General features: G+C 43.8%; 1 long non-coding RNA gene across 2 annotated transcripts; it reads right to left on the reverse strand.

Moving 5' to 3' along the window:
• Window positions 1-2,998: 2,998 nt before the first annotated feature.
• Window positions 2,999-32,662, reverse strand: LOC130369572 (uncharacterized). 2 transcript variants are annotated; one of them, XR_008892819.1, is made up of 3 exons: window positions 32,554-32,662; window positions 22,304-22,406; window positions 2,999-3,579 (listed from the first exon to the last, which is right to left on the reverse strand). It is a non-coding gene; the product is annotated as an uncharacterized LOC130369572 (long non-coding RNA). The 2 variants fall into 2 exon arrangements; XR_008892818.1 differs by lacking the exon at window positions 32,554-32,662 and adding an exon at window positions 29,220-29,319.
• Between the last annotated feature and the right edge of the window lie 39,427 nt (window positions 32,663-72,089).

A 72,089-nucleotide genomic window follows, 5' to 3' on the forward strand; every position in this document is an offset into this window, starting at 1 on the left:
ATATATTTCACCCCAGCGTTTACCTGCCCATCCATATACACACATGGCAGCTAGTCACAGCAGTATATGGCACAGGACTTGTAAGGCCAATTAATGGCTAAAGCAGGCATGGTGGTAAATGGGCATGCCATCACTGCGACCAAAGCAGCTGCACTGGAACAGAGGATGATTTCTCAAAGGAGGAAGTGATCTTTTGATATTTTATCACATTTTCTGTCTATTGCTCAATTATTTTATGATCTTGGAGAATCTCTTTTTTGATCCTGAATGTGTATGTATTCATATTGATAGATCCTGTCTAATATACATTGTCCGTGTACAGTCAAATCTTTTCCCTAATAGCAGAGGTCAGAAAAACTTTAAAATCTCACTGTTTATTAAGTAGTGACCACAGTATATATCTAGGTGATGTCATCAATATTTTATGTTCCCTATATTATCAGACTATCATGGGTCACTTTTTTCTAACATAAGCCTAGCTTTATAGTATTTCCAAGTTATTGTATTGCTATGTCCACATATAACATCATTGCATGAACTTTTACATAGATAAAGAGTATGTTTTTACAGTTTCTACTCGGTCATGTTAAATACGCTGCTTTGTCTGCATGGAGCATATTATAAAGCAAGAACAGCAGAGCAGATAGGTTATAGTTTCTAATACATTCATTGAGAATATATTAGTTTACATCCTTGCTTCTGGGCTTATGAATTCAGTAGGTGGAGACTTGCTCAGTGATTGACTGCTATCATTATATGCTTGTTAACAAGGCTAACAGTCTATGTTAGACCAACAGAACTCGTAAGATCAGGAAAAGCAAAAAGAAAGAGATTCAAAGGGATAGATTGCAAGTTAAATTAAATTACTTACAAACTATAAATTAAACTGTGTAAACTGGGTCAGCTCCTATTCTATAACATGCTGCCAGCAGGTATGGAAGCCTATTTAAAGTGGCTTGTTGTAAAAATAAAAAATAAATCATACTTTCCTACCCCGAACCCCCAACAGATCCCAGTCTGACTTCAACTGGTCACCTGCTCACCACTGCTACTTCCTACTTTCGGGATGAGTTGGCCAATCTCTGACTAAACAGATACACCACTACAGTAGTCAGTTCCTACCGAGACCACTGATCTCAGAAGCAGGAAGTAGTAGTGAATAGCAAGGTGCCAGATAATATCAGACTTAGATTTGCAGGGTCTGGGGTAGGTGATTATGACATATAATTTATAAACAATCCCAGCCATAACAACAAGAATAGAATGTTCTTAGACATTCCCTTTAATATGACCTGTTTACTTTAAAGAGGTAGTCCAGTCCTGTGAATAGGAGATAAGTGCTAGGACCCCCCACGGTCTTCCACCTGGTGCCCTGGCTCTCTGCATCAATGCAGTGTGTCGACCAGGGCACAAAGCTGTGGCTGACCCGCCCCCTCCATGCAACTCTATGGGATACCCGAACACTGTATCTCCAGCTCTACCATAGAGATGCATGGAGGGGGCATTTTGGCCACACTTCATGCAGTGGTCGATATGCCTCCATTCATGAGGAGAGTGGGGCACCGTATGGAAGATCATGGGGGGGTCCCAGCAATCGGACCCCCCGTGATCAGACATGTATCCCCCTATCCACAGGAGATACTGCATAACTCCTTTAAAGGAAATATGCAGCCCTAACAACTTATCCCTTATCCGCAAGATAGGGCATAAGTGTTTGATCGCGGGGGTTCTGACCACTGGAAGCCCCCACGATCTCCTGCACGGGCCCCGGCTCTCCCGTGCAGGAAGTGTGTTGGCCGCAGCATGACGCCGTGGCCGACATGCCTCCTCCATGTGGTTCAATGGGAGAGGCGGGGAGGCAGCGTTCGTGCCTCCCCGCCTCTCCCATAGAGCTGTATGGGGAGGGGGCGTACCACCGACCTCAGTGAGGTTGACACCATGCGCATTAGCCGCTCGCACAGAGTGGCAATGCCAGGGCTCATTTGGGAGATCACTGGGGGTCCCAGTGGTTGGACTCCCGGCAATCAAACACTTATCCCCTATAAGGATAGGGGATAAGTTGTTATGGCTGCAGTTGTCCTTTAAGTTCAAGAAGGTCATATTTTTGCCTCATCTGTACTTGTAGACACATTTGAGCCATTGTTATATTATTTTATTAAACTATTTTTGATTAAGAAAATGCCAATGAACTTAATTCCTTGTAATATCCATAAATCCCTCTGATCATAGATGATTTCACATACTGGTGACTTACCATCTAAGATGCAGCACAAATCCCATCAGGTAACTGTCAGAGTCGCTCCTTAAATGGGATCTCCAGTACTTATTCCCTATCTATAAGTGTCTGATCATGGGGAGTACGACCTCTGGGTCCCGCACCACCATCCCCCATTTATCTCCATCATGTATTTCCTACTCTCCCATAGAGACGCATGGACAGGGTGTGTCAATCACCGCTCTGTGTGGTTGTCGGCTCCACTCTGTTTACAGAAGGGTGTTCATTATGGTGTGCATTAGTAGAGCTGGGGGATTGGGCAGGAGATTGTTGGGGGTCCAAGCAGTCAGACTCCCCATGATCAGACACGTATCCCCTATCCTGTGGATAGGGGATAAGATATTAAGTACCAGAGTTTCCCTTTAAGTTTCAACATATGTCAGATGATAAATTGGTTCTAGATGAACTTTATTTCTCTACTCATCTAAGGTCTTCTTTGTCATTGTAAGGCTGATGAAATAGAGTTTCTCATATTCCATAATAGATGCTAGGTGACAAGCAGTATTTGCTGTGTCTGCCAGCTTATCTTTTCTTGGCATTGAATTGCATATAATTCTTTCCAGTCAATAATCTTTCATTGCATATCTGATTGTGTGTGCTTGTCAAAATTGTGTGTAAGATAATGCCAAATCAGATACATCTCATTATCCTAATAAAGTAACACCCGTGAAAGGAAACATTCTACTCCTTTATTGTAACTTATTTATAAATAGCATGGAGGCTTTCCTCTTATTTCTTTTATAGAAGTGGTATCAGTAAATTTTCAGGAACGAGATTAAACAAACTTGAAAGCAAGCAACTTACTTTTCGCTCTCTTCTGTGACCATGAGAGACTGAATGTATGTTATCACTGAAGACATTAAAGAAAGTTCAGAGTTATCAAGAAATCACTTAATATTAGAAATCCCGGTAATATCTCTATCATCTCCCTCAGGCGGCTCATACCCTCCGCAGATGTTCCATCTAATCACAAGGTGGGCAGAAGGACATAGATCTTTAATATCCTGTCAGGAAGATGAGGGAGACAGACAATAAATAGGCCTTCTCAATTCCACCATATCAGATAAATAAAGAATATTCTTCATAAAAGAGAGAAATCTCTCCATCGCCTTCTGTTTGCAGTGTGGTGGAAGTAGAAATTACATTTCTTGGAATGGGTTTGATTGATGGTTCCAAATACGTCTGCAGTGTTTTGTACAGTAGTTTAATGTCTATGTAGATGCTGGGATTAACATGACTACTGGCTTGGAGTTTGTTTGGAATTTAGTAGGAATTTTCTGCTCATCTTGTGTCCAAAAATGTTTCTAAAATACAAAAACATATTTTTTTATTAAAAGTAATGGCAATGACATATTAGACAAACATAATTAATTGTTTGTTGCTACCGAAATCATTTACTTTACATAAACATTCTCCTAACTTAAAAAGTCTACCAATTCTTAATGCCTTTTTTGGTAAATTTGTGCCAAAGGATAGGGGATAAGATGTCTGATTGCGGGGGGTCCCCTGCCATCTCCCTGCTGCTCCTGGCATTCATTTAGAGCATCGGGTGCAGGGCCGGAGGCTCGTGACATCACGGCCATGCCCCCTCAATGCAAGTCTATGGGAGCGGGCTTGACGGCCGCCCCCTTGTGACATCACACCACCCCCCTCCCATAGACTTATTGAGGGGATGAGGCGTGACGTCACGCCCCGTAAACTCTGGCCCCATAGTCGTGACCCTATAGACACGGAGCAAACATCGCTCTGTGCAGCTGCCACAGGTGGGTGCCTGCATGAGAGATTGTGGGGTCCCCAGCGGCGGGACCCCCTGCCATCAGACATCTTATCCGCTATCCCTTGGATAGGGGATGAGATGTCTTAGGGCCAGAGTACCCCTTTAAACTGCATTATTTTATGTGGTTGACTAACCGATGCAGTCAGTGGACTATTTAATATTTGTTCCTATTGAGTTTCTGTGAAAACCCCCAAATCTTTTTCCCATTTACCTCTACTAATTAAGAAATATTTATGTGCTACCACTGAACAAATGGTAAATTTTTTTAAATCCCAACATAGGAAGGCTGGTTGCATTGTGGTCCATGTACAGACCTTGCGGTCCATGTTTCTTTCTCAATGGATTGTGCCCTTACACCTAAATGTATTAATTGACAAATGGGTGTTAACAATTGGGTGTGTGACACTGTCCTTCCATGCTGTTAGTGGCAGACTTTGTAGGGACACACCCCTCTGACAAATGAAATGGTAACACCCAATTTTCATTTTATTAATATATATTCAGGAGGAATAACAGGAACCAAGCTGTACAGAGTAATGACAGAGGACCCTAACGGATTCCAAGATCCAAACGTGATATTTAATAGCAAATTCAAGTATTTAGTGAAATAGTGACAGGTCTTTTTTTTATATGCAACTAAACTTGTACATGTTCAATATAATGAGGAATGGTTATTGAAACCAGTTCTTCTGGTGGGCCCAGGAAACCTCAGTCCAGCTCTGCTTTCAGCTCAACTATAAAGGGGTACTCCGGTGCTTAGACATCTTATCCCCTATCCAAAGGATAGGGGATAAGATGCCTGACCGCGGGAGTCCCGCCGCTGGGGACCCCCGTGATCTTGCACGCGGCACCCCGTTTGTAATAAGTCCCCGTAGCGTGTTCGCCCCGGGTCTGATTACGGGCGACCACAGGGCGGGCAGCGTGTGACGTCACGCCTGCGCCCCCATGTGACGTCACGCTCCGCCCCTCAATGCATGCCTACGGGAGGGGGCATGACAGCTATCACGCCCCCTCCCATAGGCTTGCATTGAGGGGCGGAGCGTGACGTCACACGCCGCCCGCCCTGTGGTCGCCCGTAATCAGACCCAGAGCGAACACGCTCCAGGGACTGATTACAAACGGGGTGCCGCATGCAAGATCACGGGGGTCCAAAGCGGCAGGACTCCCGCGGTCAGGCATCTTATCCCCTATACTTTGGAAAGGGGATAAGATGTCTAAGCAACGAAGTACCCCTTTAATAGATGTTATAAGTGATATTCTATCTTTCTAGTGTAAAAAGGGGCCTGGAGATCACCATGTGTTATGGGTTTTTATTCTGCTATATATTGATCTTGTCTCTACGTGTAACATGGGACCTGCACATCCCATGTTCAGTTTTGACCGAGCTGGATTCTAAATCTGTATTTTAACTTTGTGCCATGTAAACCTGGAGAGCTACACACAAGCATATCTCGTTCTTTACACCAATCTTAAAGGAAACTCACTGTAAAATTATATAGAAGGTCCTTTGGTATGTTAAAGGAGTACTCCGCTCCTAGATGGCTTATACCCCTATCCAAAGGATAGGGGATAAGATGTCTGATCGTGGGGAGCCCCGCCGATGGGACCCCCACGATCTCTGTGTAGCACCCGGCATTCATTTGGAACACTGGGTGTGGGAGACAGTGTCATGACATCACGTCCCCTCAATGCAAGTCTAAGGTGGGGGCGTGGTGGCCCGGCACGCCCCCTCCCATAGACTTGCATTGAGGGGGCGTGGCGGTGACGTCACGACCTCCGACGCCTGTTCCAAGCATTCAGAACAAAATGTTCTGAACGATGGGGCAGTGGAGTACCCCTTTAAAGTGTATGTGAGAGCCATTTTCTGATGTGATATGATTACATGTAGATAGAAGTCTAAAGGGCTTGGAGAGATGTCTCTATGTGATGAAGAACTAACACAGAAACCCTGTATGGCATCAAATTACTAAATACTGTACATGAATAGTCACACACATACTTGACATTTTCTTTAGATAGATGTATATTTTGTATATATTAGACATATGTAAGTATTAAAGTGGTTTTCCAGGTAACATTTATTTATGACTTATCCTTAAGATAAGTCATTCATCTCAGATTGGTGAGGTGCCGACATCCCATCCCCTCCAATTGACAGAGCTACAGCTCAACCATACACAGTTAATAATTAAGAAATGCATAATAGTTATATATAGCCTATTTGACACACTCTCATTTCTAATTACAGTATGGCTTGAAAAAGAAAGAGGAAAAAGAAGCTGAAGAGAAGGCAGCTATGGAACAACCCTGTGAAGGTAGTTTGACTCGTCCAAAGAAAGCCATTCCAGCAGGTTGTGGTGATGATGATGAAGAGGAAGAAGAAAGCATTTTGGATACTGTACTCAAGTACCTCCCAGGTCCTCTACAGGACATGTTTAAAAAGTAACTGTGGCCAACGAAGTAGACTTCTTCTCTAGCCAAACATATTTTCAGCTACAAAAACTAGACCATCTATGGACTTCTTGACCTCAAAAGCACACAACTGGATGACACAAATACAATTTAAAAATACATAAGTATAACACAAAACCTTTACTGACAGACATAACCACAGTTGCAGATGCATAGACACAATTGCATACATATGTACATTCCGGAGAACACAAACCTCAACTTCTAATTTCCCTTTTATGAACTTGGGTCCTAAGCCTCACACTACGTTACCTGGACTAAACCTATCACCGCTGCTTGGTTTCAGCAGAGGCAACATTTACAAGACCTGCCCGTTTCGGGGTTCTCTTTGCTGAGCAGCTGTAATCCTTGGATGAGTAGATAGGGATATTGTTTGTGCCCTATACATGTTTACTAAACAACAAAACAAGGTTCCAGTGCTCAATGATTAACTGAAGGCTTGTCATAGTCTTACAAGGGTTAACAGTATGTGTAAATAGGAGCTCCTCTCCCATAACGGTATAAGGAGATGTAAAGTGACAGAGTTCATATGCAGATTTCAAGTCCACAATGTGAATTTTGTCACACACTGCGTGACATCTGGGAGCTTGGAATATGTCATGAGATGCATGTGGAGAAACCCTAGCGTGTTTCCATCTGTTCTGTATATTGTTTTCTTGTCCCTCTTCCTTCTCGCCTTCCCTTATCTCTCCTTGCTAATGGGACCTGCAGCGTTTAGCTTCTATGATTCAGAATTCCTGATCCACCACCATCCTTTTCCCCGGCATTGTGGAGAGTTCTCCATGAAATGAAGCTACAGTGCTGTCTAGAAGTCCGATTTACCCTGCAGGTCTCTTAGCAATAATTTTCTAAAAAGGGAACAAGGGTCTGGAGCTTGGTGTGGATCCTCACATGGACGCTGACTAGGATCCGTAGACTTATTTTCTAGATTTCTATGACTGTAATGCTGACTGCATGCTTAGGAGAATACAAGTGTTTGATGCCTTTTTGAACTTGCAAGCACTGTCTGTCTTAGTCCTGTGCCTATCACTGTATTTCTTGTTTACATTAATACCATGAGGACCAGAGTAGAGCTGTGAATCTAACATGTATACCGTACTGTGCAGCCGCTCACTTCTTTATTTTTTTACTGTGGGAGATCTTGTTTTCTGTAATGAAACCAAAGTGATTTTCTCTTTAAAAGTTTATATTTGTCTTTGTCAGTCAATGTTTGTGTCCAACATTCCGAAGACACGAAGGCATAATTCCTCTTCCCTTTCGTTATAGGGCAAGGCAAAATGCCAAGGACCAAATTGCCGATCGCATAAAGGAATAGCATAGTATTTTATATAATGTCTAGCACAGGGTCCATAATCCTTTTCTTCTTGGATGCACTCTATATCACAACAGCAGTGATATTATTCCATGTTTCTATATCATCAATTTTATAAAGAAGTCTGAAACATTCCAATTATCCTTTGATCAATAAAACTGGCTTATACAACTCCTGGCAAAGAAAAAAAAAGAAAAAATAGAGAGCAAAACATTGCCAGTCATTAAAATTATGTAATTTAATTTGTGAAACTTCCATGTTATGAAGCCAGAATGTTCTGCTATTACACAAACAATGTTTTGCTATGTGTAACTGCTATAAAGTGTAGAAGCAAGCTGACCCTAATCTAAGTTTGGGGACCCCACAATCATTGCCAGAAACGTAGGACATATTATTAGTGATTTAAAATAATACTTTTACAGGTATATACTGTATATACAATGTATATTAGAGGACACATAACATTTCTATTTACTATATTGCTGTACAACAATATACTTAATATGTCATAGAGGTAAGAATTTAAGGTTATACATTCCCACAAGAAAAACAAAACACATTTTTTGCAAGAAATGTAATTCGGAATTGCTCTCTATCCAGTATAAAATGATCACGTTTTACATTTAATTTTATCAGACTAATGTCTCTATAACAGGGTTACCTTTAGGCACTGAATGAGGCCTGTAGCACAGCAGAAATCCTAACTGGGTAAGGGTTCCCTTACACATAAGATGAAGCCAAACCCGACAATTTAGGCAGAACCAGACCAGCCAACTGTGTATATCAATGTCCTGACTATCCCCCAATGGCAGATATGAGGCAAATGAAGTGCTGGGAATGTTGGTTTTCAATAGGCCAAATCCTTTGTTCTCACAGGACATAAGCTACTACCAGAGAAGGCTTGTTCCTCTCCCCCAATTGCATCATACACATACATGTTTGACATGTGGCCTGCATAGGAAAAGTGAAGAAAGCCACTGCCATATTGCTCCTCTGGTGGCTTATCTCCTTCAGTACAAAAGATTAAAGTTGCTGTAATCCAACTGCCTGAGCCTTCCCTCCCCCAGCATGTGCCATTTGGGAATCGGGGAGGCATCCACACACATTAAATAGTCAACAGGTCACGCCGATATTGTTGGATTCAGCCACCATGCATCTAATTTGTATGGCCAACTTAAGTAAGCACTGCTGCTTGGGCCAGCAGTCATTTTCTCAATATAACATTATGAAACTCCCATAGTGAGAAAGTGACTTCCAGTCCACACAGCATCTGAAATGTAAATCAACTGGTCAGTTTAGAGCAACTGGAACCAGTGCTGGTAAATTACTGGGAAAACAGAGCCGCCTGGTAAGAAGGCAAGCTGGTTGACCATGTATCCTCACCGCTCTGATGCAGGAGGTGAAATTTTTTTTCTTAAGTGCTTTTTTAAAAGGTGCTTAAAGGGGTACTCCGCTGCTCAGCATTTGGAACAAACTGTTCCATACGCTGGAGCTGCTGCTGGGAGCTTGTGATGTCACACCCCACCCCTTGTGATGTAACACCCCGCCCCCTCAATGCAAGTCTATGGGAGGGGGCGTGACAGCCGCCACACACCCTCCCATAGACTTGCATTTAGGGTGTGTGGCATGTCATCATAAGGGGGCGGGGCTATGATGTCACAAGCTCCCTGCGCCGGCTCCAGCGTTCGGAACATTTTGTTCCAAATGCTGAGCAGCGGAGTACCCCTTTAAGGTTTATGGGCACCTTAACACCCATCCCATCAGTTGCATGTAAAATTTCATGTCTGGGAAATGATTTCTTATTTGTTATCCTGTCCCACAATGCACACACTTCTGCAGCAGTATGCAACACAACACAACACATGGCAAAAAAAAAAGATATTTACAATATATAAAATGCAAATTATGTTACCTTCCTAGGGGATGGCTACCCACGACATTCTAATATTGTATATTATTACTTTACCATTTACAACCCCTTTAAACAATCAAGTGAAGATCACAAAATGTCAAAGCAAATCCTTTGCCACTAGATATTTCTATTTCTATGAAGTGCGCGTCTGTTGACCTAATATCAACAGAGATTCCTTTTTCATATATATAGGGTTTGTATATATTTTGATAATTTCTTGCATTCATAGCTTAAAAAATAAAATTTCTGTAAAAAAAAAAAAAAAAAAAAACGTTTAAGGGGACAAAGGTTATTCTTGTGTAAAGTAATATAAAATGGGTTTTGAATCTGTAGGTCTTTTAAATATAATATACACAATTAGCAGGAAATTCCTAGAATTTGAAAGCTCTAAAGCTATGTGTGGTCCTTACAAATATTAATGTACATATAATATATGTGTGTGTATGTATATTTGTATGTCCGGTGTGCATATATGTACATTGAGATGTTCGATGTTATCACTTATATTTCCTGTGTGTGTTAATGGTCACTTACTATGACTTACAGAAATGGATAACTGTTTCATACATGCATGCTTCTGTTTCACATTGATGCCAAGCTTCCCATGTCATAGGACTGGGAACGGCCAACCTTGACCGGTCATTGAAGCCCTATGGCTTCGGTAGGAGATAAAGCCATAAAGCCATTACTTGATGTCTTGTAAGGTCTGTTTGGTATATATGTTCATTCTGTTATGCACATGACTATATAGAATTCAACCAACTCCACTATAGAGGTTCTGTTAGGGACAAATCTAAAAAAAAAAGCTATCAAAATTGTCTAAAATATCGAAGTTGTGAATGTGATATTGACATAGTATGACACAGGAAATAATGCAAATGTGGTTTTATTCAGCAGAAGCCTAGTACTGATGTATTCTTATGTTATGAAATGCTACCATTTTGCACTTTACCCAAAAGTTAATATTGAAAAGTCTTTTATGAATTGATAAACAATGTTGTAAAACTATTTTACAAATGATAAACACGATGTATATGGTAACTGTACTTAAAGCCTTTGGACATTGGTTTGGATATGTATCCCAAAAAATAGTTAACAGGGTTACAGCCTGCATTACTAGGCTGATGTGACATTTACATGGCCTAAAGTTTTTCTCAAAAAAAAAATTTGGTCACTATGTGAAAAATTTATTTTTAGTGGTTATATATATATATATATATATATATATATATATATATATACATACACAGGGCAAGTTCTATGTAATACTTCTGTTTTTATTTCCTTTCTGTACATATAAAGCAGATTTAATCTTGCCTGGGCGGCAAGCTGACAGATCCCTCTTTTAGAACCTGGTTTTCTTTGAAGCCATATTCCTATGTAGGGATGAGTAAATCACTCTTGGTTTTAATAGACCTTCTCTTTACCAACATAAAAAAATTATAATATGTAAATGTCGGAAATTGAACTGGCCAAGTACACTGTATTTTAAGTAAATTAGGAAAACTTAAACCATAGGAGAATTACTCATCTCTATAGCTATAACTGCAATATTTATTCATGATATGAATTGTATGAAAGTAAGTTGGATTTTGTAAATGTCAAAACACCTGTACTAAAAAGGTGGGTTCCTTACATGCTGATGTTTATGGTTTTTTTTAATGCTATAAAGTCACCTCATGCTGTTAAAAAATAAAAAAAAATATTGAACACCATATCAGTGTACTGAGAAAACTGCAGATTTACTTACCTTATATACACAACATGCTGATATTCATCTGGGCGATTACTCAAGTCTACACCTGGTTTCTGAACCCATCATTTCATGGATATGTGCTGAAGATGTGTAACAAGGCCACAAAATCCAGTTAGGTATCATGAAGTTTACTCTACACTAGTGGACCTTAATAGAATCAATAGGATTTTGAGCCACTGAACACATTCATTATTATTCTAGTTCTGATGATGAGATATTCCTTTACGTATTCCTTAATTTCACATTTATTTTTAAATATAACCCAAAAGAGCATAGGAGATTAAACAAAGCAAAAGAGGAGGCAAATTAGTAGCAACCTTAATTCCACAAAGGAGGTTGTGTGGTGGGACAACCACCTTGAGTTTCCCCTTCATGTAGCCAAACTACAGTACTATATTTTACTACATTTCATAGATAAGAAAAATAAATCTAGAGATCTGGTTTTGCTAGGAAGAGGCCACACATGGAATAGTCGGTCACAGAGCCATGACAGAACCACTTAAAAGAGGGACTCTGCCTCTAGGGACAGGAAACCTTGAGAATAAAAGGTAGTACCCTTCTCTTCTGTTAATATCCAAGACTAGTAGAGCCTCACCATCTGGTTAGTGCACAAATAAATGTCATACATAACATGATACATAATTTTTGCAACACCCAAGTGAAAACCAACACCAGTGCCGAAATGCAAAATGTAAAAGTGTGGAAATGCCTCTAGTTTTGTCACAGGTAAACAGAATTACTGGTGAGTATAATTACCAACTTTCCCTACTCGCTATGACTGCACCACCTGAGCAAAATACCAGAGATTGAAATAGCGTTGGACAATAAACTGCAGGCCAAAAGAAAAATAGGAATTCCCAAAGTCTACCTTGTACTAAAGGAAGAAAGTGTGAGGGGATGACCAGATTACCCTAAAAATGTGATCTATAGAAGCCTCCCTTCTCTCTGCCACTGCCCTGGCTCTAAGACCAAAAGGAGCTAGCTCTGAAGAGTCAATAGCCATCCTAATGGCTTGCTTAAACCATCTAATTGCATGCCTTTATTGGCTTTAACACCACATTTAGGCCAAAAATGTAACCTTCTGAAGTCCCAATTTCTGTCCAAGCACTCTAAGACATACATTATTTTATCTATCATGTGAAACTGCTTTTACGTCTCATTCGAGGGTTGACTACAAAAAAAAAAAAAAAAAAAAAAACAATAAACAAGAAGTTATCCTTCACCATCTGTCTCCTGGATATCTTTGGGAGAAACACCGAAAAAAAAAATTCTCTTGTTCACATTATCCAATGTAAAAGGTAGAGACCAATTTGGAAAGAAAAGATGTCTGGCTTGAAAACAATCAAAGATCTGTCTATATGGTTCAGAACTAGATAACATAGCCATTTCCCCCACTCCACTAGCTGAAGTTACTGCCACTAACAGGGAGGTTTTTATGACTAAATTTGTGTCCATGAGAGCCTTCAGGACTATAGACAAATCCCAGGATACGGCTTGATCTTACTACACAAGGATGGTCAGATAATTTTTATTGTATAGTAAAACACCTAGGGAATCTAAAGTTCTCTAGGAAAGACAGATACTCTAGTCTAACCCCTTTACTTAACTGTTCCAGGCACCCAGGAGCCTTAGCTGTGGAACTCGGGAGTGTACCAGGACCCAGGAAACTTCCAGAATAGCAGTTGTGAACAGACCTATAAAGATACATGCCTTTTCTGGTGGACAGCTAGGGATAACACAACATCTTTGACACAAGTTCCTGAATCTTTATTACCTTTCCAAGAGGCAGAATGGACTTTTGAGCCTGGAATGTAGAAGAATACCTAAAAAGATTTTTTTCTGGGGTAGTTGTGGGCACAGTTTTTTCCCCACTTGACTACCCACCCTACATAGTTCATAAGGTTGAAAAAAGACCAGAGTCCGTCAAGTTCAACCCAAAACCCTAATGAGTCCCTACTGAGTTGAGTTGATCCAGAGGAAGGCAAAAAAAAAAACTCATCCTAGAGGTAAAAATTCCTTCCCGACTGCAAATATGGCAGAATAAATCCCTGGATCAACGTTCTGTCCCTATTAATCTAGTATACATAACCAGCGATGTTATTATTCTCCATAAATCATCCAGACCCCTTTTTAAACTCTTTTACAGAGTTCACCATGACCACCCTAACTCCCCTAATATTTTTAGGGATTTTTAGGGTTTAAAAAAGGATTTTTTTTTTACATTTAGTTCGGAGTCCCCCCACCCTTTAGTAAAAAGTCATCCTGGTAAATGACAAAAGTACCCTCACCTTTTCTTGTCAGCTGCCATGTCTGCAACAATTTTTATGGACACCCTGGTGCCACCAAAATGCCAAAGGGGAGGGCACAAAACTGCAGGTGAACTACACTGGGCTCTATCTTCACCACTATTCTGAGAAAATGCTGGTAGTCATGCAAATAAGCATATTTTAGCCCATTATAACCTTAAGGACCAGAGCATTTTTTGCACATCTGACCACTGTCACATTGAGCATTATTAACTTTTCCTAATCATTCTGATGTTTTTTTTGTGTGACATATTCTACTTAAACATAATGGTAAATTCTCGTCAATACTTGTATCATTTCTTGGTAAAAAATTCCAAAATTACATGAAAAATTCGAAAATTTAGCATTTTTCGAACTTTGAAGCTCTCTGCTTGTAAGGAAAATAGACATACCAAATAAATTATATATTAATTCACATATACAATGGGGAGATTTATCAAAGGATTTAGACTGTTTTTTCTTGTCTAAATTTGTCGCACAGAAAGTCGCAGTCTAAATATGTGCGACTTTTCTGCGACTTTTGCTCTAGAGGATTTTTAGAACATGATGCATTCTAGTCTATTTTAGACTGAAATGCATTGAAAAATGCATTGGTGCTGAATTTATCAAAAGCGACTTTTCAGCGATAAGTCGCATAGGCTGAAAGTACGCCGAAATGTCAGACCATGTTGGAGCAGGTTTAAATATAGTCTAAAGCATAGATCATGCAGTCTGTGCGCAGAATTTATCAAGAGCCGTGCACCTTTTGATAAATTAGGCGCACAATAGACCAGACTAACCCTCTGTAGTTTGGTCTATATTGATGCGGGACATAGACAACTTTGATAAATATCCCCCAATATGTCTACTTTATGTTTGCATCATAAAGTTGACATTTTTTTTTACTTTTGGAAGACATTAGAGGGCTTCAAAATTCAACAGCAATTTTCCAATTTTTCAAAATCGGAATTTTTCAGGCACCAGTTCAGTTTTGAACTCACAGAATTTAATAAGAAGAGCAGTGAGTATTTACACCCCACTGGTGTTTGACAGATCTTTGGAACAGTGGGCTGTGCAAATGAAAAATTTACTTTTTCATTTTCATGGACCACTGTTGCAAAAATTTGTGCACCCCTTATTACATTACGTGAGGGGTGTAGTTTCCAAAATGGGGTCACATGTGGGGGAGGGGGTTAAACTGTTCTGGCACCGTGGGGGCTTTGTAAACACACATGGTCTTCAATTCCGGACACATTCACTCTCTAAAAGCCCAATGGAGCTCCTTCTCTTCTGAGCATTATAGTGCGCCCGCAGAGCACTTTACATACACATATGGGGTCAATTTAGGGTTACACCAGCATTTTAGTGAAAAGATTTTTTTTTCCATTTTCACATTCAACTTTAACAAAAAAATTGTCACACACCTGTGGGGTGTTAAGTCTCACTATACCCCTTGTTATGTTGAGTGAGGGGTGTAATTTCCAAAATGGGGTCACATGTGGGTATTTATTCTTTTGCGTTTATGTCAGAACTGCTGTAAAATTAGCCACCCCTGTGCAAATCACCAATTTGGGCCTCAAATGTCCATAGTACACTTTCACTCCTGAGCCCTGTTGTGCCCCCGACGAGCATTTTACGTCCACATATGGGGTATTTCCTTACTCAGGAGAAATTTTGTTACAAATTTTGGTCTTTTTTTCCTTTTACCTCTTGTGTAAATGAAAATTATGGGGCAACACCAGCATGTTAATGTAAAAAAAATAAAAAAATTTTACAATAACATGCTGGTGTGACCCCAACTTTACCTTTTCTTAAGGGGTAAAAGGGGAAAAAGACCCCAAAATTTGTTAGGCAATTTCTCCTGAGTACGGAAATACCCCATATGTGGCACTAAACTGTTGCCTTGAAATATGACAGGGCTCCGAAGTGAGAGAGCGCCATGCGCATTTGAGGCCTGAATTTGGGATTTGCACAGGGATGGACCCGGATGCAACCATTACCCTATGACAGTGTTTCCCAAACAGGGTGCCTCCAGCTGTTGCAAAACTCCCAGCATGCCTGGACAGACAATGGCTGTCCAGAGTTGTTGTTCTGCAACAGCTGGAGGCTCCGTTTTGAAAACACTGTCGTACAAGATGTTTTCTATTTTTATTGGGAAGGGAGGATGTAACTGTGTAAGGGTGTGTGTTTATGTAGTGTTTAACTTTTTATTTTATGTAGTGTAGTGTTTTTAGGCTACATTCACATGGGCGTGGGGGTTCACAGTGAGTTTCTGAGTGCTGGGAGTTTGATCTGCACCGGAAAATTTGCTGCATCTCAAACTTACAGCTGGAAACTCCCTGTAAACCCCTGCCCCCTCCGTGTGAATGTACTCTGTACATTCACATGGAGGGGCGGGGGTGGGGGGGGGATCAAACCTCCAGCTGTTGCAAAACTACAATGCCCAGCATGCCCTTTGGGTGCATGCTGGGAGTTATAGTTATGCGACAGCTGGAGGCACACTGGTTGCAAAACACAGAGTTTGTTACTCAACTCAATGTTAGGCAACCAGTGTGCCTCCAGCTGTTGCAAAACTACAACTCTCAGCATGCATGGACAGCCGAAGGGCATGCTGGAAGTTGTAGTTATGCAACAGTTGAAGGCACACTACTACAACTCCCAGCATTCCCTTTGGCTGTCCGTGCATGCTAAGAGTTGTAGTTGTTCAACAGCTGGAGGCACACTGTACCTGTACGCCCTGTGTCCTGGATGGGTTAAAGAGTACCTGTCACCAAACTAAACTTTTAATATATTGTTCCTTACATAATTATAAAACACTTTGCTCCTTACTTGCTGTTAAAATTCTCAACCTTTATATGCTTTTAATGTGATTGAACAAACGGCCACAAAGCTTATTCTTAGACCCAATATCTCCTGTTTAGTTTTTGAGCAAAAGAGCCCTAGGGGCCACATGGGTCAGGGCTAAAAGCCTAAGAGAATCTCAGGAGAAATCAGATGAGAAGGTTGTTGACTTTTCTTAAATAAAGTTATAGGGGAAGATTTATCAAAACCTGTGCAGAGGAAAATTGGTGCAGTTGTCCATAGCAACCTATCAGATAGCTTCTTTCATTTTTCAGAGGTCTTTTTTAAAAAGTAAAGAAGTACACTAGGATCTCCTTAAGTGTGTATGTGATCCTACACCATTAATTAGTTAATACACCAGAAAAAAAATTGTATATAGATCCAATAATTCAAAAGGTATCACATTTTCTTAGTACATAAATGCACAAAAAGAACAAACATTTAAAACCATTAAAAACATACATTAGAGATAAAACAGAGATGCAACTCCATAATCACAGAGGCAGGAAGGGGGTCTGGTGTAGGCTCACTGTGCTTATGGTGACAAACGGCTATACATAAGATAAGTATGGAATCCTACAAAGGTTAATGCCCATAATATTAATACATGTAAAGTGAACTTGGGAAAAATAACCCAAGGTGCATGATCCAATAAGGTGCTAAGGAAGGGGGGTTCGTCAGTAGTTAAAGGGGTACTCCGGTGCTTAGACATCTCATCCCCTATCCAAAGGATAGGGGATAAGATGCCTGATCGCGGGAGTCCCGCCGCTGGGGACCCCCGTGATCTTGCACGCGGCACCCCGTTTGTAATCAGTCCCCGCAGCGTGTTTGCTCTGGGTCTGATTACCGGCGACTACAGGGCGGGCAGCGTGTGACGTCACGCCTCCGCCCCCGGGTGAGAGTGTACACCAGACCTCCGTGGTCACTTGGTAAATACTTTTATGTACTTTATTGCTAAATTGCTAAATTTCTTTCACGTAAGCAATTTTTTTCTTTTTTACTTGGGTAGTAGCTTTTTCTGCTTCATGTTTGAGCTGGAGTAAATTTAGTCAATTTTTGACCTTGTTGCGACTTTTTTTTGCGCAGTTGCGACTGTCGCAGTTAATAAATACCAGACTACCCCTAGTTCATTTTAAAATTATTACTACGTAGTTAAGTTTTGGAAAACTTGCTTTTCTCGCTTTCCAGTCAAAATGTCGCACGAAAAATCACGTAGTCGCAGGTGCGACATGTGTGCGTCATTTTTAGTTAAAAAAATGTAACTAAATCGCTTGATAAATGTCTGTCAAAATGTGATACCTTTTGAATTGTTGGATCTATATACGTTTTTTTCACTGGTCCAGTAAAATAAGCAATCTGATTGGTTGCTATGAGCAACTGCTCCACTCTTTCTTTGCACAGGTTTTGATCAATCTCCCCCCATATAGAGTATAATAATTGATCTTGGGGCATTTTATTTTGTATATTGTTTCCCAACTGATCTACTCATAGCAAAAGAGTAGGGGGAAGTAGAAGCTATAGGTATGAGATTAGATGTAGTTGTTGGAACCCTAACTGACTCTTTCAGTTCTTGTCCCCCTACCTACACATGCAAGATTGCTGCCCTTACAAGGGTGATCCCGCATCGGAACCTTCTGTCTAGCCCTCTATGTAAGAAGCACATGGATGGCAAAAAGAACTAAGATGGCACAAGCAGCTTCCTTTTGGTCTACCCGCACGACTGCACTGATGATCCTGTGCCTACCTCGCATGGGCTGACAGACCTGCAGTGATTTGTGGGGTTTCCTGGCTCTCTGCAATTCCAGAGGCCAAGTCAGCATCATTACTAGGAGCCCCCCAGCCAAAAGAGAAAAAAATTTAGAGAGACAGGACTCCTGCCAAACTTCAGGTTCCCAAAGGGACAGGAGATTACAGAGGCGAAAAAAATTTACAGAGACAGGACTCCTGCCTAACTTCAGGTTCCCAAAGGGACAGAGATTACAGAGGCGGAAAAATTTTACAGAGACAGGACTCCTGCCTAACTTCAGGTTCCCATAGGGACAGGAGATTACAGAGGCAGGAGAGAACTGAATTACCTTTTATTCTCCTAGTTTGCTGTCCCTAGGGGCAGAGTCCCTCTCTTAGGTGGTGCTGTCATGGCAACAAGGGAAATCAGTACCCATTTAATTTTGTTATAGTGACGTAAGGCTGTAAGACATTAAAATACACTACACTTACCTTGCCAAGCCCAGCACCAGTGCTCCAGTCCACCCCAGTGACCCTGTACCCTTACCCTAATGACACATTCTACTGATGATGCAGTGGGTTTAAAGCATCAGCAGCAGAGCGGAGAGAGAGTGAGTCATCAGGGGAATAAACAGAGGCACATGGGGCAGATTGTATTCTCGGCGCTGGAATTAGTATGGTGAGTATAGAGTATTTTATTATTTCAATGCACTAGCATGCTGTCATGTCAGCTTGCTCTTTTTTGGCTTGAAAATTGATAGTCTTGAAAAGGGCATACTGCTTATGGAGCAAGCAGGTAGTGGGGAAGAAGTGGAGGGCAGAGAAATTAGAAGGGCCAAGTATGGAGCTGGGTTAATGAAATCAGAGGAACTGGAAAGGGTGCGAAGAAAAGGAAGGCCATTCTTCTTCGGAGCTCCCAAGCAAAATGGCCAAGTTGGGTGATGATGAAAGGGTCTCAGTATCAGAAAGGGCAACCCTAGTGGTTACTAGTCCTCCAAACAGCCCGGAGAACAGCACAACTAGTAATGTGGGGGATGGTAATACAGGTAAGACTGCTAGTGGTTTTAGGAGATTCTATTACCATTAAGACAGATAGAATAATTTGTCACCAAGACCGCCTTAACTGAACGGTTTGCTGTTTCCCTGGCGCCCGAGTTTGTCATGTGGCAGGAGGATATATTACTTGCAAGGGCTGGGAAAGAACCAGTTGATGTGGTCCATGTGGGAACCAAGAACAGAATACACCATAGGTGGAGGCCCCTAAAGAAAAATTTATAAAGAACAAGATGCCAAGCTGAAGCAAAGGACCTCCAAGGTTGTATTCTCTGGAATACTACCTGTACTATGTGCATCATAGGAAAGACAGAGGGAGCTTAGGGAGTTAAATGCATGGCTTGAGTCTTAGTGTAAGGAAGAAGGGTTAGGGTTTTAGGGGTCTGCAGATAAATTGCATCCGAATAGAAGGGATACATTGTGCTTAGAAAAAAACTAAGTGGAGGGAGGACAAAGCAGCAAATCAATTAGAAAATCTGTCAGTGAGGTTAGAGAGTGGTCAAAACATAGGGTGGATGGAGAAAAGACTTGTGGGGGGATGTTAAGAGCAGGGGAGAAGGAGATCCATGTGTTACAAACTAGCAGTGAAAACAAATACACTCACGATAATTCAATAAATCACATTACGGATATTGAATGTGTAAAACTAAATGGCAACATAAAATGTAGGTTCACAAATGCCATAAGACTAGGAAGCAAAATGGGGGAGCTTGAGGTCTTGATTCTGGAGGAACATATTGATATATCTAGGGTCACTGAGACCTAGCTAGACTCTTTACATGACTGGGCTGTCAATCTGCAGGGGGTTACACTGTTTCAAAAAGTATAGGGCCCAGGAAAGAAAGAGGAGTGTGACTGTATGTTAGAAATGATACGAAAGTCAGTGTGAAAGATGATAGTGTGTGAAGACTATGTGAAAGTGAGATACTTGTGGGTAGAATTACAAAAGGAGGAAACAATGAAAAGACAACTTTTGTTATAATCTATAGATCCCCCCCCAACACCACTGAAGAGATAAAAGGTCAGCTGCATACACAAATAAAGAGAGCTGCCCAGGTGGATACATAATGGTAGATTTTAACATTCCAGACATTGAGTGGGGTCAGGGTTTGGCTAAAACTGCAAATTCCAAAATTTATTGCAGGATAATTTTATGGGCCAGTTTGTAGAAAACCCAACATGATGTGACGCTCCATTGGATCTGTTTATTTCTAACAATGCAGAGCTGGTTCAGAATTTTACTATGTGCGGACACCTTGGTATTGGCAACCACAATATAGTTACTTTTGGCTTAATGTGTAGAAAACAAAGACATGTTGGGAGGGCAAGAAAATATTATTTTAAAAAGGCAAATTTCCCTGGGCCAAGAGCTGCGCATCAGGACATAGTCTGGGAGGAGTTGTTATCAAATACTGATACAGATGCTAGATGTGAGATTTTTAAATCAACATGAAAAAATAAGCTGCTAAATTTTTAAGTATAATGATTTAAAACTAAACACTACATGGCTGACAACTGATGTTAAAAAAAACAATAAACAACAAAAAAAATAGCATTTTAAAAATTTCTATCGCAGGGATCAGCTCAGCACAAAACCATCCCTCAGCACAAAACCAGACACCAGAAAATCTCTAAGTATTTGGAACAGGGTACAGAAATGATGAGTTCTTTATAAGTGAAGAGTTGACTCATCAGGGAGCGGAGAATGGAGCCATGGTTGGCAGATGTTTGCTGTTGGATGCAATGGCAAGCTGGCTGTGTAGCTTGTAGTACCCGAGTAACTTTACGGTCACACATTTTAGGTAGCCTTCCACAAGTTCCTCATAAAATATTATTGGAATGTTAGCCTCCAGCCAGAACTGGTGTATCTTTGTCAAGTTTGTATGCCTTCTAATTTGCACAAACTTTTTACAGTTCTGTCCATATATTTTGACTGTAAATGAGGTCAGGGATTTGTGATAGTGATGCCATTACATTTGCTTTGTTGTCCTTTATCCATTTTACAACAACTATAGAAGTATGCTCGGGTCACCATCCATTCTGAAGATCCATTTGGGCCCTAGCTTTTCCTCCCTTATGTCTAATGTTGCTTCAATATCTCCACATTTTGTTTTTTGCCTCAGAGGACATTTCTCCAAAAAAACTAAGATCTGGGGAATATTTATCAATGCTTGACACCAGAAAACTAAAAGGGGCATTCCGGGATTTTTAGTTCTTTGAATGTAAGATAGGGGCAGCCACATTAGTCTAGTTACTAATACACTTTACTTACCTGTGTTTGGTGTCTGGTATCAAATTACTTTGTCGTTCTTTTCCCCGGGTGTTTATTTTCTGCAGCCTACAAAATGAGACCTTTTCCAGTGTGTGCAGCTTGAGACAACATCACAAGTCAAGTACTAAAAGGGGGCTTAGTTGCTTTGTCTGTTGTGTGTGAAGCCAGCCCCCTTATGACGTTACCGTGCACATGTGTATGCATGCATCATCATACAGATCCACAGCTTGTGTGTCAGGTGATGTTGGGCAAGTCATGTGATCAAAGGGAGCGTGGCTGTGCTGCAATGGGTGGGGATTGTAGTCTGAGGGCGGCCACAGAATCCAGACGTATCCAGTTCCCAAAAACAAGCCAGCAGCATGATGGGGGACACAGAACATGGCCATTCACATGAACACAGGCACAGATCCCTGGTAAGCATGTACATTGCCGTGTGACACTTACTAAAATCACCTGATGTTAGATAACCCCTGAAAACTAAGTAATAAAATATAGCACAGGCTTTATTTCTGCAGGAAAACGTAAGGATCTTTAAGTGTGTTGCACAAAGTTCTGCAAATATTTGTGGTTTTGAAGCAGTTTCATCTTCCTTTCAGGTCATGTCAATATAGGACGCTACTTACTGTTATATATATAGTAGGTACTTTCGTACTTGTTTCCTCTTCACAATGTTGTTTGTTGTTGTTCTTGGACTGACTTGTATTTTTTGCATTAAAGTACTTTCATCTATAGGAGACAGAATGTGTTACTTCCTGAATAGTACAATTACTCTATGGTCCCAAGATGAGTAGGCCTTGGAAGTAGACTTTATAATACTGTCACCGGTATATATCACCTTAAATGATGTTTGTTAGCCTATCAGAACCTTATAAAGCCATTACATTGTTATATGGAACTTTCCAAACTATTCAAAGGCCCAGTCAATTTTTTGTATCTAAACATTTGGCTGACAGGAATTTTTATATAGTGAATTATAAATTAGAGCCAGATGACGCGCTGATCGGCGCATAACATATGTTGCTGAAGCCATTGAAAGCATCCACTACATGTACCCCCACTCTCTCAGAATAAAGCACAGAAGAAAAAAAGACCGGTGAGTGCAGCCTATTTCTTTCTACAAATGCTGAATTATAAATTAAATTATCGGTTTGTAAACATTTGTTGGAAAAATTGCTTGTGTCATACACAAAGTAGTTATACTAAGCTACTTGCTAAAACTATAATTTGTTGACATGGAATCTGCAGAGGGCTTAAATGTCAACCTGTAGCTAAACCTATTACTTCCTATATAACAATTCTGGACCATCTTGTATTGTGTTATCCCTTCTAGAAATGTATAACTAAATAGCTAACTGGATGTTACTAGTTGGTAGCATGTCCCTATACTCGCTGAAATTGTCCAATCGAAGCTGACCGTGCCAGACGGTGTGGGGATATGCCCCCAACAGGTAACACCCAGTTACACATTTACACACTTCTAGGAGACATATTACAATGCAGACCTATAGGAAAAGATGTTTCAAAATAGTTATTTAATGGGGAATACATGCATTTATTTAATCAGGGAGGACATGAAGGTCAGGGAAAGTCACCTGTCTTCTTTAAAATATTTGGCATAGTCTCCATTCACTGGTGCATTGTTTCTTTCATTTATAATAAATGCTGGATTCATGATAAATTGATGCTTGCCAGACCTCCTTCTATCATGTTCAATCGTTGTTTCCTTTAAATCTAAAAGAATCCACTAAGGACATTCTGATACTACGTGAACAAAGCCTTAGCCGACTTTACATATTTATTTACAAATGTTATTTTAAAAGCAAAAAGCAACAAACATTTCCATTCTTCACACTATGTATTTCCCATAAATAATCCTGTACTGATATTTTAGCATTTAAAATTAAAATGTGCTTTGGTGACTCAAGGTTTGATATTATAAAATGTAATTATTAGAGCTGTCACTTATGTGCAGGTAGTTCTGGCATATTTCACAGTGCTATACAGAAAGTGTACTCAAAGCAGTCACATGTCCCCAGTGGGGCTCACAATGTAATTTGCCTATCTCAAACAGACACATGCTCTAAGGCTAATTTCATACCACCCACAACATTATTATGTTGTACCTGTGCGGATGCTAATAAGTATACTTAAGGAAAGGAAAAGAGTCTCTATAAATAATAAGATGCAATATTTACAATTATATTGCTAATTCCATAAAATCCTGTGTTGTCCATGATAAGCAAGACTGGATTAAGAGGATTTTGCATCGCAATGAACTACAAGCTCATCTAATGCTGCCATTATTAAAGAGCCCAAAGAAAATAAATGCTTACATTAGAATGCTTACATTTTTCACATGGTTCCTTTTTAAAAGAGGACAATCACAGACCAATGTAAGTGAAACAGATTAGATCCAAGAGTTACAGGCCATAGCACAAAAAAGATGGACGACTCTGTATTCTTATATGTGATTTATTGGTTTCCCCCATGCAACATTTTGGCTCAATTTAAGCTTTCCTCAAGTATAGGCTTACATTGAGCCAAAACATTGTATGTGGGGAACCAATAAATCACAGCTCTACATATAAGAATACGGAGTCGTCCATCTTTTTGTGCTGTGGCCTGTAACTCTTGTAGATATTGCGATACTAGAGTGGCCCTCCAGTTGACCACTGGCAATAGATACAAAATAATAATAATACACAAGAAATATTATGATACGCAAGATAAACAAAACAATACATGAATAGATACATCAACAGTAGACGTACTTTGTTATGTCCCTGTATACAAAAATGTCGTAATACCTAATGACCTCCCCAGCCTTAGGAACACCATATACACTAATCATGTAGTCCACCTCCTCATCTCATTGAAATCTGGGCAAGATAACACCTTTTTTATACAATACTCATGTGGTCCCCCTCCTAGACCTATCTTGAGGGCACCAAGAGGGTACATAATGTTATACATAAATCAGTCAAGTGAAGGCAGAAGAAAAAAAAAGAGGGGGGGGAAAGGGGGAAAAAAGGGTGTAGAAATAGTGTGTGTGAAATGACTGTGGTGTCCCTGTGAATATAAGCATGATGTAGTCAGTGCAATATGTGTGTAAATAATATGTGAACAATGTGTAAGTAGCCAACTAAGGCCATAATTATGGTGTGTCAGTGTGTGAAAAAAATGTTCAGGTGTGGACAAAAAAAATAAATCTGTGTAATCTTTGCAGTGGATGTATCGGACCCCAGACCCAGCCAAAAGAATTTTGGCGGAATGTGCTCTGAAATGAATTGCCATCTATGGAGATAATGCTTGCTTTGCTGGTGCCCGCTACAAATGGAATCTCCGGGCAGAAATTACGTAATGTGAATGAGCACTTAGGGGGAGATGTATCAATGTTGTTGTTGGTAGACGTTTTTTGTAGATCGTTTTGTTTGGTCTAAATTTGGAGCAATTTCTCCAAATTTATCAAACTTGTGCAAGCCCCATGATAAATTTCGTGCAATGGTCTAAATCTCCACAAAGTTCTATTTGTAGACCTGTTCTACACCTCACAGGAATAGTGGTGTATCCTGGACGCTCAGCTTTTGTTCTATTGTTTTTCAGGATTCCACTGAGGTTTTTTTTTTGTCCACCAGCAAAAACGCCTGAAAAACGGTCCCAGCTTTTCCTGCATTTTGGTAATTTTTCTTGGGGGAGATTTATCAAAAACTGTACAGAGGAAGAGTAGTGCAGTTGCCCATGGCAACCAATCAGATTGCTTCTTTACAAAAATGAAAGGAGCAATCTGATAGGTTGCTATGGGCAACTGCACCGCTCTTCCTCTACATAGGTTTTGATTAATCTCCCCCCTTGTGTTTTTTCTTGCATTTTTGCTGGTCTGCGGAAACAAACATTTTTGTACCCTGTGTGCATTTTTTTCACTGCAGGTACTACTCCATGGGTCGGATGCAGAGCGCCCGCCCCACGGAGTGTAAGGAGGTGAGGAGTGATGTATAGCATATACATATACAGGATGCAGAGCGCCCGCCCCACGGAGTGTAAGGAGTGATGTACAGCATATACATATACAGGATGCAGAGCGCCCGCCCCACGGAGTGTAAGGAGGTAAGGAGTGATGTATAGCATATACATATACAGGGTGCAGAGCATCACTACTTACCTCCGCCCGCTGTATAGTATACAGGGGGCATAGTGTATCCATGTATACTATACAGGAGCCCAGCAAGGAAAGAGTTAACCCACACTGCAGCTCTGAGTTAAATCTTTGTGCGCTCTCCTGTATATACCGCCATCTATAGATGACTGTATATACAGGATACAGTAGGCAGACAAGAACAGTTGGAGGCTCCCTGTTACACACTGCAGTATGGGCGCACTCACCAGGTGAGATCGCAAATGATGTCCTAACCTTTTTTTTTCTCATTTCAGACATGTGAATGGGGAGACCTACGTCAGATTCAGTGTATTGCGATGATGATCAGCTTTTTTTTTTATGTCAATAAAAGGTTTAATGAGGGCTGTGTGGGGAGTGTTTGTTTTTTTTTAAATACATTTTTTTTTCAATGCCGGGCTTAGCGTTAGCCACAAAAACAGCTAGCGCTAACCCCCAATTATTACCCCGTTACCCACCGCCACAGGGTTGCCGGGAAGAGCCAGTACCAACAGGCCTGGAGTGTCAAAAATAGCGCTCCTGGCTGGGGTTATTTAGGTTGGGGAGAGCCAGTAACAATGGTCCTCGCCCACCCTGGTAACGTCAGGCTGTTGCTGATTGGTTGGTATCTGACTGACACTGAAAATATGGGGAACCACACACTTTTTTTTATTACAAAAAAAAACAACACATAGGCTTCCCCATATTTTCAGTGTCAATCAGACACCAACTAATCAGCAACAGCCTGACATTACCAGGATGGGCGAGGACCATTGTTACTGGCCCTCCCCAGCCTAAATAACCCCAGCCTGTTACCGCCTAGGCCAAGGAGCGCTATTTTTGATGCTCCGGGCGGGTAGTACCGGGGTAATAATTGGGGGTTAGCGCTAGCTGTTTTCGGGGCTAACGCTAAGCCCAGCTTAGTAATAGATTCCGTCTACAAGACGGCTTCCACTACTAAGCCTGAAATTTCAATTATAAAAAACACAACACATGAAATAAAAAATGGATTTAAAAAAACACTCCCCCACAGCCCTCGTTAACCCTTTTATTGACATAAAAAAAATGCTAGTCATCGTCACACTCCACCGAATCTCAGGTAGTCCTCTGCATTCACTTATCTGAAATGACATTTTTGGCGCTCTCCCCTAGGTAGAGCGCACATAATGCAGTGTGTTCCTAAAGAGGAAGCCTCCAATTGTTGCTAAACTACAACTCCCATCATGGGGGCTGTAGGTAAACAACAGCTGGAGTCTCCCTGTTTGGGAACACACTGCCAAAAAGGCTCTGTTCCCATTATGCAAAACGCATAATGAGAACAGAGCCATACTTACCACCCTGGCTTCAGGCCTGGACTGTGAAGCTCCGCCCCCTAATGATGTCATCACTAGGGGGCAGGGGCGGAGAAGTTGCAAGGGGTCTCAAGAGTGAGACCCCTGAGATCCGTCAGTCTGCCCTTGGACTACTACTCCCATCATGGGAAATTTTGTGTCCCATGATGGGAGTAGTTGTAGTACCGCAGTGCTGAGGGATGGCTCTTACACATCCCCCAGCTGCGAAACTGTATTGTGACTGTTAGGACTACTACTCCCATCATGGACAGACTCTGTCCATGATGGGAGTTGTAGTCCTCGGGCTGAAGGACAGATCGCAGCAGGTCATTCTCCAGAGACCCGCTGCGATCTGCATTTATTAACTTAAAAAGCCAGCGGCAACGCTGCACTCCCCTCCCCCCCCCCCTCCTCCTGTATACAGATGTCACGATTCATAATCCCCGCCTCCGGGAGAGGGGAGCTCTGATTGGTGGAAAGCTATTCACCACTATACACCAATCAGAGCTCCTGTCTTCTGGTGGGGATTATGAATTGTGACAGGTCTATACAGGGGAGCGAGTGGAGCCGCTTCTACAGTATATAATTGTTTTGTGTATTGTTTCCCCCCCCCAGACTAATACTGACCCCTTCTATAGTGAGCGCTGGGACCGCTGTGTGATTGACAGGTCCCCAGCGCAAGTGTCCGGCCCCACTGACCTTTACATGTTGTAAATCTTTATGATACACACTGCCCGTCCTCCTCTTCATTCTTCTCATACCGGAGACGCGCGGCTTCTGTATCATAGTCTATAGACAGAGCGCCCCCTCCCGGCCTCCACACTGCACGGGGCTGGGGCCAGACAACGGCAGGGGGCGCTCTGACTATAGTGAAAGCAGAAGCCGCACGACTCCGGTATGAGAAGAATGAAGAGGAGGACGGGCAGTGTGTATCATAAAGATTTATAACATGTAAAGGTCAGTGGGGCCGGACACTTGCGCTGGGGACCTGTCAATCACACAGCGGTCCCAGCGCTCACTATAGAAGGGGTCAGTATTAGTCTGGGGGGGGGGGGAACAGTACACATAACAATTATATACTGTAGAAGCGGCTCCACTCGCTCCCCTGTATAGACCTGTCACAATTCATAATCCCCACCAGAAGACAGGAGCTCTGATTGGCTAATAGTGGTGAATAGCTTTCCACCAATCAGAGCTCCCCTCTCCCGGAGGCGGGGATTATGAATCGTGACATCTGTATACAGGAGGCGGCGGCAGCGCAGTGGAGCCGCATGTACCGCCGGCTTTTTAAGTTAATAAATGCAGATCGCAGCGGGTCTCTGGAGAATGACCTGCTGCGATCTGTCCTTCAGTCCCAGGACTACAACTCCCATCATGGACAGAGTCTGTCCATGATGGGAGTAGTAGTCCTAACAGTCACAATAGAGTCCCGCAGACAGGGGATGTGCGTCTCTCAGCGCTCTGGTACTACAACTACTCCCATTATGGGACAGATTCTGTCCCATGATGGGAGTAGTTGTAGTACTGCAGTGCTGAGAGACGGCTCCTGCATCCTCCACCGTCTGCCATTTTCTACGAGTCCTTGCTAGCACTCTTAGGTTTAGACTACTTTTCTTGCAAAAAAGCGCAATTGCGCAAAAAAAAACATCTACTTTTTTTTGCGCAATTGATAAATACCAGTCCACTGGATTAGGTGGTGTACGGTAGACCAAACTGGTGACAACTTTAGAAAACTGTCCACCAAAAAAAACGCAGCTCTATGCAAAAAAAGCGCAATTGCGCAAAATTTGTAGACGTGAAAAATGGTCTAAATGCAATGATACATGTCCCCCTTGGAGAGTAGTGATGAGAATTTGCATATTCGTTACATTCGTTTTTTTCTATGCGCATTTGCGAAAATGTATGCACATATGTGAAAATCGATGCGCATATGCGCATATTCGCGAATATTGAGCCCTCTCTTTAATGGTATAGGGAACTAATGGGCTGCTGCATTAACTCTGTGAATTTTTTGCCCATTGAAACCAATAGGCCTATTGGGGTCTATGGGGTCCTCACCATATGTAAAACTGTAAAATAAGCAGGAGCTTCTTGGCAGTACAGTGGATGGGAGACCGTGCAGTGGTTCAGAGTGTTACAGTGTTGTGGTTAAACTTTACTTTCCTGGAAAAGCTGCTGAGTTGCCCATAGCAACCAATCAGATTGCTTCTTTCATTTTTCACAAGGCCTCTGCATAATGAAAGAAGTGATCTGATTGGTTGCTATGGGCAACTGGACAACTTTTCCTTTGCACAGGTTTTGATAAATCTCCCCCTATGGGGGAGATTTATCAAAACCTGTCCAGAGGAAAAGTTTCTGAGTTGCCCATAGCAACCAATCAGATCGCTTCTCTCATTTTGCAGAGGCCTTGTGAAAAATGAAAGAAGCGATCTGATTGGTTGCTATGGGCAACTCAGAAACTGTTCCTCTGGACAGGTTTTGATAAATCTCCCCCTATGTTCCTTAACCTCCCATTCATTCATTCATACCCAGCCTTACACATTACATCCAGTTTCAATTAACCCCAATACCCATATTTGGTACCTCATTAACCTAGTTCCCACGCTTCAAACACTCAGTTATTTGCCAATTGACCTAGTTCCCACGGTTCAAAGGCTTTCTTAATTACCAATTGACCTACATTTTTCAATCACGACTAAAAAAGTGAAACCACACCACTGTGACACTCCATCCCACCCCGGGACCACCGCATGGTCTCCCATCCATTGTACTGCCGAGACCCTCCTGCTTATCTTACAGTTTTACATGCCGTGAGATCCCCATAGACCACAATGGGCCTATTGGTTTCAACAGGCAAAAAATCACAGAGTTAATGCACTAGTGCAGTGGTCTCCAACCTGCAGACCTCCAGATGTTGCAAAACTACAACTCCCAGCATGCATGCTGGGAGTTGTAGTTTTGCAACATCTGGAGGTCCGCAGGTTGGAGACCACTGCACTAGCCCATTAGTTCCTTATACCATTAAAAAAAGGAGGGCTCAATATTCGTGAATATGCGTATATGCGAAGAGCAGAGAGAGATGACCAATGATCAATGTGATGTGTACAGTGAACCAAAAAAAAATGCAAAAATTGCGAATATATAGTGCTATATTCGCAATATTCACAAATTCACGAATATGTGATATTCGCGATTAAAATTCGAATTGCGAATATTCGCGAGCAACACTATTAGAGAGGTCACTCCACCACTTTCATTATCTAAGTCATACTTCAGGCCTATCTACTTGGGCCTATGAGAGGGATTAACCATAAGTGGTGGCCTTGCAATTAACCCCTCCCTGTACAGTATATTGACTTTTGCTGGTTAGTGATAATGTTTCAAGAGGCCTGATGGTGACCACCCTGCTGAGAGAATGGCACAGCAATAATTTCAGACCAACAACTTTGCATGTGGTTTCTTGAACACTTTGCTCAGATTAAAGGGGGTTATCCAGGAAAAAACGTTGTTTTATATATCATCAACTGGCTCCAGAAAGTTAAACAGAGTTGTAAATTAGGAAGAAAAGTGCAGAAGTCAGCGGTATAATAAATTTATACCGCTTTATTCGTAATCCATATAAAACTTCGACATGGCATCTCAAAATGCAAATGATAAAACCTCCCGGATAAGCAACATGACACGTTTCAGGTCATGTGACCTTTCATCAGATGCATGATGGGATCGGGAGGATAGGAAAAATTTATACCTAGCCAGGTGAATCAGGTGAAATACATCTGCTAATCACCAGATACAACGTGAAAAGGTATTCCTCTCGGTCCCAACTCTGCACATAGTATCAATTAATTATTAATTAGAGAGAATTTGTGGACAGTTATTCAAAAATTGAAATTTCTACTATCCTATAACAATTTTAATAATGCAATATAATATCAGACTTTAAATTTAAAAGATGAGGTTGGAATGTACGCAACGCATATATCCAATAGACTTCTCTATTGTGTAAAGCCTTCATCCTATCCCCACCTCTTTCTGGTTGTCGGACAATTTCGATGTCACAAAATTCAAAGTCAGATTTGTAAATTACTTCTATTAAAAATCTTCATCATTTCAGTATTTAAGAGCTGCTGAATTTGAGTTGTTCTTTTCTGTCTAAGTGCTCTCTGATGACGCCTGTCTTGGGAACTGTCCAGAGTAGAAGCAAATCCCCATAGAAAACCTCTTCTACTCTGTGCAGTTCCCGAGATAAGCAGAGATGTACTTCAAGCATTATGTTACAAGAATCACCAAGATATACCAGATCGTAAATTTTGGTTGTGGTTTTCAGTTTTATGCAGCAAAGCTTCTATAGCTCAGGTTCTGTCACTTGAAGCTAGGGGCATGATGCTACACAGTCTCGGCTTTGACCCTTGAGCCAAGGGTTCAATCTCAGTACAGTAACCCCCCGACCTACGATGGCCCCGACATATGATAAAATCGACATACGATGGCCTCTCAGAGGCCATCGCATGTCGATGTCAGCATCGACATACGATGCTTTTATATGTCGGGGCCATCGCATTAACTGCTATCCGACAGCGCAAAATGCTTAAGCTGCTGTCGGATAGCAGTTTAAGCACCCCTGGCAGGTTCACTTACCTATTCCCTGCTCCGGGTCCACTTCGCGATCCTCCGGTGTCTTGTGCATCTTCTCCAGGGTCCGGGCCTTGCTTTCCGGCGTCGTTATTACGTCACTACGCACGCCGCGCCGGCGCAGCAGCGTAATAACGTCACCAGAAAGCGAGGCCCGGACCCTGCAAAAGATGCGCAAGACACCGGAGGATCGCGAAGAAGACACCGGAGCAGCGGGGCAGCATCGGGAGCCCCTGGAACAGCAGCGGGAGCGGTGAGGACCTGGTACAGCTTCCAGCTTCCTATACTTTACATTGCACGGATCCTTCAACATACCATGGATTCGACAAACGATGGGTCGTTTGGAACGAATTACCATCGTATGTTGAGGGACCACTGTATTAGGTCCTAACAAAAGGGGTACCTTACTACCCAGTCTGCCGGCTTCTCCAGCACCACTTACTCAGATGTCACAGAAGGTACACTCCTGCTGCAGAAGTCCTCTAGCCTCAGCTGTCTCTCTGGGTGCCCTCAGTGAACTAGGTAGGCATTGCGCACAACCTCAGTTCTAAACAGCTTTCCTGCTTGGCAGGAAACCCACCTGATCTCACACCAATCACAGTCTCACAACAGACTCTCCATTCTATCCCTACTGGCACTCCTTAAAGGGGTACTCCGGTGGTTATTTTTTTTTTACTATATGGCATCTTCTTTGTAAGTTTTGTTTTTTTGCAATATACATGTGTTATATGTTTTGGCAGCATGTATGTGTTTTTCTTACCTGTTTGTTGGGCAGGAAGTTCTGTAGTTCAGAGAGTTTTCTTTTACTGTTATCTACAGTTCTGAGTCTGTTGTGGACAAGATGTCACAGTTTTTATTTTTATTTTTTCTCTGTCTGCATGAGAGGAATAAGCCACGCCCCCTCATCTTCTGAGTACACAGCTCCTCACCTCCCCTCCCCCCTGCTCTGTATTCTAAGGACGCAGGTCTGCACTGGAGAAGGAACACAAAGAAGATAAGTGTTATCTAAAGGGGAGGATGACAGGGTGCACAGGCTGGGGATGTATAGACTGCAGGGGAATAAATCTCATACTGGGAATTATCTCTATATGTGAAGAGTGAGGGGGGGACTCCTGAATGACACATCCTGGGAGTGCCTCCAGCTGTGCCTCCAGCTGTTGCAAAACAACAACTCCCAGCATGCCCTGATAGACTTTGGGCATGCTGGGAGTTGTAGATTTGCAACAGCTGGAGGCACACTGGTTGGGAAACACTGCTCTAGCCTATTCAGCATGCACATAATGTTAAACCAGTGTTTACCAACCAGTGTACCTCCAGCTGTTGCAAAACTACAACTCCTATCATGCCCAAAGGCTGTCAGGGCATGCTGGGAGTTGTAGTTTTGCAACACCTGGAGGCACCCTGGTTGGGAAACACTGGTGTATGCCCTACAGAGGTGTGGTGAACTACAACCCCCAGGAGACTACAGAGGCAGCATGCTGGTGTTATACCACAGACTGAAGACTCCTGAATGACACATGCTGGGAGTTGTAGTCCCTTTTGTGTATGTATGACTGTGTATCCCAACCAAGGCTGATTCTATTAGTGTGCTGTGTATAAGGGGGCCGACCCGGGAAAATAGTAGAAAGGGCGGAACAAACCAAAGAAAAAAAAAAAAAGGAGCTGCCCCAAACCAGCAAGGCATGTGGCATGCTAGGATTTGTAGTTTTCAGCACAGCAAGAAACAGGAAATGGAAGCATAAATGGGAAAACAAAGTGGGGGATAAAAAGACAACAAAGAACGGAAATAGAGTAGGCTAAATAACAAGAATAGAAATTAAACAAAACAAATAGGGTAAGTCAAAAACGGAAAAACATGTTGACCACCGGAGTACCCCTTTAAGGATCTATTCACATGGCAGTGTGAATGGGAGTGCGGAATCCCATATAAGTCTATGGGCTTTTATTGGAGGCAGAATTCCCCAAGCGCAAATTCTGCTGTGTGAATGGACCCTAACGGATAAAAACAATGGTGAATAGCAAAAAACATGAACAAACGTGTGCCCGGATCCACCTAAAAATAACAATCAACAAAAATCTCTATCCCTCTAGATACAGTAATTATTCCTACATATTAGGGGAGATTTATCAACCCTGTACAGAGGAAAAGTTGACCAGTTATTCTTAGCAACTGATTGCGTCCTTCATTTCTATTAAAATGAAAGCAGAAATCCAATTGGTTGCTATTGGCAACTGGTCAACTTTTCCTCTTCAAAGGTTTTCATAAATATCCCCCATTGTTCCGAGCATACATATTTATTCCCACTATGGGGGAGGTTTGTCAAAACCTGTGCAGAGGAAGAGTGGTGCAATTGCCCATAGCAACTAATCACATGGTTTCTTTCATTTTTCACAGGCCTTACTTAAAATGAAAGAAGCAATATGATTGGTTGCTATGGGCAACTGCACTATCTTCCTTTGCACAGGTTTTAATCTCCCCCTATGCAACTATATGTTAACAGTCTTTTACAGTTGACTTTAGAATTTGACTGAAAAAGTTCCAACAAACTCATACATCCATTGTATTCATCCAGCTTCACTCAGTATAGTAATCTGATCTATGTAGTTAGATCTTGCCACAGGAAGACTTGCTGGAGTTTATGGTCCTACAGCAAACATCAGCCAGATTTTCCCATTGGTTCTTTTTCCATCTATCTATAGTAATGCAGAGGTGGTGTCTGCTCTTTTCATTAAAGTGGAATATATTAAATGGGCTCTGTCAGATTCAAAAACTTTTTATATGTTTGTGGTAGCGGGGTTTGATGAGGGTAGATGTTGTTACTAGAGATGAGCGAATCGGACAAAGTCGAATTCTTTCCGAATTTCACAAAAAATTTGATTAGGACCGAATTGGAACTTTGACCAGATTCGAAATAACAAATTTCTTCATTAGCCACACCCGCTGTGATCGTCCTGTATAATGTATAGATGTGAGCGGCTTTCTCCTGCGCTCAAATCTCTGCAATAGATAGGACGATCGCAGCAGATGTCAGGAGTGACACCCACTGTGATCTTTCCTTAACTGCAGGTACTACTGCTCCAAACATGGAGCACACTCTGCTCCATGCTGGGAGCAGTAGTACCTGCAGGTAAGGAAAGATGACAGCGGCCGGACCCTCTTCTCTGGTCCCATTCTAGTATGAGTATATGCCTTACATATATACCTATAATTCATATTTCGGGCAGAGAGCTGTGATTGACTGGAACCATCAGGGAGTAGTAGTACTACCTAAAATATTTAAAAAATAAAGAGAAAAAAGTGAAACACACACTTTATTAAACACAATATTAAAATACATTACTAAGAAAAAAATGTAGAAAATTAATTATAAAAAATATATTATTTTTACATTTAAATGGTCCCTTTCTACATTTTTATTATTGCCGGCTATATTTTTAGGTCCCTGCCCAATCACATAAATTGATCCCAGTTTAAAAATTAAGATTTTTTATTTTTTTTGTCTTTCATTTTTTGTCTTTCAATTTTCCAGAGCGGGCAGGGACCCGAAAATTTAGTGCTCAATATTAAAAATGAATGAGAAGTGCATTTCATAATTTTTTTTCTAGTTTTTGTTCTAAATCATATAACTTTTATTTTCACTTTACTTTTTTAGCCCCATTTATTTTATTTTATTTTTTTCGGGCATTTAGATGTGCTGCAATGAATAATTGTGGGGATCAGAGGCAAGAAAAGGACAGGGACATCAGTAATATGTATAATATAGTAGGCAAAAAAAGGCTGAGTTTCCCTTATTTACCAAAAATCCATAAATTTACAGAGGTCTTCTATCAATATAATGTATGTATGTATTTAATGTAAGGACAATGTCATTGTAATTATACAGTATGAGCTGGTTTCAAATGACAGATTACTGCAAAACTCTTCTTGCAATTCCAATGTCTCTGCATATGCTGGAAGACATGGATGGGAGCTATAATTTCAGTAGGATGGAAAGGACTTTTTAGTAGCTGTAATGTGGGATGTGGGATTACCTTTTTATATATGTGAAAAATCTTTTATTTTTTTATATAGGGGATGATGGGAGTTATAATTCTTGAATTCCAGTTGTTCCCACTTACAATCACAGTGGTTGCAGACCAGCAGGGAGTCACTGGGACCGTATGAATGGAAGAAAGAAAGTTTAGAAATATACATTAGCCGCTCTAATTGAATAATGAAACCATACCCAATTAAGGTAAAACAGGTAATAGAACATCAAAGGAATGTAGGCCAAGTGGTTTGACATTAATTGGCTGTGGTTTCATTATTTAATTAAGGTCTTTCCCTCCTATTTCCTGTTCTTCATTCATCAGTCTGCTGTGTGAGGGGGAAAAAAACAAATATTATATCTGTCTGATTTCTGTATGATAGTACTCCGTGCTCTCTCCTGTCTGAAAGTACTCCTCTGTGCACTCTCCTGTCTGATAGTATTCCTCTATGCACTCTCCTGTCTGATAGTATTCCTCTGTGCTCTCTTCTGTTTGATAGGACTCCTCTGTGCTCTCTCCTGTCTGATAGGACTCCTCTGTGCTCTCTCCTGTCTGATAGGACTCCTCTGTGCTCTCTCTTGTCTGATAGGACTCCTCTGTGCTCTCACCTGTCTGATAGGGCTCCTCTGTGATCTCTCCTGTCTTATAGTACTCCGCTGTGCTCCCCTGTATGATAGTACTCATCTGTGCTCTCTCCTGTCTGATAGGACTCCTGTGTGCACTCTCCTGTCTGATAGGACTCCTGTGTGCACTCTCCTGTTTCATAGGACTCCTCTGTGCTCTCTCCTGTTTAGTAGTTCTCCTCTGTGTTCTCTCCTGTCTAGTAGTACTTCTCTGTGCTCTCTCCTGTCTGATAGTATTACTCTGTGCTCTCTCCTGTCTGATAGTACTCATATGTGCTCTCTCCTGTCCTATCAGATAGAGGAGTGCTAGCCCACCCTTACTTACTGGACTTTGTCAATGCCTGTGCTTCAGCTTAGACAAAGCCATGATTTTATGCAAAAGGTAAGAAAAGAATAAATGCCAGCACTCACTATTTTAAGATCTTTATTAGAAGTATCGGTGCATCTGTACAACTTCAGCAGGCAGGGTGTTTAGAAGCAGGGGTATGGGAGCAGCACGCGCACTTCCACAGGCTGATACGTCGGCTTAGAAAACACGCACCTTAATTAACCCCTTAAAGGACCAAGCCCATTTTCACCTTAAGTACCAGAGCATTTTTTGCACATTTGACCACTGTCACTTTAAGCATTAATAACTCTGTGATGCTTTTACTTATGAATTTGATTCCGAGATTATTTTTTCATGACATATTCTACTTTAACATTGTGGTAAAGTTTTATCGATAATTTCTTGGTGAAAAATTCAAAAATTTTATGAAAAAATGAAAATTTTGCTTTTTTTTTACTTTGAAACTCTCTGCTTATAAGGAAAATGGACATCTCAAATTAATGATATATTGATTCACATATACAATATGTCTATTCATATTAGAAATACCCCATAAATTACACCATTATAGAAACTGCACCCCTCAAAGTATTCAGAATGACATTCAGAAAGCATACTAACCTTTTAGGGGTTTCACAGGAATAGCAGCAAAGTGAAGGTGAGAATTCAAAATCTTTATTTTTTTTACACTGGCATGTTCTTGTAGAGGAGAGAAATCTTCCTAAAATTTGTAATCCAATTTCTCTCGAGTAAGGAAATACCTCATATGTGTTCTGCGGGCGCAGTAGGGGGCTCAGAAGGGATGGCACAACAGTGGGATTTTGGAGAGTGAATTTTTCTGAAATGGTTTTTGGGGGGCCTGTCACATTTAAGAATCCCCTATGGTGCCTGAACAGCAGAAAATACCCCACATGGCATACCATTTTAGAAACTAAACCCCTTAAGGAACATAACAAGGGGTACAGTGAGCCTTAACACCCCACAGGTGTTTGACGACTTTTCGTTAAAGTTGGATGTGTAAATACATTTTTTTTAGTTTTCACAAAAATGCTGTTTTTCCCCCCAAATTTTACATGTAACCCCATCTCTTCTGAGTATTAAAATACCCCAGGAATACCCCAGGTGTGGACGTCAAGTGTAAGGACATACCTCATATTTGACATAAACTTCTCTGCGGGTGCACACCATGTCTCAGAAGAGCAGGAGCGCCATTCAGCTTTTTGAGATTTTTGTCAGGGGCCTTAACCTGTTCAGGACGTGGGGAGTATGCATACGCCCTGCATCCCGAGTCCCTAAGGACGTAGGGGGTATGCATACGCCTGTGGGAATTCCGGTCCCCGCCACTAGCCTGTTGGGGACCGGACCGGGATGCCTGCTGAAATCATTCAGCAGGCATCCCTGCACATTGCCGAGGGGGGTCCCGATGTTACCCCAATATTTCATTTGCACAAGGGGTAATAGGAAAAAATGTAACTCCATTGCTTCTGAGTATGGAAATACCCCATATGTGGACGTAGCATGCTGTGTGGGTGCACTACAGGGCTCAAGAGTCATAGATCTATGTTTGCATTTGAGGACTATGGCATATCAGTACGTGATGGTCACATACATTCAGCGGAAAATAGAAGAAAAGAACACCCACATGTGACCCCATTCCACACAGTATAGCCCTTGGGAAGGTGTATAGGGGGAACTTTTTGAGAAATTCATGAAGTGTACTATGGGTGTGGGGGGAATGAAAATTGCAATTTTACTAATGATATGCCAATTATGTTCCCAGAATGATGACCCCCAGAGCATAGCCAAAAGTAAAAATGATGCCTGGCCCAAACCCAATGCTCTGAATCATCATTCGGGAATGTGATGTGTGTGGCCGTCCCTAACCTGTTGCCTCAAATGCGCACACCGCTCAGGTGGAGAGAGAGCGCTGCGCATTTGAGGCAACATAAAAAAAACCCTGATGCTAGTGACTCAGTGATCCATGACCCATTTTTGAAAAAATACCCCCAGAGGTCTTATCGGGTTTTTTTTTTTTTTATGAAAGAGTTTTTTGGGCAATTTAGTGGTTCATGGGGTTAAAATTTGGAATGTACTCTGGACTTGGTACATTGGGGTCAAATTATGCTAAATTAAAAAGGAAAAGGGAAAATTTAGTACTCCATGGAAGTGTGATACTCCCCGAGTCTGGTGTCATCCTGGCACCTATATTTCCAGTTCCTTAGGAACTCCGGCCTGCTCTTTCCCAATCGCCAAAGATCAGGGCCCTTAGGACTTCTTCTTGGAATTGGAGGAATGTCCCTGTGCTGCCAGCATACTGGGACAGTACAAAATAGTTGTACATGGCAACCTGTACCAAGTAGACCGCAACTTTTTTGTACCATACCTGTGTTTTCCGCTTGGCATTATATGGCTTGAGGACTTGATCAGAGAGAACAACTCCCCCATATACCGATTGTAGCCCAGAATACAATCAGGCTTAAGGACCATTGTTGTGGTACCTCACACAGGGACAGGTGAGCTGCCTTTACCATGAATTGTGGTCAACATAAGGACAACCCTCTTATCCTTATACCTGACCAGCAACAGGTTTACATAAGTAAGGGCACGGGACTCATCTTTGGGAATAGGTGCCTGGAGTAGATTTAGAGGGAGGCCTCTCTGGTTCTTCCGCACTGTCCCACAAGCGGACGTGGATCTGGCAGCGAGGGATGTGAACAGAGGGATGCTGGTATAAAAGCTGGTATAAAAGTGTGTATGACACACCGTTATTAGAAGAAAAAAAAAACATTGCGGCTCAAAAAGGTGGCCAAATGCAGTGCCCTGAAGCCTTAATAGGGCCCGGGTCACTTTGGACCTATTAGGGGGTCAGGGAGGGGGGGAACAATTTTTTTTATTTTAATTTTTTTCAACTTCTTCCTGTCCCTCCACACACCCTGAACTACAGGTGGCAGGAGGTCACTTCTTCTGCCCTGAGGGGCACAGATCTTGTCAGAGGGGGGGTCCCTGGCTCCTCTCAGCTCTGCCTGCTGACTGAGCTCAGTGGGCTGGCAGTGCTGAGAGAAGGGGATATTAACCCCTCCTCTGCCAGCAGCTATTGGTTGGATGACCAATAGCAGCTCATCTGGGGAGGTGACGTAATCACCACCTCCCCCCACCCCCAGCAATGAGAGGTGATTGGCGGTGTATAGTACACCGACGATCACCTTCTAATTCCGATTCCAGGTCATCCGGTGACACGTATGACCGGAATCGCCGCAGATCGCAGGTGTGAATTCAGGACCCCCCCAGGTGTTGTCACGGGATTCTTACTGAATGATTTCAACAGGCATCCCGGTCCCCGCCTGGCGAACCGCGGGGAAATGAATTCCCACAGGCATACAGGCAGGGGCGGATCCAGAGTCGAGTCTCGGGAGGGACACTATTAGAGTATTTTGTGTTGGCGGACAGAAAATAAGATGCTTCTCACGGAACTTACAATATTATTAAATGTATCATACAGTCCTAACATTGTTTAAGACTCTTCGGCCATGTTCACATGTCAGAATAATAATCAAATACACAAATTGCCACAGAATAGGAAAGTGCTAAAGAGGTTTTTGCCATTTAAAACTACAGCTCCCAGTATGACCTAAGCAGTGGTATGGTTATGCTGGGAGTTGTTGTTTCACCCATCATTACTGCAGAACTTACAAGTGACTCCAGCTCTGATAGGACACAGTAAGGAGAATACAGAATGATATCAGTGGCTACAGGTGACGTCTTCTCTATAGCCTTTCCTTATCTAATTCAGATGGTACATACCGCCAGGACTTGTTCCAGCTAAATTTTCTCTCAGCAGAACTTGACGCCCAGATGGTTTCTGTCAGCGGATTCTGATCCTCTATATGAAAACAATAATTATTATAATACTGCCAAACACTGTATTCTTCTAATACAATACCGCCACACACCCTCGGAATATATGTCACGATTCGGCTGGCAGGAGGTGGATCCTCTGTGCCAGAGAGGGATTGGCGTGGACCGTGCTAGTGGACCGGTTCTAAGTTACTACTGGTATTCACCAGAGCCCGCCGCAAAGCGGGATGGTCTTGCAGCGGCGGTAGTAACCAGGTCATATCCACTAGCAACGGCTCAACCTCTCTGACTGCTGAAGATAGGCGCGGTACAAGGGAGTAGACAAGAGCAAGGTCGGACGTAGCAGAAGGTCGGGGCAGGCAGCAAGGATCGTAGTCAGGGGCAACGGCAGGAGGTCTGGAACACAGGCTAGGAACACACAAGGAAACGCTTTCACTGGCACAATGGCAACAAGATCCGGCGAGGGAGTGCAGGGGAAGTGAGGTATACATAGGGAGTGCACAGGTGAACACACTAATTAGACCAACTGCGCCAATCAGTGGCGCAGTGGCCCTTTAAATCGCAGAGACCCGGCGCGCGCGCGCCCTAGGGAGCGGGGCCGCGCGCGCCGGGACAGGACCGACGGAGAGCGAGTCAGGTACGGGAGCCGGGGTGCGCATCGCGAGCGGGCGCCACCCGCATCGCGAATCGCATCCCGGCTGGAGGCGGTATCGCAGCGCACCCGGTCAGTAGATCTGACCAGGGCGCTGCAGAAGCGAGGGTGTTGCGAGCGCTCTGGGGAGGAGTGGGGACCCGGAGCGCTCGGCGTAACAGTACCCCCCCCGTTGGGTCTCCCCCTCTTCTTGGAGCCTGAGAACCTGAGGACCAGACTTTTGTCTAGGATGTTGTCCTCAGGTTCCCAGGATCTCTCTTCAGGACCACAGCCCTCCCAATCAACCCAAAAACATTTTTTCCCTCTGACCGTCTTGGAGGCCAGTATCTCCTTCACGGAGAAGATGTCAGAAGAACCGGAAACAGGAGTGGGAGGAACAAGTTTGTGAGAGAAACGGTTGATGATGAGTGGTTTAAGGAGAGAGACATGAAAGGCATTGGGAATACGAAGAGAAGGAGGAAGAAGAAGTTTGTAAGAGACAGGATTAATTTGGCACAAGACTTTGAAAGGCCCCAGATAGCGTGGTCCCAGTTTGTAACTGGGGACACGAAAGCGGACATATTTAGCGGAGAGCCATACCTTGTCTCCGGGAGCAAAGATGGGGGGAGCTCTTCTTTTCTTATCGGCAAACTTTTTCATGCGAGATGAAGCCTGTAAAAGAGAATTTTGGGTCTCTTTCCATATGGTGGAAAGATCACGAGTCACTTCATCTACAGCGGGCAAACCAGAGGACATGGGAATAGGGAGGGGGGGAAGAGGGTGACGGCCGTACACCACGAAAAATGGGGATTTAGCAGAAGATTCAGAGACTCTAAAGTTGTACGAGAATTCGGCCCAAGGTAGAAGATCTGCCCAGTCATCCTGGCGGGAGGAAACAAAATGCCGTAAATAGTCACCCAGGACCTGGTTAATTCTTTCTACTTGCCCATTGGATTGAGGATGATAAGCAGAAGAGAAGTTTAATTTAATCTTGAGTTGTTTACAGAGAGCCCTCCAGAATTTTGACACGAATTGGACACCTCTATCCGAGACAATCTGCGTGGGCAAACCGTGAAGACGAAAAATGTGTACAAAAAATTGTTTTGCCAACTGAGGCGCTGAAGGAAGACCAGGAAGAGGAATAAAATGTGCCATCTTGGAAAATCGATCAACGACCACCCAAACAACAGTGTTGCCACGGGATGGGGGTAGGTCTGTAATAAAGTCCATACCAATCAGAGACCAAGGCTGTTCGGGAACAGGCAGAGGGTGAAGGAGACCAGCAGGCTTCTGGCGAGGAGTCTTATCCCGGGCACAGACAGTACAGGCCCGCACAAAATCAACAACATCTGTTTCCAGAGTCGGCCACCAATAGAAACGAGAGATGAGTTGCAAGGACTTTTTGATGCCGGCATGGCCTGCGAGGTGGGAGGAGTGACCCCATTTGAGAATCCCGAGACGTTGGCGTGGAGAAGCGAAGGTCTTCCCTGGAGGAGTTTGCCTGATGGAGGCTGGAGAAGAGGAGATCAGACAGTCAGGAGGAATGATGTGTTGCGGAGAGACCTCTACTTCCGAGGCATCCGAGGAACGAGAGAGAGTATCGGCCCTAATGTTCTTGTCGGCAGGGCGAAAATGAATTTCAAAGTTAAAACGGGCAAAGAACAACGACCACCTGGCCTGGCGAGGATTCAGCCGTTGGGCAGACTGGAGATAGGAGAGATTCTTGTGATCGGTGAAAATGATAACTGGAAATTTTGATCCCTCCAGCAGATGCCTCCATTCCTCAAGTGCCAATTTAATGGCCAGTAGTTCTCGATCCCCGATGGAGTAGTTCCTCTCCGCCGGAGAGAAGGTCCTAGAAAAAAAAACACAAGTAACAGCATGCCCGAAAGAATTTTTTTGTAGAAGGACCGCTCCAGCTCCCACTGAGGAGGCATCAACCTCCAATAGGAAGGGTTTAGATGGGTCAGGTCTGGAGAGCACGGGAGCAGAAGAAAAGGCAGACTTGAGCCGTTTAAATGCGTCTTCCGCTTGGGGAGACCAGGACTTAGGATTGGCATTCTTCTTGGTTAAAGCCACGATAGGAGCCACAATAGTGGAAAAATGTGGAATAAATTGTCTGTAATAATTGGCGAACCCCAAAAAACGTTGGATAGCACGGAGTCCGGAGGGGCGTGGCCAATCTAAGACGGCAGAGAGTTTATCTGGGTCCATTTGTAGTCCCTGGCCAGAGACCAAGTATCCTAGGAAAGGAAGAGATTGACATTCAAACAGACATTTCTCCATTTTGGCATAGAGTTCATTGTCTCGAAGTCTCTGAAGAACCAAGCGGACATGCTGGCGATGTTCTTCTAAGTTGGCAGAAAAAATCAGAATATCGTCCAGATACACAACAACACAGGAATATAAGAGATCACGAAAAATTTCATTAACAAAGTCTTGGAAGACGGCAGGGGCGTTGCACAGGCCAAAGGGCATGACCAGATACTCAAAGTGTCCATCTCTGGTGTTAAATGCAGTTTTCCATTCGTCCCCCTCCCTGATGCGGATGAGATTATATGCACCTCTTAAGTCCAGTTTGGTAAAGATGTGGGCACCTTGAAGGCGATCAAAGAGTTCAGAGATAAGAGGTAGGGGGTAGCGGTTCTTTACCGTGATTTTATTAAGTCCGCGGTAATCAATGCAAGGACGTAGGGAGCCATCTTTTTTGGACACAAAGAAAAATCCAGCTCCGGCAGGAGAGGAGGATTTGCGGATAAACCCCTTTTTTAAATTTTCCTGGATGTATTCAGACATAGCAAGAGTCTCTGGGGCGGACAGAGGATAGATTCTGCCCCGGGGTGGAGTAGTGCCCGGGAGGAGGTCAATAGGACAGTCAAAAGGCCTGTGAGGAGGTAGAGTCTCAGCTTGCTTTTTGCAAAATACGTCAGCATAGTCCATATAAGCCTTAGGAAGACCGGTTACAGGGGGAACCACAGGGTCACGGCAGGGAGTACTGGGAACCGGTTTAAGACAGTTCTTGAAATAAGAAGTACCCCAGCTCTTGATTTCTCCTGTGGACCAATCAAGGGTAGGGGAATGGCGTTGAAGCCACGGTAGTCCAAGGAGAATTTCGGAAGTGCAATTGGAGAGGACCAAAAACTCAATTTTTTCGTGATGAGGTCCGATGCACATTAGGAGGGGTTCCGTGCGGTAACGCACGGTACAGTCCAATCTTTCATTGTTAACACAATTGATGTAGAGGGGTCTGGCGAGACTGGTCACTGGGATGTTGAACCTGTTGATGAGAGAGGCCAAAATAAAATTTCCTGCAGATCCGGAATCCAAGAAGGCCATAGTAGAGAAGGAGAAGGTAGAGGCAGATATCCGCACAGGCGCAGTAAGGCGTGGAGAAGCAGAGTTGACATCAAGAACTGCCTCACCCTTGTGCGGAGTCAGCGTACGTCTTTCCAGGCGGGGAGGACGGATAGGACAATCCTTCAGGAAGTGTTCGGTACCGGCACAGTACAGGCAAAGATTCTCCATGCGGCGTCGTGTCCTCTCTTGAGGTGTCAAGCGAGACCGGTCAACTTGCATAGCCTCCACGGCGGGAGGCACAGGAACGGATTGCAGAGGACCAGAGGAGAGAGGAGCCGGGGAGAAAAAACGCCTCGTGCGAACAAAGTCCATATCCTGGCGGAGCTCCTGACGCCTTTCGGAAAAACGCATGTCAATGCGAGTGGCTAGATGAATGAGTTCATGCAGTTTAGCAGGAATTTCTCGTGCGGCCAGAACATCTTTAATGTTGCTGGATAGGCCTTTTTTAAAGGTCGCGCAGAGGGCCTCATTATTCCAGGATAATTCGGAAGCAAGAGTACGGAATTGGATGGCGTACTCGCCAACGGAAGAATTACCCTGGACCAGGTTCAGCAGGGCAGTCTCAGCAGACGAGGCTCGGGCAGGTTCCTCAAAGACACTTCGAATTTCCGAGAAGAAGGAGTGTACAGAGGCAGTGACGGGGTCATTGCGGTCCCAGAGCGGTGTGGCCCATGACAGAGCTTTCCCAGACAGAAGGCTGACTACGAAAGCCACCTTAGACCTTTCAGTAGGAAACTGGTCCGACATCATCTCCAAGTGCAGGGAACATTGTGAAAGAAAGCCACGGCAAAACTTAGAGTCCCCATCAAATTTATCCGGCAAGGATAGTCGTAGGCCGGAAGCGGCCACTCGCTGCGGAGGAGGTGCAGGAGCTGGCGGAGGAGATGATTGCTGAAGCTGTGGTAGTAGCTGCTGTAGCATCACGGTCAGTTGAGACAGCTGGTGGCCTTGTTGCGCTATCTGTTGCGACTGCTGGGCGACCACCGTGGTGAGGTCGGCGACAACTGGCAGTGGAACTTCAGCGGGATCCATGGCCGGATCTACTGTCACGATTCGGCTGGCAGGAGGTGGATCCTCTGTGCCAGAGAGGGATTGGCGTGGACCGTGCTAGTGGACCGGTTCTAAGTTACTACTGGTATTCACCAGAGCCCGCCGCAAAGCGGGATGGTCTTGCAGCGGCGGTAGTAACCAGGTCGTATCCACTAGCAACGGCTCAACCTCTCTGACTGCTGAAGATAGGCGCGGTACAAGGGAGTAGACAAGAGCAAGGTCGGACGTAGCAGAAGGTCGGGGCAGGCAGCAAGGATCGTAGTCAGGGGCAACGGCAGGAGGTCTGGAACACAGGCTAGGAACACACAAGGAAACGCTTTCACTGGCACAATGGCAACAAGATCCGGCGAGGGAGTGCAGGGGAAGTGAGGTATACATAGGGAGTGCACAGGTGAACACACTAATTAGACCAACTGCGCCAATCAGTGGCGCAGTGGCCCTTTAAATCGCAGAGACCCGGCGCGCGCGCGCCCTAGGGAGCGGGGCCGCGCGCGCCGGGACAGGACCGACGGAGAGCGAGTCAGGTACGGGAGCCGGGGTGCGCATCGCGAGCGGGCGCCACCCGCATCGCGAATCGCATCCCGGCTGGAGGCGGTATCGCAGCGCACCCGGTCAGTAGATCTGACCGGGGCGCTGCAGAAGCGAGGGTGTTGCGAGCGCTCTGGGGAGGAGTGGGGACCCGGAGCGCTCGGCGTAACAATATAATTCTGACACACTGTACCTCCTGAATATACAACACACTGTACCCTCTGAATATAATACTGCCACACACCATACCCTCTGTATATAATACTATCACATACTGCACCCTCTGAATATAATGCTACCACACACTGTGTTCTCTAAATTTAATACTACCACACACTGCACTCTCTGAATATAACTTGCTGTGCAGTGCACCCTCTGAATAAAATACCCAAATGTTTTGTGGCCCATAAAAAACGTACCTATGTAATAATGCCCTCTGTCTTGTGCCCCTAACATATATTGCCCCCTGTGCTGTGCCCTTCACATATAATGCCCCTGTTCTTTGCCCCTCACATATAATGCCCCAATCATGCGCCCCTCACTTATAATGCCCCGTGCTGTGCCCTTCACATATAATGCCCCCGTTTTTTGCCCCTCACATATAATGCCCCCTGTTCTGTGCCCCTCACATATAATGCCCCCTGTGCTGTGCCCCTCACATATAATGCCCCCATCCTGTCCCCTCAGGGGGCATTATATGTGAGGGGCAAAGCACAGGGGGCATTTTATGTTTGGGGCGCATGATAGGAGCATTATTTGTGAAGGGCGCATGATGGGGGCATTATATATGAGGGGCGCATGATGGGGGCATTATATGTGAGGGGTGCATGATGGGGGCATTATATATGAGGAGTGCATTATGGGGCATTATATGTGATGGGCACAGCACAGGGGGCATTATATGTGAGGGGCACAGCACAGGGGGCATTATATGTGTGGGGCAAAGCACGGGGCATTATATGTGTGGGGCACAGCACAGGTGTCATTATATGTGTGGAGCACAGCACAGGGGGCATTATATGAAATAATGCCTCCTGGGCTGTGCCCCTTACATATAATGGCCCCTGTGCTGTGCCCCTCACATATAATGCCCCCTGTGCTGTGCCCCACACATATAATTTATATGTGTGGGGCACAGCACAGGGGTCATTATATGTGAGGGGCACAGCACACGGGGCATTATATGTGAGGGGCACAGCACAGGGGGCATTATATGTGAGGGGCACAACACAGGGGGCATTATATGTGAGGGGCACAGCACAGGAGGCCTTATTTCATATAATGCCGTCTGTGCTGTGCTCCACACATATAAAGCCCCCTGTGCTGTGCCCCACACATATAATTTATATGTGAGGGGCACAGCACAGGGGGCATTATATGTGAGGGGCACAGCACAGAGGGCATTATATGTGAGGGGCACAGCACAGAGGGCATTATATGTGAGGGGCACAGCACAGGAGGCATTATTTCATATAATGCCCCCTGTGCTGTGCTCCACACATATAATGCCCCCTGTGCTGTGCCCCTCACATATAATGCCCCCTGTGCTGTTCCCCACACATAGTTACATAGTTACATAGTTAGTACGGTCGAAAAAAGACATATGTCCATCAAGTTCAACCAGGGAATTAAGGGGTAGGGGTGTAATTTAATTTATATGTGTGGGACACAGCACAGGGGGCATTATATGTGAGGGACACAGCACAGGAGGCATTATTTCATATAATGCCCCCTGTGCTGTGCTCCACACATATAATGCCCCCTGTGCTGTGCCCCTCACATATAATGCCCCCTGTGCTGTGTCCCTCACATATAATGCCCCCTGTGCTGTGCCCCACGCATATAATTTATATGTGTGGGACACAGTACAGGGGGCATTATATGTGAGGGGCACAGCACAGGGGGGGCCCCCTGCCATGTGCTCTTCCCATATAATGCCCCCTGTGCTTTGCCCTGCAGCCCCTCACATTTAATATTCCCTTTTCCCAAGTTTTTAAATCCCCCTCCCCCTGTACGATATAGTTCCCCAAATCCCCTGGGCCCTGAGCATACTCTTTAGTACTTACAGTATGCGGGCTGCGGGGACAGCATCTCTGGGCGCCGGCGCGATGATGTGGCGTCATCGCGCCGGCCTCTAGTGGATCGCATCCCCGCAGCTCACTCACTGTGTAATCACAGTGTGTGAAAGGTTAGTGAATGGTGGAGCTGGAGCTTACAGCTTCAGCTCCACCATGCAAGGTAGTGGGGCGGGTGCTGCAATCTCGCTGCCCCGTTGCCCCCCCCCCCCCCCCGGATCCGCCACTGCATACATGTATGCCCTGGGTTCTTAAGTACTAGGGCATCAGGGCGTACCTGTACGCCCTTGGTCCTTAAGAGGTTAAGTATGTGTGGAATGCTGGGATGGTTGTCATGGCTACACCCAAACGTAGTAGTGTCAGGTGACATAACTACAGAAAACATAAACAGTGAAGGAAATCAAATAAACATTAAACATCAAAGAAAAGGAAGTAACTCATTACGATCATTGAGCCCTAAAGCTCCTGTTGCATTAAGCTTAACGATCCATCCTGCCTCCTTTGATTGTTATGATCCCCGACATAAAATGGAGGATTCACCCTCTCAAGTCCAAAAAATTTCAAGCAGGTTGGGTTACGCTCACTTCCATATGGCTTGGGAAAGTGCACGTCCTGCGCGAAACAATGCTGTCCTGACACCCCTGCACCTTAACACCCTGCCCACCAAAGTTGTATAGATGCACAGATACTTCTTATAAAGATCTCTGAATGGTGAGTGCTGGCATCTATTCTTTCTTACCTTTTGCATTTTATTTGTGGATTTGCATTGTGCAACGCCCAATCGGAGCAGGTGCAGGAAGTGTAGCAGTCTCTCCCTGAGAACGCTGTGTGACTATTAGTGGTGTATGTTCCAGTGCACTTACTCCTCATTGAACTAAAGACATGATTTTATAAGCCATTATTTCTATAAAACAGGAAATAACATTTTCTTAGGAAGTATATTAGAAAGGTTAATGTTTTGCCAAAATGTACAACATATAAAAATGTGCCCATTTAAAGCCTTTCTCCTTTCTTGAATTAATAATACTTGCCCAACATCTTGGTCATGTTCTACCCCATATTTGCTCTTGCCTCCTGCAGGAAAAAATTGTAGATATTATATAAGTTAGTAAAGGGGTACTTTCGTGTTACACATTTATGAAATATCCACAAGATATGCCATGAAAGGGATAAGTGTAGGTTCACCTTCCAAGACCTTAACCCCTTAAGGATGCAACCCATTTGGACCTTAAGGACGCAGACAATTTTATTTTTATGTTTTCGATTTTTCCTCCTCGCCTTCAAAAAGTCATAACTCTTTTATATTTTTATCCATTTACTAGTGTGAGGGCTTGTTTTTTGCGCGACCAGTTGTCCGTTGTAATGCCATCACTCACTCACTACCATAAAATGTATGGCGCAACCAAAAAAATACTATTTGTGTGGGGAAATTAAAAAGAAAATCGCAATTTTGCTAATTTTGGAAGGTTTCGTTTTCACGCCGTACAATTTACGGTAAAAATGACATGTGTTCTTTATTCTTTGGGTCAATATGATTAAAATCATACCTGTGATAACATACTTTTCTATTACTGTTGCACTTAAAAAAAATCACAAACTTTTTAACCAAATGAGTACGTTTAAAATCCCCCTATTTTGAAGACCCATAACTTTTTCATTTTTCCATATAAGCGGCGGTATGAGGTCTCATTTTTTGCGCCGTGATCTGTACTTTTTATTGATACCATATTTGCTTATATAAAACTTTTAATACATTTTTTATTAATTTTTTGGGGGAATAAAAGGTTATTAAAAAAAAGCAACTATTTTGGACTTTTTTTTTTAACGTTCACGCCGTTCACCGTACGGTACCTTAACATTATATTTTAATAGTTCAGATATTTATGCACGCAGTGATACCAAATATGTAAATAAAATATTTTTTTAACACTTTTTGGGGGGGAAATAGGGAAAATGGGACAATTTACGTTTTTACGTTTCTGGTCTGCGGGAAGGCAGATGAGAGCAGAAGACTCCTGGAAGACAGCAGAGGCAGGTGAGGGGACCTCCGGCTGCCGTGCAGGATGATCGGATTGCCGCTGCAGCGCTGCGGGCAATGCGATCATCCATTTAAGTGACCGCGATGCTGCAGATGCCGTGATCTGTATTGATCACGGCATCTGAGGGGTTAATGGCGGACATCCGCGGGATCGCGATGTGACGTCACCAGGATGTACATTTACGGCGCTCGCTGTTAAGGGGTTAACCTAATAGGAGAAACAGTAAGGTATTTTTCTGTTCTGTGCGGCTGCTGGTCTATACTGTAGGCTTAAATAGGGATTTGGCTGTGCATCCATTCAGCCTCTAAAATAAAGTCTATAGGAGTTTTAGAAATAACTAAGCCCTTGCAAGCATTTAGAGACAGCAGCCACACAGAATCACAAAATTTTGTGCCTTTGAAAGAGCTATGAGCAGACAATACAGGCACAGAAAGAGGCACACTCTAGGGCCGGTCTGTCAGAACCTATAGGGTTAAAAGATTCTGACAGGTTCTTTGTTGTTTTTTGTTGCTGGCTTACGCCCGGCAGTCTGGACTGGTCAGCTGACCTTAATTGCAGCACCTGTTCTTGCTCCATATAAGCTAGCAGTCTACTCCCAGTCAGTGCTTGCTATGGAGCTCAGTATGTACTCTAGCTGTCTGTCTTCTGTATTGGTAATATCTGGCTTTTTAAACCTTTGGCTCCTCTCTCTGACTTTTCTGCTATTAGCGACTCTGTACTGTGACATCTCCTGGCTTCAGACGCGCATAGTTGACATTGGACTTATTGTATGAGTGTTTAGTCTTCCTTTGTTAATCTGTCTGTTCCTATTGTCCCCGGACCTAGTCTGTGTCATTGTAGTTTATTATTTTGACAATTATGCCCCTCACGTATATAGGAAGGAACTGTCTTTGTGGTTACAGACCTGTCGTTTAGGGCAGGTATGTAAGTAGGCAGGGAAAGGGGAGCAGGAGAGATTTTAGGAAGTGGTGCGTGGCCTCCAACTTTGATTTGTCAAATTCTCCAGCTTTGATTTGTCAGTTCAGACTAGGGTTATCTGACACCGTTAAAGGACATGCTTGTTACGTATACCTCTCCTGACACCCTTGTCCAAGCCATGACTCTACCTGTACATTTGAATAGACGTTTGCGAGAACGCAAACAGGAGTGTTCTTCATCCGCTGTCTCTCCTGTCCTGCTTAATTCCTCTCCTGTTTCCAAATATATCCCTGAGGATGAACCTATGCAGATAGGGTGCATTTGTACCCCGGAAGAACGCAAGCGGTTTCTTCAACTCAATGGCCTGTGTTTCTATTGTGGTGAGAACACAAATTTCATCGCCTCCTGTGTCAAGCGTCAGCATCAAAGTGGCAATCGTGGTAGCCACTTGGATGCACAGGTATATCATGCTTCCCAGAGAGCTACGCCTGGCAGATTTCTTCTGAGGGCATTATTATGAAGCCTGTTTTGCATCAGCCTCTGGTTAAATCGTCATCTTGTGAAATCATTGGCAATAAGAGTCTGAAGAGCACTCCAGTTGATTTGCAGTCAGAGGGTAGTAATGAGAATCTGGAAGATGACTGTGAGGACACCAATGAGTGGTGTGATTTGGAGGATGAGGTTACTGATGAGGACATTGATGGTCCATCTGTATCCAAGTCAAGACTCTTTACTCTCAGATTGTGAAGGGTCCGGTGGCCCCTCCTAAAAGGGGGGTACTGTCAGAACCTATAGGGTTAAAAGGTTCTGACAGCTTCTTTGTTGTTTTTTGTTAGAGTGCACTCCTTCCCTGCCCATACGTGACACAGTCATCACCGTATCCACTGCGTCATATACGCTTCTGATCCGTTAAGTATGACCCTACCCTAATGGAATGTGCTGTCAGATGCCAAAACCACCCATAAGGGGTAACACTAGGACATGCATTACGCCATACCACTTGTCCCTGAATGCCCTGTCCCATTGTGGTTCCACTTGTATTTGAACTGTACTATTCACTTTACTGGAATCTGTTTTGCCAGTACTTTTTGTTGGTTTTTAGTTTAATTTGGCCGGATGGTAGAGAAAAATATTGCGACATATGGGAAGGGTTTTCAATTATTTTGAGTGCAATCATGTTCTTGCTGTTTTCTTAGGCAACTGTTAGTATGCTGTTCTAGGGTTTTTAACAATGTTACATTTCCTTAAATATATCATAAACATGTTGAAATCAGATAGATGGTTATGGTTTAAAGAGTGAGAATACATAATTTATACTTGATCTGGTTAGCGTTTGTTTTTAAAGTGATCTGTTTAACCCCTTAAAGGGGTACTATGCCCTAGACAACTTATCCCCTATCCAAAGGATAGGGAATAAGATGTCTGATCACAGGGGTCCTGCTGCTGGGGACCCCCGCAATCTCTCCTGCAGCCTGTGGGTCCCAGCTAATATCAGCAGCTGGAACCTGCTGGTAATGGCGGACATCAGCGATCACGCTGATGCCCGCCATTTACCCTTCAGATGCCCTCATCCAGCCACAAATATGGAAAAATGTGGATGTTTTTAATGTGTGAATAGAACAGGGTGAACATATAGTTATGAGGTGTTTGCTATATTCCTGCATCAAATATGTAAATGGAATCATGAACATCTCATCAATTATCTTAATGGAATATTGTATTTCGTAATATAGCCACATTGTTCTGACACATTAAGGCCTCTTTCACATTGCCGTTGGGCTCAGCTATGTGTGTACACAATTTTTTTTCTCCGCTAATCTTCGGTAAACTACTGGATCTTCACTGGACCCCATTCAAGTCAATAGGATCCATCGGGACCCGTTTTTGAGGATGTTCGGCACAAAAAAAAAAAAGAGCTGACAGGACCGTTAGGGAGACGGAGCGAGCAGTAGCATGATATAACCACTGTTCCGATAAAAGTCTGTCAAGGTCAGGCCTCAGGACTGAAATGTGGATCCATGGTGTCTTTACTTGACATGGCTAGCCTAAATATCAATAAAGCTAGATCTTTAGATTTTTCTCTTTTTGCTAAAATTCAACACAGAATCATGGAAATGAGACTTTATGATCTTATTTGAAAAGATTTGCACTTTACAATGGTGATTCTAGAATAAATAAGAAGTGTGAGAAATTACTGTATACCTCTTATCCATCATGCTAGTTATGTTAATAGCTAAGTGTTAGGATCACTACTCATTTGTCATATTACTGATGACTAAACAAGAAAATCAGTACATTGCAAAAAAAAAGACATAAAATAACATCCTGATATTCAGATTTACAGTGATCTATCATTACTAGGGATGAGCGAATCGAATCTGACAAATCCAAATTCGTTACAAATTTCAGGAAAAATTTCGATTTGCAATGAATGTGAATATCCCCGCGATTCGCTCACGCAAATTGCTTCATTAAACTCCAATTAGTGCGGTCCAGGCTCCAGGGCATCTAAAATGGTGGATCCACATGTGAGGACATGAGGCAAGGAATCCTGGGAAGGTGGGTAGGTGGGATGACCCTTAATCACATGCAGCCTGTCAGCAGCCAGCCACCCCTGAGATGTCACAACCCTATATAAATCGGCAGCCATCTTGCGGCCAGTCACTTTAGCCTTTAATTGCAGAGAGAGAAAGACAGCAGTGTGTGTTGCACAGAAAATCATTTTTACAGGAGCGATTCACCTCAAGCCGAAATACAGCTTAGAAGGACTGACAGGGAAGGGAGTGAGATTGAGAGAGAGTGCAATTTAGGGTGTAGTACACAGCAACTGTGTGCTGCAGTACTGGTGTGTACAGCAACTGAAAAGCTAATAGTAGCCATCCAGGGGGAGTAGAGCACTAAAAGCATATTGTCCTCTATTAAGTGTAACCAGTGCATACATCTAAGTGGTGTACCATTTTGTTCCTGTTAAAGTCTTCAGGGCCTAGATACTCTGAAAGGCCAAGCAAAATTACAAACCTGCTGGTGTTGTAGACAAATACTGTTTTAAGCATACTGGAGCACATTGTCCTCACCTCATAAGTGCATACCACATATGTACATTTTAGCAGTGTATTATTTTGTTCCTGTTAAAGTCTTAAGGGCCTGTTTTAGTGGAGCGTATTGTACTCCCCTCATATACAAGCTAAATATGTCAGGCAGAGAATTGCCAGGACATGCACAGAGGAGTGGCAGAGGCCTTCATTCATTAGGCAGAGGTCGCAGCAGACTAGGGGCAAGTGGCAGCAGGAGTTGCAGCAAGAGGCCTGAGCTCCCGTATCACCAAGCAGTTGTGTCTTGACAAACAACCCATCTGCCATCGTTGATTGGTTATCACGCTCATCCATTTCATCACAAGTGACATCTGACACCCCCAGTCAACAGTCGGTGGTTTCCTCAGACACAAACCTCAGTTGGCATGGCTCAGGAGCAGTCCCTGTCCTCCCCTTGCCTTTGTCCTATGCTGTTCCCTCCCTCACAGAAGTATCTTATGCTATGGGTTCAGCTCCACTTATTAGTGAGGACAATCTACTAGAGGACAGTCAGCAGTTACTGCCCAGCCAAGAAGTGGAGGAGACATCTGCCGCTTCCTCCGATAGGCGGGCAAGTAGTGATGAGGAGAGTGGCATGGGAGGTGGTGTTGCCAGCATTCAGGCACCTGAAGCAGACACTTTTGAGGAACCTGAGGAGGACATCAGTGACGTGCAGACACAACTCGATGATGATGATGATGATGATGAAGCCGATCACACTTGGGAGCCTGGTGCAGAAGGGGCTTCATCATCAGGAGAAGAGGCTTGCAGGTTGCCCGTGAGTCAGCAGTTGAGCCAGCAAGGTGGTAGCATGGTTGTCAGTCAGCATGGTGGCAGAAGTGGAAAGTCTGGAGCCAAACGTGCCGGGGTAGACCACCTGCTTTGCGGCAACCTACCTTCCCGGGAGGTAGTGGAACAGGGGTATCTGGAGTCAGCAGCAGTAGCAGTCAATCAGACCGGACTGTTGGTGGGAAAATCAGCTACTCAGTGGTGTGGCAGTTTTTCATCAAGCATCTGGAGGATGTTAACCTGGCCACATGCAAGATGTGTCGGCAGAAGGTGAAGCGTGGCCAGGGTCCCAATGTTGGCACCACGGCCCTGTGTCAACATATGCAACGTCACCATAAAGCGGCCTGAAAGATCCACCACTTCAGCCGAAGGGAGCTGTGTGTCATACCCATCTTCTGTCGCTCCAGATGTTCCGGCTCCTCCTACTTCGAGTCAGTCATTCCACCAACAATCCATCAGCGAGGCCATGTCCAAGAGACAACAGTATGCGCCCACTCATCCAATGGTGCAGAAGCTGAATGCGCTCCTGTCCAAGTTGCTGGTGCAGCAGTCCCTCCCTTTTCAAGTGGTGGACTCTGCATCTTTCAGAGAACTAATGGCTTGTGCCGAGCCGAGGTGGAGAGTCCCAAGCTGTCATTTCTTTGCGAAGAAGGCAGTACCAGCCCAGCACAATTTTGTGGAAGAGAAGGTGGGCCAGTCATTAAGCCTGTCCGTGTGTACCAAAGTGAACGGCAGCGCCAACGTGTGGAGCTGTAACTACGGTCAGGGACAATACATATCTTTTACAGCCCACTGGGTGAATGTGGTTCCTGCACAGCTATAACAGCAACTTTGAAAGGTCACGCCGCTTCCACCTCCACGCTCTCAGGCCATTGGTCATGTGACAGTGTGCGACTCCGCCTCCTCTACCTTGTCCTCAGCCTTCACTGCATGAACAAAAGGGCAGCCCCACACAGGAACCAATCCCTATTTCCACCTTAAAACCCTGGGAAATGGCAGTGTTTGTAGGTGGAAATAGGGAGAGGTTCCTGTGTGGTGCCGCCCTTTTTAGGGTGAGTAACACTTGCCAAGAAGGGAATTAATAATGCGAGAGTAGGGCCTTACAGGGGAAGTTTTTACCCCACCGGTTAATATGGACCATATGTTGTTCCCTTCCACCTCTCCGAGGTGGCACATGGGGTTTTTAGCACACCTTTCCTTTTGTTTGATTGAAAAAAATTATAAAAATTTGGGTCCATATATCTTATCCTAAGCATATTATTAAAAGTTAAAGGGGTATTCCAGGATTTTTTTTTTATTTGACTATGCTACAGGGGCTGTAAAGTTAGTGTAGTGCACAATATAGTGTGTGTACCTGTGTGTGGCGATTTTCTCACAATTCTTCTGTGATTTTCACTCCAATATTTATTTTTATCAGCATACAAAATGACTGTTGTCGCAGATTTTTCCCAGGTTGCAATGCGGCCGAGACCTGACTCATTAGTCAGTTGATGACAGGGAGCCTGTCTGCTTCAATGGGTGGAGGGATCAATCTGCAACTAATGCAACAGCTGTAGGCACCCTGATTGAAAACCACAGGTCTTTGAATGGATGCAGCTCATTTATGTTTCACAAGGTGGGGTGGCTGATGTGTGGGAGGGAGGAAAATGGAATTGTGGGATTTGTAGTCAAAAAAGAAAAGTCCAACAGGAAATACCAGTTCACAAAAAGCTAGCCACAATGTTATGGTAATCTCACAACATAGCCATTTAGCCCCAGGACAAGCACGGATCCTTCCTAAGCATGTTCATTACTACTTGCCAGGTATGTACTAAAATCACCTTATGGTGGAGAACCCCTTTAAGTTTTGCGTAATACATAACCTCAATACTTACTTGTGCACACTAACACTTTTACAAAAGAGACTGCGTTCTTCTGCCTATCTGCCTCAGCTACTACTCTGGTCCTGCCACACCCCTAATGTCACACATCTGATGCCAAGTTCTCCTTTTTTCAACCACCTTAGTCACTGGATGCTGTTATTGCCACCCACCGTACCACTTTGTCACCGGGTCACTTTCTGGATTTCTGATGCAACTGCTGCCTCCTCCAGGTTGTCTCATTCTGCCACTATATGTTCTTCTCATGCTGATGCCAGCTCCAAGCTGTCTCATTCTGCCACCATATGTTCTCCTCATGCTGATGACAGCTCAAAGCTGTGTCATACTGCTACTATATGTTCTCCTCATGCTGCTTCCCCTTCCAGGCTGTGTCGTTCAGCCATTAAATGTTCTCCTCATACAGCCAAACACTCCAGGCTGTGTCATTTAGCCACTATATGCTGCCGCCAACTCCAGGCTGTGTCATACAGCCACTATATGGTATCCTCATGCTTCCGCCACCTCCAGGCTGTGTCATTCAGCCACTATAAGTTCTCCTCATACTGATGCCACCTCTAGGCTCTGTCATTGTGCCGCTCTGGGACAGTGATTCTAATAGTGATGCCTCTGATCTGCATGCCATACTGAATAACAGTATTATTTCACTAACCTAGCACACACCCTATGCGTGTTATAGCAAGGGAAAGTGTTCTACACCCCTTTTGAGGCTCTTTGTAGGCCAGAAATAGACATTTTTAATAGCAATTAGCCGCAAATAAATTCAGACTGAAACAAATGTTTGGGGAGAATTCGACGAATCGGCAAAATCGAATTTTTCTAAAATTCGCTCATCTCTATTCATTACTAAGCAAACATTAAAAAACATGAACATGAATTTCAAGGTCTAACAAAGATATTGGAGTACTATACTCTGCTATCAGTCCCACAGACCGAATAGAGTGACAATGTGCAAGAGATCACCTTTCACATAAACAGACATAGGTTGATGGTAAATAACTAGGGAACAATGATCTATGGAATTATCTTTTCACAGACACAGCCATACACATTCTCTTCCATATTGGCTGGTACAGTTGTTACAAAAGGCCATACATGATCAAATTTAAAAAAATCCTGGAATACCCCTTTAAGGGGCAAATCTCTGCTGACCAAAAAGAACACAAAGGCTTGCCTCATATTTCTCTCACTGTCCATAACAGGAACTATTCAGAGCAACCGCAACCCCAGAGTAATCTCCTGCTGCTTTGGGCAGTTCCTGACAGAGACAGAGGTGGCAGCAGGGAGCACCATGTCAGAGTTGGAAAAACAACTACATTACTTACTCCAAGGCATACTGCAGATGATAAGTAATGGAAGGCATGCTTTATTTAAATATGGGTTATTTACAAATCTATATAACTCTTGCACCAGTTGACTTGAAAACTATTCTTTTCTGGAATGTCCCCTCTATGAGTATAGCCAAGGGAGCACAGTAATATAGCCAGCTACAATTGTTTGAACTAATCACATGTCCTATTGTAAATGTGACAAATTAGAAGAAATAGAGGAAATCTGATGAGGAATAACACTGTACATTTAAATGGGGTTTATGAAAATTCATACACATGTTGCAGAATATAAATCAAAATGAATTTATAAGCCTAGAAACAATCACTTATCAGCTGTTTTACATGTATAGTATTCATCTCTGAAATCTTTATAGTCATTTCAGGTTACTCTTTTCTATCGGACTACAAGCCCATATAAAATAATTTCTTTTGAACATGTCAAGACTTGTGATTCCCAGTATCACCCATTTGTTTGTCCACTTATTTCTCATCTCTTTTTTGGCTCAACTGTCCCATTTTCATCTTAATTCCCAAGGTGGCACACACACTTTCCTTCCTTTTCATCTTGCTGGCTCTCATCTACTTATTATCTCTTCCTTAGTCCTTGGTGTATCGTTTTAGAAGCAATTAGTGGATCTCCATCTTCTGCTTAGAATCAATTAACTAATTAAGAGGATGTCCTCTGGCAGGAGCTGAACTAAAAAATAACCAAGTCGTTTTTAACTGGAACTTCCCCCGAAGCAGCTATTTATCCAAATGGAAAATCCATGGGTGGAATTCATTAAATACATACAGCCTTTTGCTAAATAGAATTACTGAACTCTTCTTTATGTCTGATCTGTAAGTGGCAGGAATCCAACATAGCTGACCCAGTGTCTTAGCTGATACCTTAATATCCATCCACTTCTGTTATATATAGGTTATATGATGGCATTGTTTGTAAATCATAGTAATCCCACATTTTGCACATAATAATGTCTAATAAGTGCCCCCCCCCCCCGTTATTTTCCTGCCTGATGACATCAGGCACAAAGAGAAGCAGGGTGTACCCTGGAAAAAAAAGTTGTCAGAGAGTCTCAGGCACCAGTTCTACTAAGTATAATTAGTACCCTGCATACTTGGCACATACCTCAATGATGTCTTCACGGTAGTCTGTGCCAAATGAAGAAGAAATAGGCCATAGCATTCTGTTCAATACCTTTACTATGGGTGGACTTGGATAAGTGGAATGTAACTAAAAGTTGAGTACCCCTGCTCTAAGTTACCACCCTTAATACTTCTTCAGGGTATAAAAGCTGAACTTCTGCTAAAGGGTAAGAGGTTGCTTTCCAAGGTTGATCCTGGAGTGGGCAGCTGCTGGCTAGGCAGACTAGAAGAAACCAGTGCATGGAACCAAAAGTGTCAGGCAAGATCATGGTCTAGGCATTAAAAATTAATTTTCTATTTATAAAAAACAGTACTTAAAATATACAATCTTCATCTTCCAACATAATATACCAAAAATACGAACCCCACCACCCCTTAAAAGATCAGGAGAAAAAAAAATGAAATAAAAGAAGAGGAGCCCCCAAATATTCAGTTAATTTCCCAATCCTTCCAGATATTATAAAATTTTGTCTTCCTTCTGGAACATAAGCCAACACGTAAGGATTTATAATTTTTCATTTTTAACATTAAAATTTCTCCACTTCTGAATGCTGGGGCAGTCCTCAGACAGCCATACCTGAAGGATAAGCAGGCTGGCCAAAAAAAGCGACCTAGATATTAAGATCTCCCAAAATCCCAGCATTCCCAATACCGCTTCCCAAACCGACAAGGCATAACTCTGTCCAAGTGACCCATTTATCGTATCCATCACTTCTTCCCAGTACTCCCAAATTTTTTTACATCCCCAAATTATATGCAAAAAGTCTGATTCTTCAGCCCTGCATCTAGGACACTTATCCTAATCCCTTTATCCATATAATTTCAACTGCTTGGTGGGACAGGTATTCCCTCTAAATCATTTTTAGCTTTATTAATTGGTAATTTCTGGCCTACAGAGAGCCTCAATAGGGGTGTAGAACACTTTGACTTTCTGTAACACGCATAGGGAGTGTGCTGGGTTAGTGACATAATACTGTTATTCAGTATGACATGCAGATTAGGGGCGTCGCTATTAGAATCACTGTTGCAGAGCGGCACAATGACAGAACCTGGAGGTGGCATCAGTACGATGAGACCATATAGTGGCTGAATGACACAGCGTGGAGGTGGTGGAAGCATGAGGACACCATATAGCCTCAATAGAGGTGTAGAACACTTTGCCTTGTCCTAACGCGCAAAGGGATTGAGCTGTGTTAGTGAAATAATACTGTTATTCAGTATGACATGCAGATTACAAGCATCGTTACCCATTCTGGTGAGCATCGAGCTGGCGGTCCTCCGCCAGGCAAGATAACACCTGTTCCAGTCCCTGCCTCTCAGTGCCCCCCTGACTGTGAAAGTGTAAATGTTTCATTTAAACAGTTATGGTCCGTGGTTATCACTCTATTGATTTTTTGAAATTCAAATTTAAGATTGAAATAATAAAATGTGTGGTTACAAAAGATGAAATCCAACAAGTAGTCAGATGTCACATGGTGGCACAATGACAGAGCCTAGAGGTGGCAGCAGCATGTGGAGACCATAATCTGGCAGAATGAAACAACCTGGAATTGGCGTCAGCATGAGGAGTCCATATAGTGGCTGAATGAAAACAGCCTGGAGCTGGCAGCAGCATGAAGAGACAATAGGGCTTCACAGTCCCTAAGATTAAAAGATTACATTTTCAAATTTAAATTGAAGATTTATGGTAGCTAGTGCTACCTTAAAAAATGGTTAAGTAATGTACAAGCAGCATGAGGAGACCATATAGTGGCTGATTGACACAGCCTGGAGGTGGCGGCAGCATGAGGATACCATATGGTGGCTGAATGACACAGCCTGTAGTTTGCGGCAGCATGAGGAGACAACATAGACAGGTATTTATCAAGCGATTTAGTTAATTTTTCTTTATTAAAAATGTCGCAAAAATGTCGCACCTGCGACTACGCGATTTTTCATGCAACATTTTGACTGGAAAGCGAGAAAAGCAAGTTTTCAAAAACGTAACTTTGAAGTAATAATTTTAAAATGGACTATGGGTAGTCAGGTATTTATTAACTGCAACAAGGTTAAAAATTTACTAAATTTACTCCAGCTCAAACATGGAGCAGAAAAAGCTACTACCAAAGTAAAAAAGAAGAAATTGCTTACGTGAAAGAAAATTATCAACAGGCTGAAACCAGTTGATAAATACGTCACACATAAGCAAAAAAAAAAGTAAAGAAAAAAGTACTAAAAAAAGGAATACTTAAGCAAACATTGATAAATGTCCCTAATAGTGTCTGAATGACACAGCCTGGAGTTTGAAGCAGCAGGAGGAGACCATATGGTGGCTAAATGACACAGCCTGGAGATTGCGGCAGCATGAGGAGAACAGATGGGGGCTGAATGACACAGCATGGAGGTGGCGGCAGCAGCATCAGGAATCCTGAAAGTGACCCGGTGGTGGAGTGGTGCGGTGGCTGGCAATACCAATACCTGGTGACGAAGGTGGGTGAAAAAAGGTCTGATGCGGAGGAATGTTTGTAACTGGGGAGCAGTGCCTTAAATCTGTTTTGCACTATCCATATTTGCGAAGTGTTGGTGTGGCACCATGGTCAATCTACTCTGATGCAACAGGCATTGGTGGGTGGAAATCCTGGCTGATCCATACCTGATTCGGGGGGGGGGGGGAGGACTATGGCCCCTGCCGCCCTAAACACCTGCTCTGATGGCACACTACTGGACGGACAGGACATCTTTTCCAGGGCAAACTGTGCTAGTTGCGGCCACAAATCAAGTCTAGCTGCCCAGAAGACCAGCGGATCTTTAAGGTCTGTTGGCTTTGGCATGTCAAGGTATGCCACCACCTGCAGGTTCAGGTCCTGCTTCAGGTCTACCTGCTGCTGATGAGTTGCTATACTATGCGGGGGAAGAAAGGTACTCATCAGCGACTGTAGACTCAGGCTGGTGCTGATGGAGCTGGTACTGCTCCTGCCACCCCATCCGTCCCCAGCAGCCATGGCAGTGGAAGGTGAGCATAAAGGGCCTCCCGAGTCAGACCTGCGAGAGGATGGACTATGGCGCCGATAGGCATCAGCCAACTGACTATGTAAGATGTCTCTGTAGTAGGTCAGTTTGTCCTACCTTTCAGTGGGTGTAAAAAAAGCCCCCATTTTGTACCCGAAGCGAGGGTCCAATAAGGTGGAGTGCCAGAAGTCATCCCGCTGCTGAATGGTGACAATTCGGCAGTCACTACCCAAGCAACTGAGCATGCATCGTGCCCTTTGTGCAAGTGACTTGGAGGGACTCCCTGCCTCCATCTCCACTGCATACTGCCACGGTGTGTCTGGGTCCTCTGTCTCGCCTTCCTCATAACCCTCAAGCTCAACTGGCTGCTCCTTCTCTTCCTCTCCTGTCAGATGACTAGAAAAAATGTCCATTTTGCGAAACCTAAACTGTGCTCCACTGTGCCCCTCCCCCTCCTCCAGTTCAGCCCCCACAGGGCTCATGTGGCAATGGGATGTAGGCGTTACATCTCCAGTGCCCTGACCAGCCATCGTTTCCACGTGTTGTGGGAATGAAGCAGTGGAATGACGTTCATTCCGTAATACTGGTGACTGACTAACAATGTGGCTTCCTCAAAGCAAATTGCAGGTGTCATGCATGAACTGCCACTGGTTGACATTGAAGTTACACAAGGGAGTGGTCCTATCTGCTTGGATCATCAAGAAATTGGTGATGGCTTTTCTCTGTTCGTATAATCAGTCCAACATATGGAGGGTGGAATTCCAACATGTGGAAACATTGCAAATCAGACTATGTTGGGGGATACCATTCTGAGGCTGCAGCTCAAGTAGGGTGTGCCTTGTTGTGTGCGAGTGGCTGAAGTGCATGCAAAAAGTTTCCTTCCCATTGTTAGGATGTCTTGAAAATGGGAGAAACACTTCAGGAACCACTTGACAACCAGATTGAACATGTGTGCCATGCAGGGCGCATGGCTCAGGCTTCCTTGCAGCAGCGCAAGATGTTCTTTCCATTGTCAGTCACCATGGTTCCCATTGCCAGTTTTTGTGGAGTAAGCAATTCTCTAATTTCTTTATGAAGGACTTTTAGCAGTTCCTCCCCTGTGTGACTCCGTTCACCAAGGCAAACCATGAACAGAACAGCGTGACACTGCCGTGCCCTGCACACATGGTATGCTGGAGGGGCACTGAGACTTGTCTGAGCAGTGAAGGCAGAGAACACGGTGGAGGATGAGGAGGCGAACACTGTCACAGGACCAATGGCCTGTGCACTTTGGTACTGCCATGCACTTTGGTACACACCGACATGGACTGGGCACACCGACAAGGACTGGGCAAAATTCTCTTCCAGGAAATTGTGCAGGGCTGGTACTGCCTTCTTCGCAAAGAAATGACAGTTTGGGACCCTCCACCTTGGCTCGGCACAAGCCATCAGTTCTCTGAAAGGTGCAGAGTCCACCACTTGAAAAGGGAGGGACTGCAGCAACTTGGACAGGAGGACATTCAGCTTCTGCGCTGTTGCATGAGTGGGCACATACGGTTGTCTCTTGGACATGACTTCGCCAATGAATTACTGGCTGAATTACTGACTCAAAGTAGGAGGAGTAGGAGCATCTGGAGCGACAGAATAAGGGTATGACACCCAGCTCCCTTCTGCTGAGGTGGTGGAGCCTTGGCTGGCTGAAACATGGAGCGGCGTGCCACTGGGTGATGCATCAGGCTGGACCCCCACATCGGAGCTACTGTCCTCCCAGGCTGCTTTATGGTGGCACAGCATATGTTGACACAGGGCCGTGGTGCCAACATGGGGCTCCTGGCCACGCTTCACCTTCTGCCGACAAATCTTGCATTTGGCTATGTTGGCCTCCTCTAGATGCTTGATGAAAAACTGCCACACCACCAAGTAGCTGATTTTCCCACCACATTTGGCTCCAGACTTTCCACTTCTGCCACCATGCTGACTGCCAACCATGCTACCACCTTGCTGGCTCAGCTACTGCCTCACGGAAAACCTGCAACACTTCTCCTGATGATGATAAAGCCCTTTCTGCACCCGGCTCCCATTTGCGATCGGCTTCATCATCAACAAGTGTCTGCATGTCACTAATGTCCTCCTCAGGTTCCTCAAAACTGTCTGCTTCAGGACCCTGAACGCTGGCAACACCACCTTCCCCATCACTTTCCTCATTACTACTTGCCGCCTAGCAGAGGAAGTGGCGGATTTCTCCTCCACTTCTTGGCTGTCCAGTAGCTGCTGACTGTCCTCTATTAAATCGTCCTCAGTGAATAGTGGAGCTGAACACACAGCATAAGATACTTGTGTAGGAGCGGGAACAGCATAGGACAGAGGCAATGGGAGGACAGGGACTGCTCCCGTGCCATGCCAACTGAGGGTTGTGTCTGAGGAACCCACTGACTGTTGAATGGGGGTATCAGATGTCACTTGTGATGAAGTGGATGACCACGTTAACCAATCGATGATGGCAGATGGGTTGCTGGTCGAGACACGACCGCTAACTGATACCGGGAGATGAGGCTGAGACTCCTGCTGCCACTCGCCCCTAGTCTGCTGCGACCTCTGCCTGCGCCTGATGAATTTAGGCCTCTGCCACTCCTCTGCGCAAGTCCTGGCACTTCTCTGCCTGGCATACTTAGTGAGTATATGAGGGGAGTACAATGCAATTCACTACGCTTAAAACAGTATGTGTCTAGAACAGCAGCAGGTGTGTACTTTTGGCTGTCCTTTCACAGTATCTAGGCCCTTGAGACTTTAACAGGAACAAAATATTACACCACTTAGATGTACATATGTAGTATGTACTTATGAGGGCAGAAAAATGCACTACAGTACGCTTAACCCCTTAAGGACCCAGCTCATTTTCACCTTAAGGGCCCTGCCATTTTTTGCACATCTGACCTCTGTCACTTTAAGCATTAATAACTCTGGGATGCTTTTACTTCTCAGTCTGATTCCGAGAATTTTTTTGTGACCTTCTTTATGTGAGTGGCAAAATGTCATTGATGCTTGCATCATTTCTTGTTGAAAAAATGCAAACATTTGATGACATTTTTTATTTTTTTTTTGCATTTTTTTTTTTCCACTTTGAAGCTCTCTTCTTATAAGGAAAATGGACATGTTATATATTGATTCACATATACAATATGTCTACTTTATCTTTGCATCATAAAGTTGACATGTTTTTATTTTTGGAAGACATCAGAGGGCTTCAAAATTCAGCAGCAATTTTCCAATTTTTCACAACATTTTCAAAATCGAAATTTTTCAGGGACCAGTTCAGTTTTGAAGTGGATTTGAATGGCCTTCATATTATAAATACCCCATAAATGACCCCATTATAAAAACTGCACTCCTCAAAGTATTCAAAATGACATTCAAAAAGTTTGTCAACCCTTTAAGTGTTTCACAGGAATAGCAGCAAAGTGAAGGAGAAAATTCAAAATCTTCATTTTTTACACGCGCATGTTCTTGTAGACCCAGTTTTTGAATGGCTAACTTAAAGACCACTTAAAGCACTGGTTAGGTCCCGTGCCACTTGAGAAACCTTGGCGTTGGTGTGCGGGCTCAGGTATGTCCTTCATATAAGGATATACTGGCTAATGTCTCAACTTTAACATCAGTTTTGAGGGTTAGCCAATGTCATTGTTTACATCTACCACAGTAGTGCACCTAAATCCTTGTATTGTATTATTAAAATTGTTACACATCCACACCATCTATCTGGTGTAGGATGCCATTGTGGCACTTGTAGTCTGCTGCAGGCATGCCCCATTGTATACATTTGTGGTGTCCCGGTACCGTATTTCATACGTTACCTTTGCAGAGGTCCCCATAGCCAGAGTCCCTAGGATGTCGGGGTCCCTCTTCTGTAGTTATCCCCTTGTCACCCCTCAGTTAGTCAATGACTATATAGAAGTTCTCGTAAGTATAAGTATAGATATATGTATATATGTAATTGCCTACCTGTTCGAGCATAGCAGGACCTGCGGGTCACGTGATTAGGTTAGAACTCTATGGTTTTGCTATAGGACTTTTGGAGGTTCCCATGACGTGTTCCCCCACAATGCAATGTAACGGCGAGTGACAGTTGTTATGGACCAATCCAAAACGGCCAGCCTCTGCCCATATAAGGGAACTGCGCCATCTTAATCGCACTCTTGTTCCTGTGCTGCCAAGCAAGCAGCATCTCTCCCCTCTCTTGGGTTGCTGAATCTGGAAGAGGTAGGACCTCCACAGCTTACAAGACATTTTGCTAGGCCAAAGCCTTGCGGCCTCGGCCTATAACATAGCGGATAGACTAAGCAATTCCCAGCTACTCACCGCAAGATAGCTGGACCTAAACTCACCCTTAAATCCAGTGGATCTATGCTACAAAATCCCTAAGAAGCTAAACTGAGCTTATCTGATCCCAACCAACTGTTAATCGCTGCTCAAGCTATATGCATAGAGACTCTGTTATCTGGACTGTTACTATTGCTGCATGTACAGAAATTCTTCATTAAAAGTTCCAGCAAGTTTTCAGTTAACAGTGGTTGTGGACAATCCTTTATTTCTGCATCACCTATTGCTCTTGGGAATAGGCAATAGGCCTATTAAGATTACAGTATTTAACCCTCACCCTGGCATCACGAGTGACAAGGGTTAACAGCACCCTTTATCATCCCGAACAGCAACACCCTAACTACCCTACACCCCCACAAGGCTTGCCACACAATCCAGCCACCACACATTTTTATGCTGGTAATTGCCCCTAGCAACAGACCACAAGGGCATGATCTGCTCCCCCAGCATAAATGCACAATTGCATTTGGGGTTGAGCACCTCCTGCCATTTGAAACCACGTCTTTGTTGTTGTTTAAATCTTATACTTGGAGTATGGAAATATCCCATATGTTGACGTCAAGTGCACTGCGGGCGCACTACAATGCTCAGAAGAGAAGAAGTCACATTTGGCTTTTGGAAAGCAAATTTTGCTTAAATGGTTTTTGGGGGGCAGGTTGCATTTAGGAAGCCCCTATGGTGCCAGAACATCAAAACATGGCATACTATTTTGGAAACTACACCCCTCAAGGAACGTAACAAGGGGTACAGTGAGCCTTAACCGCTAAACTTTCCGCTAAAGTTGGACTTGAAAATGTAAAATTTGATTTTTTTCACTTAATTGCTGGCGTTACCCCAATTTTTTCATTTTCACAAGGGGTTATAGGTGAAAAAGCCTCCAAAAATTTGTAACCCCAATTCTTCTGAGTATGGAAATATCCCATATCTGGATGTAAAGTGCTCTGCGGGTGAACTACAATGCTCAGAAGAGAAGAAACGCCATAGTACTTTTGGAGAGAGAATATGATTGGAATAGAAGTTGGAGGCCATGTGCGTTTACAAAGTCCCCCCCCCCCCCCCCGTGGTGCCAGAACAGTGGACCCCCCCAACATATGACCCCATTGTAGAAACTAAACCCCTCACAGAATGTAATAAGGGGTGCAGTGGGCATTTACACCCCACTGGCGTTTGACAGATCTTTGGAACAGTGGGCTGTGCAAATGAAAAATTTATTTTTTCATTTTCACGGACCACTGTTCCAAAAATCTGTCAGACACCTTTAGGGTGTAAATGCTCACTGTACCCCTTATTAAATTATGTGAAGGGTGTAGTTTCCAAAATGGGGTCACATGGGGGGGTCCACTGTTCTGGCACTATGGGGGCTTTGTAAACACACGTGGCCTTCAATTTTCGACACATTCACCCCAAATTCCCAATGGCGCTCCTTCGCTTCTGAGCATTGTAGTGCACCCGCAGAGCACTTTACATCCACATATGGGGTATGATCTTACTCAGAAGAAATGGGGTTACAAATTTTGGGGGGCTTTTTCCTATTCTCCCTTGTGAAAATGAAAAATTTAGGGTATCACTGTAAAAATCACCAATTTAGTCCTCAAATGTACATGGTGCGCTCTCACTCTGAGCCATGTTGTGCGCCTACAGATCACTTTACACCCAATTTTGGGGTACTTCCGTACTCAGGAGTAATTTCATTACAAATTTTGGGGGTCTTTTTTTCCTTTTAGTGCTTGTGAAAATTAAAAGTATGGGGCAACACCAGCATGTTAGTGTAAAAATATAAAAACATGTTTACACTAACATGCTGGTGTAGACCCCATCTTTACCTTTTCATAAGGGGTAAAAGGAGAAAGATCCCCCCAAAATTTGTAACGCAATTTCTCCCTAGTACGGAAATACCCCATATGTGGCCTTAAACTATTTCCTTGAAATACGACAAGGCGCCAAAGCGAGAGAGCACCATGCGCATTTGAGGCCTATTTGGGGGTTTTGTATCCGCCACCAAAATACCCTATGGCTGTGTTTCCTAAACAGGGTGTTTCCAGCTGTTGCAAAACTCCCAGCATGCCTTGACATTCAGCCAATGTCCGGCAATACTGGGAGTTGCTGTTTTTCAACAGCTGGGGGAACCGTTTTGGAAACAGTGCCGTACAAGATGTTTTTGTTGTTTTTTTTTATTTTGGGGGGGGGGGACTGTGTAGGGGAATATGTATACGTAGTGTTTTACTTTTTATTTTGTGTAGGTGTGGTGTAGTGTAGTGTAGTGTTCACATGGGGGGGGGGGGACTTCCAGTTGTTGCAAAACTACAACTCCCAACATGCACTGACAGACCATACATGCTAGGAGTTGTTGTTATGCAACAGCTGAAGGCACATTGGTTGCACCACACAGAGTTTGTTACTTAACTCGCAACCAGTGTGCCTTCAGCTGTTGCAAAACAAGAACTCCCAGCATGTACAGTCTCTCTGGGAGTTGTATTTTTGACACAGCTGGAGGCACACTGGTTACAAAACACTGAGTTAGGACACAAACTCTGTTTCACAACCAATGTGTCTCCAGCTGATGCAAAACTGCAACACTCAGCATGCATTGACAGTCAAAGGGCATCCTGAGAGTTTTAGTTTTGCAACAGCTGGAAACACATTGCTACTATTCCCAGCATGCATTTTGGTAGTCTGTATATGCTGGGAGTTGTAGTTATGCAACAGCTGGATGCACACTTTTTCATAGAAAAAATGTGCCTCCAGCTGTTGCATAACTACAACCCCCAGCATGCACAGACTACCAAAGGGCATGCTGGGAGTTGTAGTTGGAAGTCCAGCTGTTGCAAAACTACAACTCCCAGCATGCCCTTTGGCTGTGCATGCTGAGAGTTGTTGCTAAGCAACAGCAGGAGGGGAACAGGCCTCACTTCCTGCTGTATCCTGCCGCCGGGACCGCCGCCACTGCTCCTGCCACTGGGACCGCCGCCGCTGCTCCTGAGGGGACCCCAGCAGGATCAGAGAGAGGTAAGAGACCCCCTCCGGCCCTGATCTCTGCCCCGATCGCCGCCCAGAAGGACAGTGATTGGTCGGTCGTTTCGACCGATCAATCACGTGATCGTAAGGTGGCACCCCGCCACCTCACTCCTGCTGGGTAAGGGTAAATAGGGCTTTTTTTCCGGGTCACCAGAGACTTGATTGACCCAGAATCGCCGGTCTGAATTGGCTGGCGATATGCGGCGGCGCCGACATTGATGGTGGGTGGGGGGGTCTCAGGACCCCACCAGGGGCTTGCACAGGGTGCCGCTGATAGATATCAGAAGTCACCCCGGTCCCAAAATTCCCATGTCCTTAAAGGGGTAAGGATAGGGGATAAGATGTCAGATCGCAGGGGTCCCTACATTGGGGACCCCTGGGATCTCAGCTGCAGCACCATGCTTTCATTACTGCACAGAGCAAACTCGCTCTTTGCATAAAGACAGGCGATACAGGGGCCAGAACATCGTGACATCACGGCTCCGCCCCTCATGACGTCACGGCCCGCCCCCTTTAATGTAAGTCTATGGGAGAGGGCGTGATGGCCGAAATGCCCACTCCTATAGACTTGTATTGAGGGGGCGGGCTGTGATGTCACGAGGGGTGGAGCCCTGACATCACAATGCTCCGGTCCCTGGATTGCCCGTCATTATGCACAGAGTGAGTTTGCTCTGTGCAGTAATGACAGTTGGGTGCTGCAGCCAAGATCCTGGGGGTCCCCAGCGGTGGGACCCCCGCGATCTGATATCTTATCCTCTATTCTTTGGATAGGGCATAAGATGTCTAGGGGCGGAGTACCCCGTTAAGTACCAGGGCATCAGGGCGTACCAGTACACCCTGTGTAACTAAGTGGTTAAAAAAGTATTTGTGTACAACATCAGCCGGTGAGTACTTTTGCCTGCCCTTTCACAGTATCTAGTAAAAATGAACAAAAAGAGGTGCGCTCCTAGTGAAATATTGCGAGGTAATCAGTAAGATGAATGTAAAATATTGCACCTTACCATATGGTGTTGCACTGAGAGTGCAACACCTTCGATGACATATAGACTCTATGAGCCAATGAAGGTAGCAGCCTCCGCGTCCCTTTTCCCGTGACTCTGTGGTCCGGTAAGAAAATGAGGAAAGGATAAAAGATATGGAACCTCCGGATGGCGCCTTCCTTGGAAATTGAAAAAACTTGCCAGAGCGTTAAAAAGGCAAATTTTTATTTCTTAAAATGGTACAACTTAAAAGTTTCGAATCCGGACCGGATTCTTCGTCAGGCAGTATGAGTTACATGAAAAAAGGCGCCAGTTTTTAAATGTTCAGATAATGAAACTGCCACCGGGTCAGAGGGTAAAAGAGGAAGGAAAAAGAACCTTATAATAAACTATACAATATGCAATCCATACAGCAAAATTGAATTGAATTGGATGTCTAACAATGTGATCTCCGAACAGAAAAAACTAATATGCTAATATTCGTACTTACAAGAAAAATGATATCCCAAAAATTAAAGCCGACCAGCACAAAATCCCTACTAATAAGTTAAGGACGGTATGGCAACATGAACTGGACACGGCTATGCATAAAATCTCCTGTTTGAAGCGCTGGAGACACTCAGAATGGAACCCTCCGCTAAGCCTAGACATAATGAAAGAAGCCTTCCTAGCAGGCTGATGCGCATTGAATGCGGTTAATTGGAGATAGGTGTGGGTAATAGCAGGGATGTCTCGTTATACCAGCTGGAATTCCACACTGAGCTAGCGGGATACAAGTGGTTTTTGTTATATATATATATATGTGTCTCTGCGGGCCTCGCAAGGTACAAATAATTTGTCACTGCAACGATTTGCTACAGTGTGATGGGAGATTTGTTTGTTACAATTTAGCTGGCATGAGAGTGCCTAGTTTAAGTTTATAATAATATCGGTTTATGCCGACTGAGGGGAGGTAGGATGAAATAATCCACAGTAGTCCCTGCTTATTTTGCAGCGCTGGGGAAACACCAATCCCAGGTGCGAGAATTTCATTTTGTTTGATCTATCAACTTAAAAGGAGCAGTCTCCGTTGTTATTGTTTCTGATGCGGGATCATGTCTCATCTCCGGAGTGATGGTCCAATAGATAGACTGAATTTCATTCGGAACATTTGATGCTAAAAAGGGTCAGAGAGATCAGTTGATGCCCATCTGCTTCATAAATCGGGCCATGCAAAAAATCGCAAAAAATGACATGATAGTTGGGAGTATTTTGTATAAAAAAATATGTATATATAAAAAATTATACATTCTATATACATGAATGTGGGG

The sequence above is a fragment of the Hyla sarda genome, chromosome 4, assembly GCF_029499605.1.
Source record: "Hyla sarda isolate aHylSar1 chromosome 4, aHylSar1.hap1, whole genome shotgun sequence".
NCBI classification, from domain to species: Eukaryota; Metazoa; Chordata; class Amphibia; order Anura; family Hylidae; genus Hyla; species Hyla sarda.